Raw genomic sequence first — 71,928 nt, 5'->3', positions numbered from 1 at the left:
TGAGAATGCTTCTGTCTAGTTTTTACTTGAAGATATTTCCTTTTCCAACACAGGCCTCAAAGCGCTCCGAATCAACACTTCCAGATACTACCAAAACAGTGTTTCAAAACTGTTCTATCAAAAGGAACGTTCAACTCTGTGAGTTGAAGGCACTCATCGCAAAGAGGTTTCTGAGAATGCTTCTGTCTAGTTTTTATGTGATGATATTTCGTATTGCAGCATTGGCCAAAAAGCGCTCCAAACATCCATCTTCAGATGGCAATGAAAGTGGGTCTCAAAAGTGCTCTATCAGAAGGAAGGTTCAAGTCTGTGAATTGAATGCTCTCATCACACAGAAGGTTCTGAGAATGATTCAGTCTAGTTTTTATCAGAAGATATTTCCTTTTCCTTGCATAGGCCTCAAATCGCTCCAAATATCGAATTGCAGTTTACACCAATAGAGTGTTTCCAAACTGCTCTGTGAAACGGCAGGTTCAACTCTGTGAGTTGAATGCGCACATGAGGAAGAAGTCTCTGAGAATGCTTCTGTCTAGTTTTTAGGTGAAGATATTTCATTTCCCAGCCTCACCTCAAAGCGCTCCAAATATCCACTTTCAGATTCTACAAAAACTGTGTTTCTAAACTGCTCTTTGTAAAGGAAGGTTCAAGTCTGTGAGTTGAATGCACTCATCACCAAGAAGTTTCTGAGAATGCTTCTGTCTAGTTTTCATGTGAAGATATTTCCTTTTCCAACATTGACCCGAAGCCCTCGTAATATCCACTTGCAGATTTTACAAAAAGAGTGTTTCCAAACTGCTCTATCAAAATGAGATTCAACTCTGTGAGTTGAATGCACGCATCGTGAAGAAGCTTCAGAGAATGCTACGGTCTACGTTTTAGGTGAAGATATTTCATTTCCCAGCATAGGCTTCAAAGCGCTCTAAATATCCACTTGCAGATTCTACAAAAAGAGTGTTTCAAAACTGCTCTTCCAAAAGGAAGGTTCAAGGCTGTGAGTTCAATGCACTCATCATAAAGAAGTTTCTGAGAACGCTTCTCTCTAGTTTTTATGTGAAGATATTTCCTTTTCCAGCATAGGCCTCAAATCGCTCCAAACATCCACTAGCAAATTCTACAAAAGGAGTGTTTCAAAACTGTGCTATCAAAAGGAAGATTCCACTATTTGAGTTGAAGGCATAAAGCACACGGAGGTTTCTGACAATGCTTCCGTCTAGTTCTCATGTGAAGTTATTTCCTTTTCCAGTGCTGGCCTCTTAGCACTCCAAATATCCACTTGCAGATCCTAGAAAAAGAGTTTTTCAAAACTGCTCTACCAAAAGGAAGCTTCAACTCGGTGAGTTGAATGCGCACCTCGCAAAATGTTTCTGAGAGTGCTTCGCTGTTGTTTTTATGTGAAGATATTTCGTTTTCCAGCATAGGACTCAAAGCGCTCCAAGTAGCCACTTACAGAGTCTCTAAAAAGAGTGTTTCAAAACTGTTCTATCAAAAGGAACGTTCAACTCTGTGAGTAGAATGCTCTCATCACAAGGAAGTTTCTGAGAATGCTTCTGTCTAGTTTTTATGTGAAGAAATTTCCTTTTCCAACATAGGCCTCAAAGCGCTCCAAATAAACATCTGCAGATTCTACAAAAGGGGTCTTTCCAAAATGTTCTATCAAAACCAACGTTCAAACCTATGAGCTGAATGCACTCACCACACAGAAGTTTCTTAGACGTCTTCTGTCTAGTGTTTATGTGAAAATATTTTCTTTTACAGCATAGGCCTCAAATAGCTCCAAATATCAACTTGCAGATTTTACAAAAAGGGTGTTTCCAAACTCCTCTATCAAAAGGCAGGTTCAACTCTGTGTGTTGAATGCACACATCAGAAAGAAGTTTCTGAGAATGCTTCTGTCTAGCGTTTATGTGAAAATATTTCCTTTTCAAGCATACGCCTCAAAGCGCTCCAAATATGCCGTTGCAGATTCTACAAAAAGTGGGTTTCAAAACTGCTCTATGAAAAGAAAGGTTCAAAGCTGTGAGGTGAATACACAGATCGTGAAGAAGTTTCTGAGAAAGCTTCAGTCTAGTGTTTAGGTGAAGATATTTCACTTCCCAGCATAGGCCTCAAAGCGCTCCAAATATCCACTTCCAGATTCTACAGAAAAGTGTTTCAAAACTGCTCTTTGGAAAGGAAGCTTCAACTCTGTGAGTTGAAAGCACTCATTACGAAGAGGTTTCTGAGAATTCTTCTGTCCAGTTTTCATGTGAAGATGTTTCCATTTCAAGCATAGGTCTCCAATCGCTCCAAATATTCACCTGCAAATTCTACAAAAAGGGTGTTTCAAAAGTTCTCTATCAATAGGAAGGTTCAACTCTGTGAGTTGAATGCCCTCCTCACAAAGAAGTTTCTGAGAATGCTTCTGTCTAGTTTTTACTTGAAGATATTTCCTTTTCCAACACAGGCCTCAAAGCGCTCCGAATCAACACTTCCAGATACTACCAAAACAGTGTTTCAAAACTGTTCTATCAAAAGGAACGTTCAACTCTGTGAGTTGAAGGCACTCATCGCAAAGAGGTTTCTGAGAATGCTTCTGTCTAGTTTTTATGTGATGATATTTCGTATTGCAGCATTGGCCAAAAAGCGCTCCAAACATCCATCTTCAGATGGCAATGAAAGTGGGTCTCAAAAGTGCTCTATCAGAAGGAAGGTTCAAGTCTGTGAATTGAATGCTCTCATCACACAGAAGGTTCTGAGAATGATTCAGTCTAGTTTTTATCAGAAGATATTTCCTTTTCCTTGCATAGGCCTCAAATCGCTCCAAATATCGAATTGCAGTTTACACCAATAGAGTGTTTCCAAACTGCTCTGTGAAACGGCAGGTTCAACTCTGTGAGTTGAATGCGCACATGAGGAAGAAGTCTCTGAGAATGCTTCTGTCTAGTTTTTAGGTGAAGATATTTCATTTCCCAGCCTCGCCTCAAAGCGCTCCAAATATCCACTTTCAGATTCTACAAAAACTGTGTTTCTAAACTGCTCTTTGTAAAGGAAGGTTCAAGTCTGTGAGTTGAATGCACTCATCACCAAGAAGTTTCTGAGAATGCTTCTGTCTAGTTTTCATGTGAAGATATTTCCTTTTCCAACATTGACCCGAAGCCCTCGTAATATCCACTTGCAGATTTTACAAAAAGAGTGTTTCCAAACTGCTCTATCAAAATGAGATTCAACTCTGTGAGTTGAATGCATGCATCGTGAAGAAGCTTCAGAGAATGCTACGGTCTACGTTTTAGGTGAAGATATTTCATTTCCCAGCATAGGCTTCAAAGCGCTCTAAATATCCACTTGCAGATTCTACAAAAAGAGTGTTTCAAAACTGCTCTTCCAAAAGGAAGGTTCAAGGCTGTGAGTTCAATGCACTCATCATAAAGAAGTTTCTGAGAACGCTTCTCTCTAGTTTTTATGTGAAGATATTTCCTTTTCCAGCATAGGCCTCAAATCGCTCCAAACATCCACTAGCAAATTCTACAAAAGGAGTGTTTCAAAACTGTGCTATCAAAAGGAAGATTCCACTATTTGAGTTGAAGGCATAAAGCACACGGAGGTTTCTGACAATGCTTCCGTCTAGTTCTCATGTGAAGTTATTTGCTTTTCCAGTGCTGGCCTCTTAGCACTCCAAATATCCACTTGCAGATCCTAGAAAAAGAGTTTTTCAAAACTGCTCTACCAAAAGGAAGCTTCAACTCGGTGAGTTGAATGCGCACCTCGCAAAATGTTTCTGAGAGTGCTTCGCTGTTGTTTTTATGTGAAGATATTTCGTTTTCCAGCATAGGACTCAAAGCGCTCCAAGTAGCCACTTACAGAGTCTCTAAAAAGAGTGTTTCAAAACTGTTCTATCAAAAGGAACGTTCAACTCTGTGAGTAGAATGCTCTCATCACAAGGAAGTTTCTGAGAATGCTTCTGTCTAGTTTTTATGTGAAGAAATTTCCTTTTCCAACATAGGCCTCAAAGCGCTCCAAATAAACATCTGCAGATTCTACAAAAGGGGTCTTTCCAAAATGTTCTATCAAAACCAACGTTCAAACCTATGAGCTGAATGCACTCACCACACAGAAGTTTCTTAGACGTCTTCTGTCTAGTGTTTATGTGAAAATATTTTCTTTTACAGCATAGGCCTCAAATAGCTCCAAATATCAACTTGCAGATTTTACAAAAAGGGTGTTTCCAAACTCCTCTATCAAAAGGCAGGTTCAACTCTGTGTGTTGAATGCACACATCAGAAAGAAGTTTCTGAGAATGCTTCTGTCTAGCGTTTATGTGAAAATATTTCCTTTTCAAGCATACGCCTCAAAGCGCTCCAAATATGCCGTTGCAGATTCTACAAAAAGTGTGTTTCAAAACTGCTCTATGAAAAGAAAGGTTCAAAGCTGTGAGGTGAATACACATATCGTGAAGAAGTTTCTGAGAAAGCTTCAGTCTAGTGTTTAGGTGAAGATATTTCACTTCCCAGCATAGGCCTCAAAGCGCTCCAAATATCCACTTCCAGATTCTACAGAAAAGTGTTTCAAAACTGCTCTTTGGAAAGGAAGCTTCAACTCTGTGAGTTGAAAGCACTCATTACGAAGAGGTTTCTGAGAATTCTTCTGTCCAGTTTTCATGTGAAGATGTTTCCATTTCAAGCATAGGTCTCCAATCGCTCCAAATATTCACCTGCAAATTCTACAAAAAGGGTGTTTCAAAAGTTCTCTATCAATAGGAAGGTTCAACTCTGTGAGTTGAATGCCCTCCTCACAAAGAAGTTTCTGAGAATGCTTCTGTCTAGTTTTTACTTGAAGATATTTCCTTTTCCAACACAGGCCTCAAAGCGCTCCGAATCAACACTTCCAGATACTACAAAAACAGTGCTTCAAAACTGTTCTATCAAAAGGAACGTTCAACTCTGTGAGTTGAAGGCACTCATCACAAAGAAGTTTCTGAGCACGCTTCCATCTAGCTTGTATGCCATGAGATTTCCTTTTGCAGCATAGGCCTTAAAGCACTCCAAATATCCACTTGCAGATTCCACAAAAAGAGTGCTGCAAAACTTCTCTATCAAAAGGCAGGTTGAACTCTGTGTGTTGAATGCCCAAAACACAGGGAACTTTCTGAGAATGCTTTTGTCTAGTTTCCACGTGAAGATAGTTCCTTTTCCAACGTAGGCCTCAAAGCGCTCTGAATATCCACTTGCCGATTGTACAAAAAGAGTGTTGCAAAACTTCTCTATCAAAAGGCAGGTTGAACTCTGTGTGTTGAATGCCCAAAACACAGGGAACTTGCTGAGAATGCTTTTGTCTAATTTCTACGTGAAGATATTTCCTTTTCCAACATAGGCCTCAAAGTGCTCCGAATAAACACTTGTAGATCCCACCAAAAGAGTGTTTCAAAGCTCTTCCACCTAAAGGAACTTTCACGTCTGTGAGTTGAATGCACTCATCACAAAGAGGTTTCTGAGAATGCTTCTGTCTAGTTTTTATGTGATGATATTTCATTTTCCAGCATTGGCCTAAAGGTGCTCCAAATATCCACCTTCAGATGGGACTGAAAGAGTGTTTCAAAACTGAACTATCAAAAGGAAGGTTCAAGTCTGTGAGTTGAATGCACTCATCCACAGAAGCTTCTGAGAATGCTTCTGTCTCGTTTTTAGGCGAAGATATTTCCTTTTCCTTGCATAGGCCTCAAATCGCTCCAAATATCCCCTTGCAGATATTACAAAGAGAGTGTTTCCAAACTGCCCTATCGAAAGGCAGGTTCAACTCTGTGAGTTGAAGGCACGTATGGTGAAACAGTTTCTGAGAATGCTTGTGTGTACTTTTTAGGTGAAGGTATTTCCTTTTCCAGCACAGGCCTCAAATCGCTCCAAACATCCAGTAGCAAATTCTACAAAAGGAGTGTTTCAAACCTGTGCTATCCAAAGGAAGATTCCACTATATGAGTTGAACGCATAAAGCACACGGAAGTTTCTGAGAATCCTTCCGTCTAGTTCTCAGGTGAAGATATTTACTTTTCCAGTGTTGGCCCTTTAGCACTCCAAATATCCACTTTCAGATTCTACAAAAAGAGTGTTTCAAAATTGCTCTATCAAAACGCAGGTTCCACTCGGTGGGTTGAATGCACGCATCGGAAAAGATTTCTGAGAATTCTTCTGTCTAGTTTTTATGGGAAGATATTTTCTTTTCCAGCATAGGCCTCAAATCGCTCCAAACATCCACGAGCAAATTCTACGAAAGGAGTGTGTCAAAACTGTGCTATCAAAAGGAAGATTCCACTATGTGAGTTGAATGCATGAAGCACACGGAAGTTTCTGACAATGCTTCCGTCTAGTTCTCATGTGAAGATATTTCCTTTTCCAGTGTTGACCTCTTAGCACTCCAAATATCCACTTGCAGATCCTAGAAAAAGAGTGTTTCAAAACTGCTCTACCAAAAGCCAGGTTTCACTCGGTGAGTTGAATGCGCACATCGCAAAATGTTTCTGAGAACGCTACTGTCTAGTTCTTATGTGAAGATATTTCGTTTTCCAGCCTGGGCTTCAAAGCGCTCCAAATAGCCACTTGTAGAGTCTATAAAAAGAGTGTTTCAAAACTCTTCTATCAAAAGGAACTTTCAACTCTGTGAGTACAATGCACTCATCACAAGGAAGTTTCCGAGAATGCTTCTGTCTAGTGTTTATGTGAAGATATTTCCTTTTCCAACCTAGGCCTCAATGCGCTCCAAACAAACACCTGCAGATCCTACAAGAGGGGTGTTTCCAAACTGTTCTATCAAAACCAGCGTTCAAGTCTGTGAGCTGAATGCACTCATCACACAGAAGTTTCTTAGAAGGCTTGTGTCTAGTGTTTATGTGAAAATATTTTCTTTTACAGCATAGGCCTCAAATAGATCCAAATATCAACTTGCAGATTTTACAAAAAGGGAGTTTCCAAACTCCTCTATCAAAAGACAGGTTCAACTCTGTGAGTTGAATGCACACATCAGAAAGAAGTTTCTGAGAATGCTTCTGTCTAGCGTTTATGTGAAAATATTTCCTTTTCAAGCACACGCCTCAAAGCGCTCCAAATATGCCGTTGCAGATTCTACAAAAAGTGGGTTTCAAAACTGCTCTACGAAAAGAAAGGTTCGAAGCTGTGAGTTGAATACACAGATCGTGAAGAAGTTTCTGAGAATGCTTCAGTCTAGTGTTTAGGTGAAGATATTTCACTTCCCAGCATAGGCCTCAAAGCGCTCCAAATATCCACTTCCAGATTCTACAGAAAAGTGTTTCAAAACTGCTCTTTGGAAAGGAAGCTTCAACTCTGTGAGTTGAAAGCACTCATTACGAAGAGGTTTCTGAGAATTCTTCTGTCCAGTTTTCATGTGAAGATGTTTCCATTTCAAGCATAGGTCTCCAATCGCTCCAAATATTCACCTGCAAATTCTACAAAAAGGGTGTTTCAAAAGTTCTCTATCAATAGGAAGGTTCAACTCTGTGAGTTGAATGCCCTCCTCACAAAGAAGTTTCTGAGAATGCTTCTGTCTAGTTTTTACTTGAAGATATTTCCTTTTCCAACACAGGCCTCAAAGCGCTCCGAATCAACACTTCCAGATACTACCAAAACAGTGTTTCAAAACTGTTCTATCAAAAGGAACGTTCAACTCTGTGAGTTGAAGGCACTCATCGCAAAGAGGTTTCTGAGAATGCTTCTGTCTAGTTTTTATGTGATGATATTTCGTATTGCAGCATTGGCCAAAAAGCGCTCCAAACATCCATCTTCAGATGGCAATGAAAGTGGGTCTCAAAAGTGCTCTATCAGAAGGAAGGTTCAAGTCTGTGAATTGAATGCTCTCATCACACAGAAGGTTCTGAGAATGATTCAGTCTAGTTTTTATCAGAAGATATTTCCTTTTCCTTGCATAGGCCTCAAATCGCTCCAAATATCGAATTGCAGTTTACACCAATAGAGTGTTTCCAAACTGCTCTGTGAAACGGCAGGTTCAACTCTGTGAGTTGAATGCGCACATGAGGAAGAAGTCTCTGAGAATGCTTCTGTCTAGTTTTTAGGTGAAGATATTTCATTTCCCAGCCTCGCCTCAAAGCGCTCCAAATATCCACTTTCAGATTCTACAAAAACTGTGTTTCTAAACTGCTCTTTGTAAAGGAAGGTTCAAGTCTGTGAGTTGAATGCACTCATCACCAAGAAGTTTCTGAGAATGCTTCTGTCTAGTTTTCATGTGAAGATATTTCCTTTTCCAACATTGACCCGAAGCCCTCGTAATATCCACTTGCAGATTTTACAAAAAGAGTGTTTCCAAACTGCTCTATCAAAATGAGATTCAACTCTGTGAGTTGAATGCACGCATCGTGAAGAAGCTTCAGAGAATGCTACGGTCTACGTTTTAGGTGAAGATATTTCATTTCCCAGCATAGGCTTCAAAGCGCTCTAAATATCCACTTGCAGATTCTACAAAAAGAGTGTTTCAAAACTGCTCTTCCAAAAGGAAGGTTCAAGGCTGTGAGTTCAATGCACTCATCATAAAGAAGTTTCTGAGAACGCTTCTCTCTAGTTTTTATGTGAAGATATTTCCTTTTCCAGCATAGGCCTCAAATCGCTCCAAACATCCACTAGCAAATTCTACAAAAGGAGTGTTTCAAAACTGTGCTATCAAAAGGAAGATTCCACTATTTGAGTTGAAGGCATAAAGCACACGGAGGTTTCTGACAATGCTTCCGTCTAGTTCTCATGTGAAGTTATTTCCTTTTCCAGTGCTGGCCTCTTAGCACTCCAAATATCCACTTGCAGATCCTAGAAAAAGAGTTTTTCAAAACTGCTCTACCAAAAGGAAGCTTCAACTCGGTGAGTTGAATGCGCACCTCGCAAAATGTTTCTGAGAGTGCTTCGCTGTTGTTTTTATGTGAAGATATTTCGTTTTCCAGCATAGGACTCAAAGCGCTCCAAGTAGCCACTTACAGAGTCTCTAAAAAGAGTGTTTCAAAACTGTTCTATCAAAAGGAACGTTCAACTCTGTGAGTAGAATGCTCTCATCACAAGGAAGTTTCTGAGAATGCTTCTGTCTAGTTTTTATGTGAAGAAATTTCCTTTTCCAACATAGGCCTCAAAGCGCTCCAAATAAACATCTGCAGATTCTACAAAAGGGGTCTTTCCAAAATGTTCTATCAAAACCAACGTTCAAACCTATGAGCTGAATGCACTCACCACACAGAAGTTTCTTAGACGTCTTCTGTCTAGTGTTTATGTGAAAATATTTTCTTTTACAGCATAGGCCTCAAATAGCTCCAAATATCAACTTGCAGATTTTACAAAAAGGGTGTTTCCAAACTCCTCTATCAAAAGGCAGGTTCAACTCTGTGTGTTGAATGCACACATCAGAAAGAAGTTTCTGAGAATGCTTCTGTCTAGCGTTTATGTGAAAATATTTCCTTTTCAAGCATACGCCTCAAAGCGCTCCAAATATGCCGTTGCAGATTCTACAAAAAGTGGGTTTCAAAACTGCTCTATGAAAAGAAAGGTTCAAAGCTGTGAGGTGAATACACAGATCGTGAAGAAGTTTCTGAGAAAGCTTCAGTCTAGTGTTTAGGTGAAGATATTTCACTTCCCAGCATAGGCCTCAAAGCGCTCCAAATATCCACTTCCAGATTCTACAGAAAAGTGTTTCAAAACTGCTCTTTGGAAAGGAAGCTTCAACTCTGTGAGTTGAAAGCACTCATTACGAAGAGGTTTCTGAGAATTCTTCTGTCCAGTTTTCATGTGAAGATGTTTCCATTTCAAGCATAGGTCTCCAATCGCTCCAAATATTCACCTGCAAATTCTACAAAAAGGGTGTTTCAAAAGTTCTCTATCAATAGGAAGGTTCAACTCTGTGAGTTGAATGCCCTCCTCACAAAGAAGTTTCTGAGAATGCTTCTGTCTAGTTTTTACTTGAAGATATTTCCTTTTCCAACACAGGCCTCAAAGCGCTCCGAATCAACACTTCCAGATACTACCAAAACAGTGTTTCAAAACTGTTCTATCAAAAGGAACGTTCAACTCTGTGAGTTGAAGGCACTCATCGCAAAGAGGTTTCTGAGAATGCTTCTGTCTAGTTTTTATGTGATGATATTTCGTATTGCAGCATTGGCCAAAAAGCGCTCCAAACATCCATCTTCAGATGGCAATGAAAGTGGGTCTCAAAAGTGCTCTATCAGAAGGAAGGTTCAAGTCTGTGAATTGAATGCTCTCATCACACAGAAGGTTCTGAGAATGATTCAGTCTAGTTTTTATCAGAAGATATTTCCTTTTCCTTGCATAGGCCTCAAATCGCTCCAAATATCGAATTGCAGTTTACACCAATAGAGTGTTTCCAAACTGCTCTGTGAAACGGCAGGTTCAACTCTGTGAGTTGAATGCGCACATGAGGAAGAAGTCTCTGAGAATGCTTCTGTCTAGTTTTTAGGTGAAGATATTTCATTTCCCAGCCTCGCCTCAAAGCGCTCCAAATATCCACTTTCAGATTCTACAAAAACTGTGTTTCTAAACTGCTCTTTGTAAAGGAAGGTTCAAGTCTGTGAGTTGAATGCACTCATCACCAAGAAGTTTCTGAGAATGCTTCTGTCTAGTTTTCATGTGAAGATATTTCCTTTTCCAACATTGACCCGAAGCCCTCGTAATATCCACTTGCAGATTTTACAAAAAGAGTGTTTCCAAACTGCTCTATCAAAATGAGATTCAACTCTATGAGTTGAATGCATGCATCGTGAAGAAGCTTCAGAGAATGCTACGGTCTACGTTTTAGGTGAAGATATTTCATTTCCCAGCATAGGCTTCAAAGCGCTCTAAATATCCACTTGCAGATTCTACAAAAAGAGTGTTTCAAAACTGCTCTTCCAAAAGGAAGGTTCAAGGCTGTGAGTTCAATGCACTCATCATAAAGAAGTTTCTGAGAACGCTTCTCTCTAGTTTTTATGTGAAGATATTTCCTTTTCCAGCATAGGCCTCAAATCGCTCCAAACATCCACTAGCAAATTCTACAAAAGGAGTGTTTCAAAACTGTGCTATCAAAAGGAAGATTCCACTATTTGAGTTGAAGGCATAAAGCACACGGAGGTTTCTGACAATGCTTCCGTCTAGTTCTCATGTGAAGTTATTTGCTTTTCCAGTGCTGGCCTCTTAGCACTCCAAATATCCACTTGCAGATCCTAGAAAAAGAGTTTTTCAAAACTGCTCTACCAAAAGGAAGCTTCAACTCGGTGAGTTGAATGCGCACCTCGCAAAATGTTTCTGAGAGTGCTTCGCTGTTGTTTTTATGTGAAGATATTTCGTTTTCCAGCATAGGACTCAAAGCGCTCCAAGTAGCCACTTACAGAGTCTCTAAAAAGAGTGTTTCAAAACTGTTCTATCAAAAGGAACGTTCAACTCTGTGAGTAGAATGCTCTCATCACAAGGAAGTTTCTGAGAATGCTTCTGTCTAGTTTTTATGTGAAGAAATTTCCTTTTCCAACATAGGCCTCAAAGCGCTCCAAATAAACATCTGCAGATTCTACAAAAGGGGTCTTTCCAAAATGTTCTATCAAAACCAACGTTCAAACCTATGAGCTGAATGCACTCACCACACAGAAGTTTCTTAGACGTCTTCTGTCTAGTGTTTATGTGAAAATATTTTCTTTTACAGCATAGGCCTCAAATAGCTCCAAATATCAACTTGCAGATTTTACAAAAAGGGTGTTTCCAAACTCCTCTATCAAAAGGCAGGTTCAACTCTGTGTGTTGAATGCACACATCAGAAAGAAGTTTCTGAGAATGCTTCTGTCTAGCGTTTATGTGAAAATATTTCCTTTTCAAGCATACGCCTCAAAGCGCTCCAAATATGCCGTTGCAGATTCTACAAAAAGTGTGTTTCAAAACTGCTCTATGAAAAGAAAGGTTCAAAGCTGTGAGGTGAATACACATATCGTGAAGAAGTTTCTGAGAAAGCTTCAGTCTAGTGTTTAGGTGAAGATATTTCACTTCCCAGCATAGGCCTCAAAGCGCTCCAAATATCCACTTCCAGATTCTACAGAAAAGTGTTTCAAAACTGCTCTTTGGAAAGGAAGCTTCAACTCTGTGAGTTGAAAGCACTCATTACGAAGAGGTTTCTGAGAATTCTTCTGTCCAGTTTTCATGTGAAGATGTTTCCATTTCAAGCATAGGTCTCCAATCGCTCCAAATATTCACCTGCAAATTCTACAAAAAGGGTGTTTCAAAAGTTCTCTATCAATAGGAAGGTTCAACTCTGTGAGTTGAATGCCCTCCTCACAAAGAAGTTTCTGAGAATGCTTCTGTCTAGTTTTTACTTGAAGATATTTCCTTTTCCAACACAGGCCTCAAAGCGCTCCGAATCAACACTTCCAGATACTACAAAAACAGTGCTTCAAAACTGTTCTATCAAAAGGAACGTTCAACTCTGTGAGTTGAAGGCACTCATCACAAAGAAGTTTCTGAGCACGCTTCCATCTAGCTTGTATGCCATGAGATTTCCTTTTGCAGCATAGGCCTTAAAGCACTCCAAATATCCACTTGCAGATTCCACAAAAAGAGTGCTGCAAAACTTCTCTATCAAAAGGCAGGTTGAACTCTGTGTGTTGAATGCCCAAAACACAGGGAACTTTCTGAGAATGCTTTTGTCTAGTTTCCACGTGAAGATAGTTCCTTTTCCAACGTAGGCCTCAAAGCGCTCTGAATATCCACTTGCCGATTGTACAAAAAGAGTGTTGCAAAACTTCTCTATCAAAAGGCAGGTTGAACTCTGTGTGTTGAATGCCCAAAACACAGGGAACTTGCTGAGAATGCTTTTGTCTAATTTCTACGTGAAGATATTTCCTTTTCCAACATAGGCCTCAAAGTGCTCCGAATAAACACTTGTAGATCCCACCAAAAGAGTGTTTCAAAGCTCTTCCACCTAAAGGAACTTTCACGTCTGTGAGTTGAATGCACTCATCACAAAGAGGTTTCTGAGAATGCTTCTGTCTAGTTTTTATGTGATGATATTTCATTTTCCAGCATTGGCCTAAAGGTGCTCCAAATATCCACCTTCAGATGGGACTGAAAGAGTGTTTCAAAACTGAACTATCAAAAGGAAGGTTCAAGTCTGTGAGTTGAATGCACTCATCCACAGAAGCTTCTGAGAATGCTTCTGTCTCGTTTTTAGGCGAAGATATTTCCTTTTCCTTGCATAGGCCTCAAATCGCTCCAAATATCCCCTTGCAGATATTACAAAGAGAGTGTTTCCAAACTGCCCTATCGAAAGGCAGGTTCAACTCTGTGAGTTGAAGGCACGTATGGTGAAACAGTTTCTGAGAATGCTTGTGTGTACTTTTTAGGTGAAGGTATTTCCTTTTCCAGCACAGGCCTCAAATCGCTCCAAACATCCAGTAGCAAATTCTACAAAAGGAGTGTTTCAAACCTGTGCTATCCAAAGGAAGATTCCACTATATGAGTTGAACGCATAAAGCACACGGAAGTTTCTGAGAATCCTTCCGTCTAGTTCTCAGGTGAAGATATTTACTTTTCCAGTGTTGGCCCTTTAGCACTCCAAATATCCACTTTCAGATTCTACAAAAAGAGTGTTTCAAAATTGCTCTATCAAAACGCAGGTTCCACTCGGTGGGTTGAATGCACGCATCGGAAAAGATTTCTGAGAATTCTTCTGTCTAGTTTTTATGGGAAGATATTTTCTTTTCCAGCATAGGCCTCAAATCGCTCCAAACATCCACGAGCAAATTCTACGAAAGGAGTGTGTCAAAACTGTGCTATCAAAAGGAAGATTCCACTATGTGAGTTGAATGCATGAAGCACACGGAAGTTTCTGACAATGCTTCCGTCTAGTTCTCATGTGAAGATATTTCCTTTTCCAGTGTTGACCTCTTAGCACTCCAAATATCCACTTGCAGATCCTAGAAAAAGAGTGTTTCAAAACTGCTCTACCAAAAGCCAGGTTTCACTCGGTGAGTTGAATGCGCACATCGCAAAATGTTTCTGAGAACGCTACTGTCTAGTTCTTATGTGAAGATATTTCGTTTTCCAGCCTGGGCTTCAAAGCGCTCCAAATAGCCACTTGTAGAGTCTATAAAAAGAGTGTTTCAAAACTCTTCTATCAAAAGGAACTTTCAACTCTGTGAGTACAATGCACTCATCACAAGGAAGTTTCCGAGAATGCTTCTGTCTAGTGTTTATGTGAAGATATTTCCTTTTCCAACCTAGGCCTCAATGCGCTCCAAACAAACACCTGCAGATCCTACAAGAGGGGTGTTTCCAAACTGTTCTATCAAAACCAGCGTTCAAGTCTGTGAGCTGAATGCACTCATCACACAGAAGTTTCTTAGAAGGCTTGTGTCTAGTGTTTATGTGAAAATATTTTCTTTTACAGCATAGGCCTCAAATAGATCCAAATATCAACTTGCAGATTTTACAAAAAGGGAGTTTCCAAACTCCTCTATCAAAAGACAGGTTCAACTCTGTGAGTTGAATGCACACATCAGAAAGAAGTTTCTGAGAATGCTTCTGTCTAGCGTTTATGTGAAAATATTTCCTTTTCAAGCACACGCCTCAAAGCGCTCCAAATATGCCGTTGCAGATTCTACAAAAAGTGGGTTTCAAAACTGCTCTACGAAAAGAAAGGTTCGAAGCTGTGAGTTGAATACACAGATCGTGAAGAAGTTTCTGAGAATGCTTCAGTCTAGTGTTTAGGTGAAGATATTTCACTTCCCAGCATAGGCCTCAAAGCGCTCCAAATATCCACTTCCAGATTCTACAGAAAAGTGTTTCAAAACTGCTCTTTGGAAAGGAAGCTTCAACTCTGTGAGTTGAAAGCACTCATTACGAAGAGGTTTCTGAGAATTCTTCTGTCCAGTTTTCATGTGAAGATGTTTCCATTTCAAGCATAGGTCTCCAATCGCTCCAAATATTCACCTGCAAATTCTACAAAAAGGGTGTTTCAAAAGTTCTCTATCAATAGGAAGGTTCAACTCTGTGAGTTGAATGCCCTCCTCACAAAGAAGTTTCTGAGAATGCTTCTGTCTAGTTTTTACTTGAAGATATTTCCTTTTCCAACACAGGCCTCAAAGCGCTCCGAATCAACACTTCCAGATACTACCAAAACAGTGTTTCAAAACTGTTCTATCAAAAGGAACGTTCAACTCTGTGAGTTGAAGGCACTCATCGCAAAGAGGTTTCTGAGAATGCTTCTGTCTAGTTTTTATGTGATGATATTTCGTATTGCAGCATTGGCCAAAAAGCGCTCCAAACATCCATCTTCAGATGGCAATGAAAGTGGGTCTCAAAAGTGCTCTATCAGAAGGAAGGTTCAAGTCTGTGAATTGAATGCTCTCATCACACAGAAGGTTCTGAGAATGATTCAGTCTAGTTTTTATCAGAAGATATTTCCTTTTCCTTGCATAGGCCTCAAATCGCTCCAAATATCGAATTGCAGTTTACACCAATAGAGTGTTTCCAAACTGCTCTGTGAAACGGCAGGTTCAACTCTGTGAGTTGAATGCGCACATGAGGAAGAAGTCTCTGAGAATGCTTCTGTCTAGTTTTTAGGTGAAGATATTTCATTTCCCAGCCTCGCCTCAAAGCGCTCCAAATATCCACTTTCAGATTCTACAAAAACTGTGTTTCTAAACTGCTCTTTGTAAAGGAAGGTTCAAGTCTGTGAGTTGAATGCACTCATCACCAAGAAGTTTCTGAGAATGCTTCTGTCTAGTTTTCATGTGAAGATATTTCCTTTTCCAACATTGACCCGAAGCCCTCGTAATATCCACTTGCAGATTTTACAAAAAGAGTGTTTCCAAACTGCTCTATCAAAATGAGATTCAACTCTGTGAGTTGAATGCACGCATCGTGAAGAAGCTTCAGAGAATGCTACGGTCTACGTTTTAGGTGAAGATATTTCATTTCCCAGCATAGGCTTCAAAGCGCTCTAAATATCCACTTGCAGATTCTACAAAAAGAGTGTTTCAAAACTGCTCTTCCAAAAGGAAGGTTCAAGGCTGTGAGTTCAATGCACTCATCATAAAGAAGTTTCTGAGAACGCTTCTCTCTAGTTTTTATGTGAAGATATTTCCTTTTCCAGCATAGGCCTCAAATCGCTCCAAACATCCACTAGCAAATTCTACAAAAGGAGTGTTTCAAAACTGTGCTATCAAAAGGAAGATTCCACTATTTGAGTTGAAGGCATAAAGCACACGGAGGTTTCTGACAATGCTTCCGTCTAGTTCTCATGTGAAGTTATTTCCTTTTCCAGTGCTGGCCTCTTAGCACTCCAAATATCCACTTGCAGATCCTAGAAAAAGAGTTTTTCAAAACTGCTCTACCAAAAGGAAGCTTCAACTCGGTGAGTTGAATGCGCACCTCGCAAAATGTTTCTGAGAGTGCTTCGCTGTTGTTTTTATGTGAAGATATTTCGTTTTCCAGCATAGGACTCAAAGCGCTCCAAGTAGCCACTTACAGAGTCTCTAAAAAGAGTGTTTCAAAACTGTTCTATCAAAAGGAACGTTCAACTCTGTGAGTAGAATGCTCTCATCACAAGGAAGTTTCTGAGAATGCTTCTGTCTAGTTTTTATGTGAAGAAATTTCCTTTTCCAACATAGGCCTCAAAGCGCTCCAAATAAACATCTGCAGATTCTACAAAAGGGGTCTTTCCAAAATGTTCTATCAAAACCAACGTTCAAACCTATGAGCTGAATGCACTCACCACACAGAAGTTTCTTAGACGTCTTCTGTCTAGTGTTTATGTGAAAATATTTTCTTTTACAGCATAGGCCTCAAATAGCTCCAAATATCAACTTGCAGATTTTACAAAAAGGGTGTTTCCAAACTCCTCTATCAAAAGGCAGGTTCAACTCTGTGTGTTGAATGCACACATCAGAAAGAAGTTTCTGAGAATGCTTCTGTCTAGCGTTTATGTGAAAATATTTCCTTTTCAAGCATACGCCTCAAAGCGCTCCAAATATGCCGTTGCAGATTCTACAAAAAGTGGGTTTCAAAACTGCTCTATGAAAAGAAAGGTTCAAAGCTGTGAGGTGAATACACAGATCGTGAAGAAGTTTCTGAGAAAGCTTCAGTCTAGTGTTTAGGTGAAGATATTTCACTTCCCAGCATAGGCCTCAAAGCGCTCCAAATATCCACTTCCAGATTCTACAGAAAAGTGTTTCAAAACTGCTCTTTGGAAAGGAAGCTTCAACTCTGTGAGTTGAAAGCACTCATTACGAAGAGGTTTCTGAGAATTCTTCTGTCCAGTTTTCATGTGAAGATGTTTCCATTTCAAGCATAGGTCTCCAATCGCTCCAAATATTCACCTGCAAATTCTACAAAAAGGGTGTTTCAAAAGTTCTCTATCAATAGGAAGGTTCAACTCTGTGAGTTGAATGCCCTCCTCACAAAGAAGTTTCTGAGAATGCTTCTGTCTAGTTTTTACTTGAAGATATTTCCTTTTCCAACACAGGCCTCAAAGCGCTCCGAATCAACACTTCCAGATACTACAAAAACAGTGCTTCAAAACTGTTCTATCAAAAGGAACGTTCAACTCTGTGAGTTGAAGGCACTCATCACAAAGAAGTTTCTGAGCACGCTTCCATCTAGCTTGTATGCCATGAGATTTCCTTTTGCAGCATAGGCCTTAAAGCACTCCAAATATCCACTTGCAGATTCCACAAAAAGAGTGCTGCAAAACTTCTCTATCAAAAGGCAGGTTGAACTCTGTGTGTTGAATGCCCAAAACACAGGGAACTTTCTGAGAATGCTTTTGTCTAGTTTCCACGTGAAGATAGTTCCTTTTCCAACGTAGGCCTCAAAGCGCTCTGAATATCCACTTGCCGATTGTACAAAAAGAGTGTTGCAAAACTTCTCTATCAAAAGGCAGGTTGAACTCTGTGTGTTGAATGCCCAAAACACAGGGAACTTGCTGAGAATGCTTTTGTCTAATTTCTACGTGAAGATATTTCCTTTTCCAACATAGGCCTCAAAGTGCTCCGAATAAACACTTGTAGATCCCACCAAAAGAGTGTTTCAAAGCTCTTCCACCTAAAGGAACTTTCACGTCTGTGAGTTGAATGCACTCATCACAAAGAGGTTTCTGAGAATGCTTCTGTCTAGTTTTTATGTGATGATATTTCATTTTCCAGCATTGGCCTAAAGGTGCTCCAAATATCCACCTTCAGATGGGACTGAAAGAGTGTTTCAAAACTGAACTATCAAAAGGAAGGTTCAAGTCTGTGAGTTGAATGCACTCATCCACAGAAGCTTCTGAGAATGCTTCTGTCTCGTTTTTAGGCGAAGATATTTCCTTTTCCTTGCATAGGCCTCAAATCGCTCCAAATATCCCCTTGCAGATATTACAAAGAGAGTGTTTCCAAACTGCCCTATCGAAAGGCAGGTTCAACTCTGTGAGTTGAAGGCACGTATGGTGAAACAGTTTCTGAGAATGCTTGTGTGTACTTTTTAGGTGAAGGTATTTCCTTTTCCAGCACAGGCCTCAAATCGCTCCAAACATCCAGTAGCAAATTCTACAAAAGGAGTGTTTCAAACCTGTGCTATCCAAAGGAAGATTCCACTATATGAGTTGAACGCATAAAGCACACGGAAGTTTCTGAGAATCCTTCCGTCTAGTTCTCAGGTGAAGATATTTACTTTTCCAGTGTTGGCCCTTTAGCACTCCAAATATCCACTTTCAGATTCTACAAAAAGAGTGTTTCAAAATTGCTCTATCAAAACGCAGGTTCCACTCGGTGGGTTGAATGCACGCATCGGAAAAGATTTCTGAGAATTCTTCTGTCTAGTTTTTATGGGAAGATATTTTCTTTTCCAGCATAGGCCTCAAATCGCTCCAAACATCCACGAGCAAATTCTACGAAAGGAGTGTGTCAAAACTGTGCTATCAAAAGGAAGATTCCACTATGTGAGTTGAATGCATGAAGCACACGGAAGTTTCTGACAATGCTTCCGTCTAGTTCTCATGTGAAGATATTTCCTTTTCCAGTGTTGACCTCTTAGCACTCCAAATATCCACTTGCAGATCCTAGAAAAAGAGTGTTTCAAAACTGCTCTACCAAAAGCCAGGTTTCACTCGGTGAGTTGAATGCGCACATCGCAAAATGTTTCTGAGAACGCTACTGTCTAGTTCTTATGTGAAGATATTTCGTTTTCCAGCCTGGGCTTCAAAGCGCTCCAAATAGCCACTTGTAGAGTCTATAAAAAGAGTGTTTCAAAACTCTTCTATCAAAAGGAACTTTCAACTCTGTGAGTACAATGCACTCATCACAAGGAAGTTTCCGAGAATGCTTCTGTCTAGTGTTTATGTGAAGATATTTCCTTTTCCAACCTAGGCCTCAATGCGCTCCAAACAAACACCTGCAGATCCTACAAGAGGGGTGTTTCCAAACTGTTCTATCAAAACCAGCGTTCAAGTCTGTGAGCTGAATGCACTCATCACACAGAAGTTTCTTAGAAGGCTTGTGTCTAGTGTTTATGTGAAAATATTTTCTTTTACAGCATAGGCCTCAAATAGATCCAAATATCAACTTGCAGATTTTACAAAAAGGGAGTTTCCAAACTCCTCTATCAAAAGACAGGTTCAACTCTGTGAGTTGAATGCACACATCAGAAAGAAGTTTCTGAGAATGCTTCTGTCTAGCGTTTATGTGAAAATATTTCCTTTTCAAGCACACGCCTCAAAGCGCTCCAAATATGCCGTTGCAGATTCTACAAAAAGTGGGTTTCAAAACTGCTCTACGAAAAGAAAGGTTCGAAGCTGTGAGTTGAATACACAGATCGTGAAGAAGTTTCTGAGAATGCTTCAGTCTAGTGTTTAGGTGAAGATATTTCACTTCCCAGCATAGGCCTCAAAGCGCTCCAAATATCCACTTCCAGATTCTACAGAAAAGTGTTTCAAAACTGCTCTTTGGAAAGGAAGCTTCAACTCTGTGAGTTGAAAGCACTCATTACGAAGAGGTTTCTGAGAATTCTTCTGTCCAGTTTTCATGTGAAGATGTTTCCATTTCAAGCATAGGTCTCCAATCGCTCCAAATATTCACCTGCAAATTCTACAAAAAGGGTGTTTCAAAAGTTCTCTATCAATAGGAAGGTTCAACTCTGTGAGTTGAATGCCCTCCTCACAAAGAAGTTTCTGAGAATGCTTCTGTCTAGTTTTTACTTGAAGATATTTCCTTTTCCAACACAGGCCTCAAAGCGCTCCGAATCAACACTTCCAGATACTACCAAAACAGTGTTTCAAAACTGTTCTATCAAAAGGAACGTTCAACTCTGTGAGTTGAAGGCACTCATCGCAAAGAGGTTTCTGAGAATGCTTCTGTCTAGTTTTTATGTGATGATATTTCGTATTGCAGCATTGGCCAAAAAGCGCTCCAAACATCCATCTTCAGATGGCAATGAAAGTGGGTCTCAAAAGTGCTCTATCAGAAGGAAGGTTCAAGTCTGTGAATTGAATGCTCTCATCACACAGAAGGTTCTGAGAATGATTCAGTCTAGTTTTTATCAGAAGATATTTCCTTTTCCTTGCATAGGCCTCAAATCGCTCCAAATATCGAATTGCAGTTTACACCAATAGAGTGTTTCCAAACTGCTCTGTGAAACGGCAGGTTCAACTCTGTGAGTTGAATGCGCACATGAGGAAGAAGTCTCTGAGAATGCTTCTGTCTAGTTTTTAGGTGAAGATATTTCATTTCCCAGCCTCGCCTCAAAGCGCTCCAAATATCCACTTTCAGATTCTACAAAAACTGTGTTTCTAAACTGCTCTTTGTAAAGGAAGGTTCAAGTCTGTGAGTTGAATGCACTCATCACCAAGAAGTTTCTGAGAATGCTTCTGTCTAGTTTTCATGTGAAGATATTTCCTTTTCCAACATTGACCCGAAGCCCTCGTAATATCCACTTGCAGATTTTACAAAAAGAGTGTTTCCAAACTGCTCTATCAAAATGAGATTCAACTCTGTGAGTTGAATGCACGCATCGTGAAGAAGCTTCAGAGAATGCTACGGTCTACGTTTTAGGTGAAGATATTTCATTTCCCAGCATAGGCTTCAAAGCGCTCTAAATATCCACTTGCAGATTCTACAAAAAGAGTGTTTCAAAACTGCTCTTCCAAAAGGAAGGTTCAAGGCTGTGAGTTCAATGCACTCATCATAAAGAAGTTTCTGAGAACGCTTCTCTCTAGTTTTTATGTGAAGATATTTCCTTTTCCAGCATAGGCCTCAAATCGCTCCAAACATCCACTAGCAAATTCTACAAAAGGAGTGTTTCAAAACTGTGCTATCAAAAGGAAGATTCCACTATTTGAGTTGAAGGCATAAAGCACACGGAGGTTTCTGACAATGCTTCCGTCTAGTTCTCATGTGAAGTTATTTCCTTTTCCAGTGCTGGCCTCTTAGCACTCCAAATATCCACTTGCAGATCCTAGAAAAAGAGTTTTTCAAAACTGCTCTACCAAAAGGAAGCTTCAACTCGGTGAGTTGAATGCGCACCTCGCAAAATGTTTCTGAGAGTGCTTCGCTGTTGTTTTTATGTGAAGATATTTCGTTTTCCAGCATAGGACTCAAAGCGCTCCAAGTAGCCACTTACAGAGTCTCTAAAAAGAGTGTTTCAAAACTGTTCTATCAAAAGGAACGTTCAACTCTGTGAGTAGAATGCTCTCATCACAAGGAAGTTTCTGAGAATGCTTCTGTCTAGTTTTTATGTGAAGAAATTTCCTTTTCCAACATAGGCCTCAAAGCGCTCCAAATAAACATCTGCAGATTCTACAAAAGGGGTCTTTCCAAAATGTTCTATCAAAACCAACGTTCAAACCTATGAGCTGAATGCACTCACCACACAGAAGTTTCTTAGACGTCTTCTGTCTAGTGTTTATGTGAAAATATTTTCTTTTACAGCATAGGCCTCAAATAGCTCCAAATATCAACTTGCAGATTTTACAAAAAGGGTGTTTCCAAACTCCTCTATCAAAAGGCAGGTTCAACTCTGTGTGTTGAATGCACACATCAGAAAGAAGTTTCTGAGAATGCTTCTGTCTAGCGTTTATGTGAAAATATTTCCTTTTCAAGCATACGCCTCAAAGCGCTCCAAATATGCCGTTGCAGATTCTACAAAAAGTGGGTTTCAAAACTGCTCTATGAAAAGAAAGGTTCAAAGCTGTGAGGTGAATACACAGATCGTGAAGAAGTTTCTGAGAAAGCTTCAGTCTAGTGTTTAGGTGAAGATATTTCACTTCCCAGCATAGGCCTCAAAGCGCTCCAAATATCCACTTCCAGATTCTACAGAAAAGTGTTTCAAAACTGCTCTTTGGAAAGGAAGCTTCAACTCTGTGAGTTGAAAGCACTCATTACGAAGAGGTTTCTGAGAATTCTTCTGTCCAGTTTTCATGTGAAGATGTTTCCATTTCAAGCATAGGTCTCCAATCGCTCCAAATATTCACCTGCAAATTCTACAAAAAGGGTGTTTCAAAAGTTCTCTATCAATAGGAAGGTTCAACTCTGTGAGTTGAATGCCCTCCTCACAAAGAAGTTTCTGAGAATGCTTCTGTCTAGTTTTTACTTGAAGATATTTCCTTTTCCAACACAGGCCTCAAAGCGCTCCGAATCAACACTTCCAGATACTACAAAAACAGTGCTTCAAAACTGTTCTATCAAAAGGAACGTTCAACTCTGTGAGTTGAAGGCACTCATCACAAAGAAGTTTCTGAGCACGCTTCCATCTAGCTTGTATGCCATGAGATTTCCTTTTGCAGCATAGGCCTTAAAGCACTCCAAATATCCACTTGCAGATTCCACAAAAAGAGTGCTGCAAAACTTCTCTATCAAAAGGCAGGTTGAACTCTGTGTGTTGAATGCCCAAAACACAGGGAACTTTCTGAGAATGCTTTTGTCTAGTTTCCACGTGAAGATAGTTCCTTTTCCAACGTAGGCCTCAAAGCGCTCTGAATATCCACTTGCCGATTGTACAAAAAGAGTGTTGCAAAACTTCTCTATCAAAAGGCAGGTTGAACTCTGTGTGTTGAATGCCCAAAACACAGGGAACTTGCTGAGAATGCTTTTGTCTAATTTCTACGTGAAGATATTTCCTTTTCCAACATAGGCCTCAAAGTGCTCCGAATAAACACTTGTAGATCCCACCAAAAGAGTGTTTCAAAGCTCTTCCACCTAAAGGAACTTTCACGTCTGTGAGTTGAATGCACTCATCACAAAGAGGTTTCTGAGAATGCTTCTGTCTAGTTTTTATGTGATGATATTTCATTTTCCAGCATTGGCCTAAAGGTGCTCCAAATATCCACCTTCAGATGGGACTGAAAGAGTGTTTCAAAACTGAACTATCAAAAGGAAGGTTCAAGTCTGTGAGTTGAATGCACTCATCCACAGAAGCTTCTGAGAATGCTTCTGTCTCGTTTTTAGGCGAAGATATTTCCTTTTCCTTGCATAGGCCTCAAATCGCTCCAAATATCCCCTTGCAGATATTACAAAGAGAGTGTTTCCAAACTGCCCTATCGAAAGGCAGGTTCAACTCTGTGAGTTGAAGGCACGTATGGTGAAACAGTTTCTGAGAATGCTTGTGTGTACTTTTTAGGTGAAGGTATTTCCTTTTCCAGCACAGGCCTCAAATCGCTCCAAACATCCAGTAGCAAATTCTACAAAAGGAGTGTTTCAAACCTGTGCTATCCAAAGGAAGATTCCACTATATGAGTTGAACGCATAAAGCACACGGAAGTTTCTGAGAATCCTTCCGTCTAGTTCTCAGGTGAAGATATTTACTTTTCCAGTGTTGGCCCTTTAGCACTCCAAATATCCACTTTCAGATTCTACAAAAAGAGTGTTTCAAAATTGCTCTATCAAAACGCAGGTTCCACTCGGTGGGTTGAATGCACGCATCGGAAAAGATTTCTGAGAATTCTTCTGTCTAGTTTTTATGGGAAGATATTTTCTTTTCCAGCATAGGCCTCAAATCGCTCCAAACATCCACGAGCAAATTCTACGAAAGGAGTGTGTCAAAACTGTGCTATCAAAAGGAAGATTCCACTATGTGAGTTGAATGCATGAAGCACACGGAAGTTTCTGACAATGCTTCCGTCTAGTTCTCATGTGAAGATATTTCCTTTTCCAGTGTTGACCTCTTAGCACTCCAAATATCCACTTGCAGATCCTAGAAAAAGAGTGTTTCAAAACTGCTCTACCAAAAGCCAGGTTTCACTCGGTGAGTTGAATGCGCACATCGCAAAATGTTTCTGAGAACGCTACTGTCTAGTTCTTATGTGAAGATATTTCGTTTTCCAGCCTGGGCTTCAAAGCGCTCCAAATAGCCACTTGTAGAGTCTATAAAAAGAGTGTTTCAAAACTCTTCTATCAAAAGGAACTTTCAACTCTGTGAGTACAATGCACTCATCACAAGGAAGTTTCCGAGAATGCTTCTGTCTAGTGTTTATGTGAAGATATTTCCTTTTCCAACCTAGGCCTCAATGCGCTCCAAACAAACACCTGCAGATCCTACAAGAGGGGTGTTTCCAAACTGTTCTATCAAAACCAGCGTTCAAGTCTGTGAGCTGAATGCACTCATCACACAGAAGTTTCTTAGAAGGCTTGTGTCTAGTGTTTATGTGAAAATATTTTCTTTTACAGCATAGGCCTCAAATAGATCCAAATATCAACTTGCAGATTTTACAAAAAGGGAGTTTCCAAACTCCTCTATCAAAAGACAGGTTCAACTCTGTGAGTTGAATGCACACATCAGAAAGAAGTTTCTGAGAATGCTTCTGTCTAGCGTTTATGTGAAAATATTTCCTTTTCAAGCACACGCCTCAAAGCGCTCCAAATATGCCGTTGCAGATTCTACAAAAAGTGGGTTTCAAAACTGCTCTACGAAAAGAAAGGTTCGAAGCTGTGAGTTGAATACACAGATCGTGAAGAAGTTTCTGAGAATGCTTCAGTCTAGTGTTTAGGTGAAGATATTTCACTTCCCAGCATAGGCCTCAAAGCGCTCCAAATATCCACTTCCAGATTCTACAGAAAAGTGTTTCAAAACTGCTCTTTGGAAAGGAAGCTTCAACTCTGTGAGTTGAAAGCACTCATTACGAAGAGGTTTCTGAGAATTCTTCTGTCCAGTTTTCATGTGAAGATGTTTCCATTTCAAGCATAGGTCTCCAATCGCTCCAAATATTCACCTGCAAATTCTACAAAAAGGGTGTTTCAAAAGTTCTCTATCAATAGGAAGGTTCAACTCTGTGAGTTGAATGCCCTCCTCACAAAGAAGTTTCTGAGAATGCTTCTGTCTAGTTTTTACTTGAAGATATTTCCTTTTCCAACACAGGCCTCAAAGCGCTCCGAATCAACACTTCCAGATACTACCAAAACAGTGTTTCAAAACTGTTCTATCAAAAGGAACGTTCAACTCTGTGAGTTGAAGGCACTCATCGCAAAGAGGTTTCTGAGAATGCTTCTGTCTAGTTTTTATGTGATGATATTTCGTATTGCAGCATTGGCCAAAAAGCGCTCCAAACATCCATCTTCAGATGGCAATGAAAGTGGGTCTCAAAAGTGCTCTATCAGAAGGAAGGTTCAAGTCTGTGAATTGAATGCTCTCATCACACAGAAGGTTCTGAGAATGATTCAGTCTAGTTTTTATCAGAAGATATTTCCTTTTCCTTGCATAGGCCTCAAATCGCTCCAAATATCGAATTGCAGTTTACACCAATAGAGTGTTTCCAAACTGCTCTGTGAAACGGCAGGTTCAACTCTGTGAGTTGAATGCGCACATGAGGAAGAAGTCTCTGAGAATGCTTCTGTCTAGTTTTTAGGTGAAGATATTTCATTTCCCAGCCTCGCCTCAAAGCGCTCCAAATATCCACTTTCAGATTCTACAAAAACTGTGTTTCTAAACTGCTCTTTGTAAAGGAAGGTTCAAGTCTGTGAGTTGAATGCACTCATCACCAAGAAGTTTCTGAGAATGCTTCTGTCTAGTTTTCATGTGAAGATATTTCCTTTTCCAACATTGACCCGAAGCCCTCGTAATATCCACTTGCAGATTTTACAAAAAGAGTGTTTCCAAACTGCTCTATCAAAATGAGATTCAACTCTGTGAGTTGAATGCACGCATCGTGAAGAAGCTTCAGAGAATGCTACGGTCTACGTTTTAGGTGAAGATATTTCATTTCCCAGCATAGGCTTCAAAGCGCTCTAAATATCCACTTGCAGATTCTACAAAAAGAGTGTTTCAAAACTGCTCTTCCAAAAGGAAGGTTCAAGGCTGTGAGTTCAATGCACTCATCATAAAGAAGTTTCTGAGAACGCTTCTCTCTAGTTTTTATGTGAAGATATTTCCTTTTCCAGCATAGGCCTCAAATCGCTCCAAACATCCACTAGCAAATTCTACAAAAGGAGTGTTTCAAAACTGTGCTATCAAAAGGAAGATTCCACTATTTGAGTTGAAGGCATAAAGCACACGGAGGTTTCTGACAATGCTTCCGTCTAGTTCTCATGTGAAGTTATTTCCTTTTCCAGTGCTGGCCTCTTAGCACTCCAAATATCCACTTGCAGATCCTAGAAAAAGAGTTTTTCAAAACTGCTCTACCAAAAGGAAGCTTCAACTCGGTGAGTTGAATGCGCACCTCGCAAAATGTTTCTGAGAGTGCTTCGCTGTTGTTTTTATGTGAAGATATTTCGTTTTCCAGCATAGGACTCAAAGCGCTCCAAGTAGCCACTTACAGAGTCTCTAAAAAGAGTGTTTCAAAACTGTTCTATCAAAAGGAACGTTCAACTCTGTGAGTAGAATGCTCTCATCACAAGGAAGTTTCTGAGAATGCTTCTGTCTAGTTTTTATGTGAAGAAATTTCCTTTTCCAACATAGGCCTCAAAGCGCTCCAAATAAACATCTGCAGATTCTACAAAAGGGGTCTTTCCAAAATGTTCTATCAAAACCAACGTTCAAACCTATGAGCTGAATGCACTCACCACACAGAAGTTTCTTAGACGTCTTCTGTCTAGTGTTTATGTGAAAATATTTTCTTTTACAGCATAGGCCTCAAATAGCTCCAAATATCAACTTGCAGATTTTACAAAAAGGGTGTTTCCAAACTCCTCTATCAAAAGGCAGGTTCAACTCTGTGTGTTGAATGCACACATCAGAAAGAAGTTTCTGAGAATGCTTCTGTCTAGCGTTTATGTGAAAATATTTCCTTTTCAAGCATACGCCTCAAAGCGCTCCAAATATGCCGTTGCAGATTCTACAAAAAGTGGGTTTCAAAACTGCTCTATGAAAAGAAAGGTTCAAAGCTGTGAGGTGAATACACAGATCGTGAAGAAGTTTCTGAGAAAGCTTCAGTCTAGTGTTTAGGTGAAGATATTTCACTTCCCAGCATAGGCCTCAAAGCGCTCCAAATATCCACTTCCAGATTCTACAGAAAAGTGTTTCAAAACTGCTCTTTGGAAAGGAAGCTTCAACTCTGTGAGTTGAAAGCACTCATTACGAAGAGGTTTCTGAGAATTCTTCTGTCCAGTTTTCATGTGAAGATGTTTCCATTTCAAGCATAGGTCTCCAATCGCTCCAAATATTCACCTGCAAATTCTACAAAAAGGGTGTTTCAAAAGTTCTCTATCAATAGGAAGGTTCAACTCTGTGAGTTGAATGCCCTCCTCACAAAGAAGTTTCTGAGAATGCTTCTGTCTAGTTTTTACTTGAAGATATTTCCTTTTCCAACACAGGCCTCAAAGCGCTCCGAATCAACACTTCCAGATACTACCAAAACAGTGTTTCAAAACTGTTCTATCAAAAGGAACGTTCAACTCTGTGAGTTGAAGGCACTCATCGCAAAGAGGTTTCTGAGAATGCTTCTGTCTAGTTTTTATGTGATGATATTTCGTATTGCAGCATTGGCCAAAAAGCGCTCCAAACATCCATCTTCAGATGGCAATGAAAGTGGGTCTCAAAAGTGCTCTATCAGAAGGAAGGTTCAAGTCTGTGAATTGAATGCTCTCATCACACAGAAGGTTCTGAGAATGATTCAGTCTAGTTTTTATCAGAAGATATTTCCTTTTCCTTGCATAGGCCTCAAATCGCTCCAAATATCGAATTGCAGTTTACACCAATAGAGTGTTTCCAAACTGCTCTGTGAAACGGCAGGTTCAACTCTGTGAGTTGAATGCGCACATGAGGAAGAAGTCTCTGAGAATGCTTCTGTCTAGTTTTTAGGTGAAGATATTTCATTTCCCAGCCTCGCCTCAAAGCGCTCCAAATATCCACTTTCAGATTCTACAAAAACTGTGTTTCTAAACTGCTCTTTGTAAAGGAAGGTTCAAGTCTGTGAGTTGAATGCACTCATCACCAAGAAGTTTCTGAGAATGCTTCTGTCTAGTTTTCATGTGAAGATATTTCCTTTTCCAACATTGACCCGAAGCCCTCGTAATATCCACTTGCAGATTTTACAAAAAGAGTGTTTCCAAACTGCTCTATCAAAATGAGATTCAACTCTGTGAGTTGAATGCACGCATCGTGAAGAAGCTTCAGAGAATGCTACGGTCTACGTTTTAGGTGAAGATATTTCATTTCCCAGCATAGGCTTCAAAGCGCTCTAAATATCCACTTGCAGATTCTACAAAAAGAGTGTTTCAAAACTGCTCTTCCAAAAGGAAGGTTCAAGGCTGTGAGTTCAATGCACTCATCATAAAGAAGTTTCTGAGAACGCTTCTCTCTAGTTTTTATGTGAAGATATTTCCTTTTCCAGCATAGGCCTCAAATCGCTCCAAACATCCACTAGCAAATTCTACAAAAGGAGTGTTTCAAAACTGTGCTATCAAAAGGAAGATTCCACTATTTGAGTTGAAGGCATAAAGCACACGGAGGTTTCTGACAATGCTTCCGTCTAGTTCTCATGTGAAGTTATTTCCTTTTCCAGTGCTGGCCTCTTAGCACTCCAAATATCCACTTGCAGATCCTAGAAAAAGAGTTTTTCAAAACTGCTCTACCAAAAGGAAGCTTCAACTCGGTGAGTTGAATGCGCACCTCGCAAAATGTTTCTGAGAGTGCTTCGCTGTTGTTTTTATGTGAAGATATTTCGTTTTCCAGCATAGGACTCAAAGCGCTCCAAGTAGCCACTTACAGAGTCTCTAAAAAGAGTGTTTCAAAACTGTTCTATCAAAAGGAACGTTCAACTCTGTGAGTAGAATGCTCTCATCACAAGGAAGTTTCTGAGAATGCTTCTGTCTAGTTTTTATGTGAAGAAATTTCCTTTTCCAACATAGGCCTCAAAGCGCTCCAAATAAACATCTGCAGATTCTACAAAAGGGGTCTTTCCAAAATGTTCTATCAAAACCAACGTTCAAACCTATGAGCTGAATGCACTCACCACACAGAAGTTTCTTAGACGTCTTCTGTCTAGTGTTTATGTGAAAATATTTTCTTTTACAGCATAGGCCTCAAATAGCTCCAAATATCAACTTGCAGATTTTACAAAAAGGGTGTTTCCAAACTCCTCTATCAAAAGGCAGGTTCAACTCTGTGTGTTGAATGCACACATCAGAAAGAAGTTTCTGAGAATGCTTCTGTCTAGCGTTTATGTGAAAATATTTCCTTTTCAAGCATACGCCTCAAAGCGCTCCAAATATGCCGTTGCAGATTCTACAAAAAGTGGGTTTCAAAACTGCTCTATGAAAAGAAAGGTTCAAAGCTGTGAGGTGAATACACAGATCGTGAAGAAGTTTCTGAGAAAGCTTCAGTCTAGTGTTTAGGTGAAGATATTTCACTTCCCAGCATAGGCCTCAAAGCGCTCCAAATATCCACTTCCAGATTCTACAGAAAAGTGTTTCAAAACTGCTCTTTGGAAAGGAAGCTTCAACTCTGTGAGTTGAAAGCACTCATTACGAAGAGGTTTCTGAGAATTCTTCTGTCCAGTTTTCATGTGAAGATGTTTCCATTTCAAGCATAGGTCTCCAATCGCTCCAAATATTCACCTGCAAATTCTACAAAAAGGGTGTTTCAAAAGTTCTCTATCAATAGGAAGGTTCAACTCTGTGAGTTGAATGCCCTCCTCACAAAGAAGTTTCTGAGAATGCTTCTGTCTAGTTTTTACTTGAAGATATTTCCTTTTCCAACACAGGCCTCAAAGCGCTCCGAATCAACACTTCCAGATACTACAAAAACAGTGTTTCAAAACTGTTCTATCAAAAGGAACGTTCAACTCTGTGAGTTGAAGGCACTCATCACAAAGAAGTTTCTGAGCACGCTTCCATCTAGCTTGTATGCCATGAGATTTCCTTTTGCAGCATAGGCCTTAAAGCACTCCAAATATCCACTTGCAGATTCCACAAAAAGAGTGCTGCAAAACTTCTCTATCAAAAGGCAGGTTGAACTCTGTGTGTTGAATGCCCAAAACACAGGGAACTTTCTGAGAATGCTTTTGTCTAGTTTCCACGTGAAGATAGTTCCTTTTCCAACGTAGGCCTCAAAGCGCTCTGAATATCCACTTGCCGATTGTACAAAAAGAGTGTTGCAAAACTTCTCTATCAAAAGGCAGGTTGAACTCTGTGTGTTGAATGCCCAAAACACAGGGAACTTGCTGAGAATGCTTTTGTCTAATTTCTACGTGAAGATATTTCCTTTTCCAACATAGGCCTCAAAGTGCTCCGAATAAACACTTGTAGATCCCACCAAAAGAGTGTTTCAAAGCTCTTCCACCTAAAGGAACTTTCACGTCTGTGAGTTGAATGCACTCATCACAAAGAGGTTTCTGAGAATGCTTCTGTCTAGTTTTTATGTGATGATATTTCATTTTCCAGCATTGGCCTAAAGGTGCTCCAAATATCCACCTTCAGATGGGACTGAAAGAGTGTTTCAAAACTGAACTATCAAAAGGAAGGTTCAAGTCTGTGAGTTGAATGCACTCATCCACAGAAGCTTCTGAGAATGCTTCTGTCTCGTTTTTAGGCGAAGATATTTCCTTTTCCTTGCATAGGCCTCAAATCGCTCCAAATATCCCCTTGCAGATATTACAAAGAGAGTGTTTCCAAACTGCCCTATTGAAAGGCAGGTTCAACTCTGTGAGTTGAAGGCACGTATGGTGAAACAGTTTCTGAGAATGCTTGTGTGTACTTTTTAGGTGAAGGTATTTCCTTTTCCAGCACAGGCCTCAAATCGCTCCAAACATCCAGTAGCAAATTCTACAAAAGGAGTGTTTCAAACCTGTGCTATCCAAAGGAAGATTCCACTATATGAGTTGAACGCATAAAGCACACGGAAGTTTCTGAGAATCCTTCCGTCTAGTTCTCAGGTGAAGATATTTACTTTTCCAGTGTTGGCCCTTTAGCACTCCAAATATCCACTTTCAGATTCTACAAAAAGAGTGTTTCAAAATTGCTCTATCAAAACGCAGGTTCCACTCGGTGGGTTGAATGCACGCATCGGAAAAGATTTCTGAGAATTCTTCTGTCTAGTTTTTATGGGAAGATATTTTCTTTTCCAGCATAGGCCTCAAATCGCTCCAAACATCCACGAGCAAATTCTACGAAAGGAGTGTGTCAAAACTGTGCTATCAAAAGGAAGATTCCACTATGTGAGTTGAATGCATGAAGCACACGGAAGTTTCTGACAATGCTTCCGTCTAGTTCTCATGTGAAGATATTTCCTTTTCCAGTGTTGACCTCTTAGCACTCCAAATATCCACTTGCAGATCCTAGAAAAAGAGTGTTTCAAAACTGCTCTACCAAAAGCCAGGTTTCACTCGGTGAGTTGAATGCGCACATCGCAAAATGTTTCTGAGAACGCTACTGTCTAGTTCTTATGTGAAGATATTTCGTTTTCCAGCCTGGGCTTCAAAGCGCTCCAAATAGCCACTTGTAGAGTCTATAAAAAGAGTGTTTCAAAACTCTTCTATCAAAAGGAACTTTCAACTCTGTGAGTACAATGCACTCATCACAAGGAAGTTTCCGAGAATGCTTCTGTCTAGTGTTTATGTGAAGATATTTCCTTTTCCAACCTAGGCCTCAATGCGCTCCAAACAAACACCTGCAGATCCTACAAGAGGGGTGTTTCCAAACTGTTCTATCAAAACCAGCGTTCAAGTCTGTGAGCTGAATGCACTCATCACACAGAAGTTTCTTAGAAGGCTTGTGTCTAGTGTTTATGTGAAAATATTTTCTTTTACAGCATAGGCCTCAAATAGATCCAAATATCAACTTGCAGATTTTACAAAAAGGGAGTTTCCAAACTCCTCTATCAAAAGACAGGTTCAACTCTGTGAGTTGAATGCACACATCAGAAAGAAGTTTCTGAGAATGCTTCTGTCTAGCGTTTATGTGAAAATATTTCCTTTTCAAGCACACGCCTCAAAGCGCTCCAAATATGCCGTTGCAGATTCTACAAAAAGTGGGTTTCAAAACTGCTCTACGAAAAGAAAGGTTCGAAGCTGTGAGTTGAATACACAGATCGTGAAGAAGTTTCTGAGAATGCTTCAGTCTAGTGTTTAGGTGAAGATATTTCACTTCCCAGCATAGGCCTCAAAGCGCTCCAAATATCCACTTCCAGATTCTACAGAAAAGTGTTTCAAAACTGCTCTTTGGAAAGGAAGCTTCAACTCTGTGAGTTGAAAGCACTCATTACGAAGAAGTTTCTGAGAATTCTTCTGTCCAGTTTTCATGTGAAGATGTTTCCATTTCAAGCATAGGTCTCCAATCGCTCCAAATATTCACCTGCAAATTCTACAAAAAGGGTGTTTCAAAAGTTCTCTATCAATAGGAAGGTTCAACTCTGTGAGTTGAATGCCCTCCTCACAAAGAAGTTTCTGAGAATGCTTCTGTCTAGTTTTTACTTGAAGATATTTCCTTTTCCAACACAGGCCTCAAAGCGCTCCGAATCAACACTTCCAGATACTACCAAAACAGTGTTTCAAAACTGTTCTATCAAAAGGAACGTTCAACTCTGTGAGTTGAAGGCACTCATCGCAAAGAGGTTTCTGAGAATGCTTCTGTCTAGTTTTTATGTGATGATATTTCGTATTGCAGCATTGGCCAAAAAGCGCTCCAAACATCCATCTTCAGATGGCAATGAAAGTGGGTCTCAAAAGTGCTCTATCAGAAGGAAGGTTCAAGTCTGTGAATTGAATGCTCTCATCACACAGAAGGTTCTGAGAATGATTCAGTCTAGTTTTTATCAGAAGATATTTCCTTTTCCTTGCATAGGCCTCAAATCGCTCCAAATATCGAATTGCAGTTTACACCAATAGAGTGTTTCCAAACTGCTCTGTGAAACGGCAGGTTCAACTCTGTGAGTTGAATGCGCACATGAGGAAGAAGTCTCTGAGAATGCTTCTGTCTAGTTTTTAGGTGAAGATATTTCATTTCCCAGCCTCGCCTCAAAGCGCTCCAAATATCCACTTTCAGATTCTACAAAAACTGTGTTTCTAAACTGCTCTTTGTAAAGGAAGGTTCAAGTCTGTGAGTTGAATGCACTCATCACCAAGAAGTTTCTGAGAATGCTTCTGTCTAGTTTTCATGTGAAGATATTTCCTTTTCCAACATTGACCCAAAGCCCTCGTAATATCCACTTGCAGATTTTACAAAAAGAGTGTTTCCAAACTGCTCTATCAAAATGAGATTCAACTCTGTGAGTTGAATGCACGCATCGTGAAGAAGCTTCAGAGAATGCTACGGTCTACGTTTTAGGTGAAGATATTTCATTTCCCAGCATAGGCTTCAAAGCGCTCTAAATATCCACTTGCAGATTCTACAAAAAGAGTGTTTCAAAACTGCTCTTCCAAAAGGAAGGTTCAAGGCTGTGAGTTCAATGCACTCATCATAAAGAAGTTTCTGAGAACGCTTCTCTCTAGTTTTTATGTGAAGATATTTCCTTTTCCAGCATAGGCCTCAAATCGCTCCAAACATCCACTAGCAAATTCTACAAAAGGAGTGTTTCAAAACTGTGCTATCAAAAGGAAGATTCCACTATTTGAGTTGAAGGCATAAAGCACACGGAGGTTTCTGACAATGCTTCCGTCTAGTTCTCATGTGAAGTTATTTCCTTTTCCAGTGCTGGCCTCTTAGCACTCCAAATATCCACTTGCAGATCCTAGAAAAAGAGTTTTTCAAAACTGCTCTACCAAAAGGAAGCTTCAACTCGGTGAGTTGAATGCGCACCTCGCAAAATGTTTCTGAGAGTGCTTCGCTGTTGTTTTTATGTGAAGATATTTCGTTTTCCAGCATAGGACTCAAAGCGCTCCAAGTAGCCACTTACAGAGTCTCTAAAAAGAGTGTTTCAAAACTGTTCTATCAAAAGGAACGTTCAACTCTGTGAGTAGAATGCTCTCATCACAAGGAAGTTTCTGAGAATGCTTCTGTCTAGTTTTTATGTGAAGAAATTTCCTTTTCCAACATAGGCCTCAAAGCGCTCCAAATAAACATCTGCAGATTCTACAAAAGGGGTCTTTCCAAAATGTTCTATCAAAACCAACGTTCAAACCTATGAGCTGAATGCACTCACCACACAGAAGTTTCTTAGACGTCTTCTGTCTAGTGTTTATGTGAAAATATTTTCTTTTACAGCATAGGCCTCAAATAGCTCCAAATATCAACTTGCAGATTTTACAAAAAGGGTGTTTCCAAACTCCTCTATCAAAAGGCAGGTTCAACTCTGTGTGTTGAATGCACACATCAGAAAGAAGTTTCTGAGAATGCTTCTGTCTAGCGTTTATGTGAAAATATTTCCTTTTCAAGCATACGCCTCAAAGCGCTCCAAATATGCCGTTGCAGATTCTACAAAAAGTGGGTTTCAAAACTGCTCTATGAAAAGAAAGGTTCAAAGCTGTGAGGTGAATACACAGATCGTGAAGAAGTTTCTGAGAAAGCTTCAGTCTAGTGTTTAGGTGAAGATATTTCACTTCCCAGCATAGGCCTCAAAGCGCTCCAAATATCCACTTCCAGATTCTACAGAAAAGTGTTTCAAAACTGCTCTTTGGAAAGGAAGCTTCAACTCTGTGAGTTGAAAGCACTCATTACGAAGAGGTTTCTGAGAATTCTTCTGTCCAGTTTTCATGTGAAGATGTTTCCATTTCAAGCATAGGTCTCCAATCGCTCCAAATATTCACCTGCAAATTCTACAAAAAGGGTGTTTCAAAAGTTCTCTATCAATAGGAAGGTTCAACTCTGTGAGTTGAATGCCCTCCTCACAAAGAAGTTTCTGAGAATGCTTCTGTCTAGTTTTTACTTGAAGATATTTCCTTTTCCAACACAGGCCTCAAAGCGCTCCGAATCAACACTTCCAGATACTACCAAAACAGTGTTTCAAAACTGTTCTATCAAAAGGAACGTTCAACTCTGTGAGTTGAAGGCACTCATCGCAAAGAGGTTTCTGAGAATGCTTCTGTCTAGTTTTTATGTGATGATATTTCGTATTGCAGCATTGGCCAAAAAGCGCTCCAAACATCCATCTTCAGATGGCAATGAAAGTGGGTCTCAAAAGTGCTCTATCAGAAGGAAGGTTCAAGTCTGTGAATTGAATGCTCTCATCACACAGAAGGTTCTGAGAATGATTCAGTCTAGTTTTTATCAGAAGATATTTCCTTTTCCTTGCATAGGCCTCAAATCGCTCCAAATATCGAATTGCAGTTTACACCAATAGAGTGTTTCCAAACTGCTCTGTGAAACGGCAGGTTCAACTCTGTGAGTTGAATGCGCACATGAGGAAGAAGTCTCTGAGAATGCTTCTGTCTAGTTTTTAGGTGAAGATATTTCATTTCCCAGCCTCGCCTCAAAGCGCTCCAAATATCCACTTTCAGATTCTACAAAAACTGTGTTTCTAAACTGCTCTTTGTAAAGGAAGGTTCAAGTCTGTGAGTTGAATGCACTCATCACCAAGAAGTTTCTGAGAATGCTTCTGTCTAGTTTTCATGTGAAGATATTTCCTTTTCCAACATTGACCCGAAGCCCTCGTAATATCCACTTGCAGATTTTACAAAAAGAGTGTTTCCAAACTGCTCTATCAAAATGAGATTCAACTCTGTGAGTTGAATGCACGCATCGTGAAGAAGCTTCAGAGAATGCTACGGTCTACGTTTTAGGTGAAGATATTTCATTTCCCAGCATAGGCTTCAAAGCGCTCTAAATATCCACTTGCAGATTCTACAAAAAGAGTGTTTCAAAACTGCTCTTCCAAAAGGAAGGTTCAAGGCTGTGAGTTCAATGCACTCATCATAAAGAAGTTTCTGAGAACGCTTCTCTCTAGTTTTTATGTGAAGATATTTCCTTTTCCAGCATAGGCCTCAAATCGCTCCAAACATCCACTAGCAAATTCTACAAAAGGAGTGTTTCAAAACTGTGCTATCAAAAGGAAGATTCCACTATTTGAGTTGAAGGCATAAAGCACACGGAGGTTTCTGACAATGCTTCCGTCTAGTTCTCATGTGAAGTTATTTCCTTTTCCAGTGCTGGCCTCTTAGCACTCCAAATATCCACTTGCAGATCCTAGAAAAAGAGTTTTTCAAAACTGCTCTACCAAAAGGAAGCTTCAACTCGGTGAGTTGAATGCGCACCTCGCAAAATGTTTCTGAGAGTGCTTCGCTGTTGTTTTTATGTGAAGATATTTCGTTTTCCAGCATAGGACTCAAAGCGCTCCAAGTAGCCACTTACAGAGTCTCTAAAAAGAGTGTTTCAAAACTGTTCTATCAAAAGGAACGTTCAACTCTGTGAGTAGAATGCTCTCATCACAAGGAAGTTTCTGAGAATGCTTCTGTCTAGTTTTTATGTGAAGAAATTTCCTTTTCCAACATAGGCCTCAAAGCGCTCCAAATAAACATCTGCAGATTCTACAAAAGGGGTCTTTCCAAAATGTTCTATCAAAACCAACGTTCAAACCTATGAGCTGAATGCACTCACCACACAGAAGTTTCTTAGACGTCTTCTGTCTAGTGTTTATGTGAAAATATTTTCTTTTACAGCATAGGCCTCAAATAGCTCCAAATATCAACTTGCAGATTTTACAAAAAGGGTGTTTCCAAACTCCTCTATCAAAAGGCAGGTTCAACTCTGTGTGTTGAATGCACACATCAGAAAGAAGTTTCTGAGAATGCTTCTGTCTAGCGTTTATGTGAAAATATTTCCTTTTCAAGCATACGCCTCAAAGCGCTCCAAATATGCCGTTGCAGATTCTACAAAAAGTGTGTTTCAAAACTGCTCTATGAAAAGAAAGGTTCAAAGCTGTGAGGTGAATACACATATCGTGAAGAAGTTTCTGAGAAAGCTTCAGTCTAGTGTTTAGGTGAAGATATTTCACTTCCCAGCATAGGCCTCAAAGCGCTCCAAATATCCACTTCCAGATTCTACAGAAAAGTGTTTCAAAACTGCTCTTTGGAAAGGAAGCTTCAACTCTGTGAGTTGAAAGCACTCATTACGAAGAGGTTTCTGAGAATTCTTCTGTCCAGTTTTCATGTGAAGATGTTTCCATTTCAAGCATAGGTCTCCAATCGCTCCAAATATTCACCTGCAAATTCTACAAAAAGGGTGTTTCAAAAGTTCTCTATCAATAGGAAGGTTCAACTCTGTGAGTTGAATGCCCTCCTCACAAAGAAGTTTCTGAGAATGCTTCTGTCTAGTTTTTACTTGAAGATATTTCCTTTTCCAACACAGGCCTCAAAGCGCTCCGAATCAACACTTCCAGATACTACAAAAACAGTGTTTCAAAACTGTTCTATCAAAAGGAACGTTCAACTCTGTGAGTTGAAGGCACTCATCACAAAGAAGTTTCTGAGCACGCTTCCATCTAGCTTGTATGCCATGAGATTTCCTTTTGCAGCATAGGCCTTAAAGCACTCCAAATATCCACTTGCAGATTCCACAAAAAGAGTGCTGCAAAACTTCTCTATCAAAAGGCAGGTTGAACTCTGTGTGTTGAATGCCCAAAACACAGGGAACTTTCTGAGAATGCTTTTGTCTAGTTTCCACGTGAAGATAGTTCCTTTTCCAACGTAGGCCTCAAAGCGCTCTGAATATCCACTTGCCGATTGTACAAAAAGAGTGTTGCAAAACTTCTCTATCAAAAGGCAGGTTGAACTCTGTGTGTTGAATGCCCAAAACACAGGGAACTTGCTGAGAATGCTTTTGTCTAATTTCTACGTGAAGATATTTCCTTTTCCAACATAGGCCTCAAAGTGCTCCGAATAAACACTTGTAGATCCCACCAAAAGAGTGTTTCAAAGCTCTTCCACCTAAAGGAACTTTCACGTCTGTGAGTTGAATGCACTCATCACAAAGAGGTTTCTGAGAATGCTTCTGTCTAGTTTTTATGTGATGATATTTCATTTTCCAGCATTGGCCTAAAGGTGCTCCAAATATCCACCTTCAGATGGGACTGAAAGAGTGTTTCAAAACTGAACTATCAAAAGGAAGGTTCAAGTCTGTGAGTTGAATGCACTCATCCACAGAAGCTTCTGAGAATGCTTCTGTCTCGTTTTTAGGCGAAGATATTTCCTTTTCCTTGCATAGGCCTCAAATCGCTCCAAATATCCCCTTGCAGATATTACAAAGAGAGTGTTTCCAAACTGCCCTATCGAAAGGCAGGTTCAACTCTGTGAGTTGAAGGCACGTATGGTGAAACAGTTTCTGAGAATGCTTGTGTGTACTTTTTAGGTGAAGGTATTTCCTTTTCCAGCACAGGCCTCAAATCGCTCCAAACATCCAGTAGCAAATTCTACAAAAGGAGTGTTTCAAACCTGTGCTATCCAAAGGAAGATTCCACTATATGAGTTGAACGCATAAAGCACACGGAAGTTTCTGAGAATCCTTCCGTCTAGTTCTCAGGTGAAGATATTTACTTTTCCAGTGTTGGCCCTTTAGCACTCCAAATATCCACTTTCAGATTCTACAAAAAGAGTGTTTCAAAATTGCTCTATCAAAACGCAGGTTCCACTCGGTGGGTTGAATGCATGCATCGGAAAAGATTTCTGAGAATTCTTCTGTCTAGTTTTTATGGGAAGATATTTTCTTTTCCAGCATAGGCCTCAAATCGCTCCAAACATCCACGAGCAAATTCTACGAAAGGAGTGTGTCAAAACTGTGCTATCAAAAGGAAGATTCCACTATGTGAGTTGAATGCATGAAGCACACGGAAGTTTCTGACAATGCTTCCGTCTAGTTCTCATGTGAAGATATTTCCTTTTCCAGTGTTGACCTCTTAGCACTCCAAATATCCACTTGCAGATCCTAGAAAAAGAGTGTTTCAAAACTGCTCTACCAAAAGCCAGGTTTCACTCGGTGAGTTGAATGCGCACATCGCAAAATGTTTCTGAGAACGCTACTGTCTAGTTCTTATGTGAAGATATTTCGTTTTCCAGCCTGGGCTTCAAAGCGCTCCAAATAGCCACTTGTAGAGTCTATAAAAAGAGTGTTTCAAAACTCTTCTATTAAAAGGAACTTTCAACTCTGTGAGTACAATGCACTCATCACAAGGAAGTTTCCGAGAATGCTTCTGTCTAGTGTTTATGTGAAGATATTTCCTTTTCCAACCTAGGCCTCAATGCGCTCCAAACAAACACCTGCAGATCCTACAAGAGGGGTGTTTCCAAACTGTTCTATCAAAACCAGCGTTCAAGTCTGTGAGCTGAATGCACTCATCACACAGAAGTTTCTTAGAAGGCTTGTGTCTAGTGTTTATGTGAAAATATTTTCTTTTACAGCATAGGCCTCAAATAGATCCAAGTATCAACTTGCAGATTTTACAAAAAGGGAGTTTCCAAACTCCTCTATCAAAAGACAGGTTCAACTCTGTGAGTTGAATGCACACATCAGAAAGAAGTTTCTGAGAATGCTTCTGTCTAGCGTTTATGTGAAAATATTTCCTTTTCAAGCACACGCCTCAAAGCGCTCCAAATATGCCGTTGCAGATTCTACAAAAAGTGGGTTTCAAAACTGCTCTACGAAAAGAAAGGTTCGAAGCTGTGAGTTGAATACACAGATCATGAAGAAGTTTCTGAGAATGCTTCAGTCTAGTGTTTAGGTGAAGATATTTCACTTCCCAGCATAGGCCTCAAAGCGCTCCAAATATCCACTTCCAGATTCTACAGAAAAGTGTTTCAAAACTGCTCTTTGGAAAGGAAGCTTCAACTCTGTGAGTTGAAAGCACTCATTACGAAGAGGTTTCTGAGAATTCTTCTGTCCAGTTTTCATGTGAAGATGTTTCCATTTCAAGCATAGGTCTCCAATCGCTCCAAATATTCACCTGCAAATTCTACAAAAAGGGTGTTTCAAAAGTTCTCTATCAATAGGAAGGTTCAACTCTGTGAGTTGAATGCCCTCCTCACAAAGAAGTTTCTGAGAATGCTTCTGTCTAGTTTTTACTTGAAGATATTTCCTTTTCCAACACAGGCCTCAAAGCGCTCCGAATCAACACTTCCAGATACTACCAAAACAGTGTTTCAAAACTGTTCTATCAAAAGGAACGTTCAACTCTGTGAGTTGAAGGCACTCATCGCAAAGAGGTTTCTGAGAATGCTTCTGTCTAGTTTTTATGTGATGATATTTCGTATTGCAGCATTGGCCAAAAAGCGCTCCAAACATCCATCTTCAGATGGCAATGAAAGTGGGTCTCAAAAGTGCTCTATCAGAAGGAAGGTTCAAGTCTGTGAATTGAATGCTCTCATCACACAGAAGGTTCTGAGAATGATTCAGTCTAGTTTTTATCAGAAGATATTTCCTTTTCCTTGCATAGGCCTCAAATCGCTCCAAATATCGAATTGCAGTTTACACCAATAGAGTGTTTCCAAACTGCTCTGTGAAACGGCAGGTTCAACTCTGTGAGTTGAATGCGCACATGAGGAAGAAGTCTCTGAGAATGCTTCTGTCTAGTTTTTAGGTGAAGATATTTCATTTCCCAGCCTCGCCTCAAAGCGCTCCAAATATCCACTTTCAGATTCTACAAAAACTGTGTTTCTAAACTGCTCTTTGTAAAGGAAGGTTCAAGTCTGTGAGTTGAATGCACTCATCACCAAGAAGTTTCTGAGAATGCTTCTGTCTAGTTTTCATGTGAAGATATTTCCTTTTCCAACATTGACCCGAAGCCCTCGTAATATCCACTTGCAGATTTTACAAAAAGAGTGTTTCCAAACTGCTCTATCAAAATGAGATTCAACTCTGTGAGTTGAATGCACGCATCGTGAAGAAGCTTCAGAGAATGCTACGGTCTACGTTTTAGGTGAAGATATTTCATTTCCCAGCATAGGCTTCAAAGCGCTCTAAATATCCACTTGCAGATTCTACAAAAAGAGTGTTTCAAAACTGCTCTTCCAAAAGGAAGGTTCAAGGCTGTGAGTTCAATGCACTCATCATAAAGAAGTTTCTGAGAACGCTTCTCTCTAGTTTTTATGTGAAGATATTTCCTTTTCCAGCATAGGCCTCAAATCGCTCCAAACATCCACTAGCAAATTCTACAAAAGGAGTGTTTCAAAACTGTGCTATCAAAAGGAAGATTCCACTATTTGAGTTGAAGGCATAAAGCACACGGAGGTTTCTGACAATGCTTCCGTCTAGTTCTCATGTGAAGTTATTTCCTTTTCCAGTGCTGGCCTCTTAGCACTCCAAATATCCACTTGCAGATCCTAGAAAAAGAGTTTTTCAAAACTGCTCTACCAAAAGGAAGCTTCAACTCGGTGAGTTGAATGCGCACCTCGCAAAATGTTTCTGAGAGTGCTTCGCTGTTGTTTTTATGTGAAGATATTTCGTTTTCCAGCATAGGACTCAAAGCGCTCCAAGTAGCCACTTACAGAGTCTCTAAAAAGAGTGTTTCAAAACTGTTCTATCAAAAGGAACGTTCAACTCTGTGAGTAGAATGCTCTCATCACAAGGAAGTTTCTGAGAATGCTTCTGTCTAGTTTTTATGTGAAGAAATTTCCTTTTCCAACATAGGCCTCAAAGCGCTCCAAATAAACATCTGCAGATTCTACAAAAGGGGTCTTTCCAAAATGTTCTATCAAAACCAACGTTCAAACCTATGAGCTGAATGCACTCACCACACAGAAGTTTCTTAGACGTCTTCTGTCTAGTGTTTATGTGAAAATATTTTCTTTTACAGCATAGGCCTCAAATAGCTCCAAATATCAACTTGCAGATTTTACAAAAAGGGTGTTTCCAAACTCCTCTATCAAAAGGCAGGTTCAACTCTGTGTGTTGAATGCACACATCAGAAAGAAGTTTCTGAGAATGCTTCTGTCTAGCGTTTATGTGAAAATATTTCCTTTTCAAGCATACGCCTCAAAGCGCTCCAAATATGCCGTTGCAGATTCTACAAAAAGTGTGTTTCAAAACTGCTCTATGAAAAGAAAGGTTCAAAGCTGTGAGGTGAATACACAGATCGTGAAGAAGTTTCTGAGAAAGCTTCAGTCTAGTGTTTAGGTGAAGATATTTCACTTCCCAGCATAGGCCTCAAAGCGCTCCAAATATCCACTTCCAGATTCTACAGAAAAGTGTTTCAAAACTGCTCTTTGGAAAGGAAGCTTCAACTCTGTGAGTTGAAAGCACTCATTACGAAGAGGTTTCTGAGAATTCTTCTGTCCAGTTTTCATGTGAAGATGTTTCCATTTCAAGCATAGGTCTCCAATCGCTCCAAATATTCACCTGCAAATTCTACAAAAAGGGTGTTTCAAAAGTTCTCTATCAATAGGAAGGTTCAACTCTGTGAGTTGAATGCCCTCCTCACAAAGAAGTTTCTGAGAATGCTTCTGTCTAGTTTTTACTTGAAGATATTTCCTTTTCCAACACAGGCCTCAAAGCGCTCCGAATCAACACTTCCAGATACTACAAAAACAGTGTTTCAAAACTGTTCTATCAAAAGGAACGTTCAACTCTGTGAGTTGAAGGCACTCATCACAAAGAAGTTTCTGAGCACGCTTCCATCTAGCTTGTATGCCATGAGATTTCCTTTTGCAGCATAGGCCTTAAAGCACTCCAAATATCCACTTGCAGATTCCACAAAAAGAGTGCTGCAAATCTTCTCTATCAAAAGGCAGGTTGAACTCTGTGTGTTGAATACCCAAAACACAGGGAACTTTCTGAGAATGCTTTTGTCTAGTTTCCACGTGAAGATAGTTCCTTTTCCAACGTAGGCCTCAAAGCGCTCTGAATATCCACTTGCCGATTGTACAAAAAGAGTGTTGCAAAACTTCTCTATCAAAAGGCAGGTTGAACTCTGTGTGTTGAATGCCCAAAACACAGGGAACTTGCTGAGAATGCTTTTGTCTAATTTCTACGTGAAGATATTTCCTTTTCCAACATAGGCCTCAAAGTGCTCCGAATAAACACTTGTAGATCCCACCAAAAGAGTGTTTCAAAGCTCTTCCACCTAAAGGAACTTTCACGTCTGTGAGTTGAATGCACTCATCACAAAGAGGTTTCTGAGAATGCTTCTGTCTAGTTTTTATGTGATGATATTTCATTTTCCAGCATTGGCCTAAAGGTGCTCCAAATATCCACCTTCAGATGGGACTGAAAGAGTGTTTCAAAACTGAACTATCAAAAGGAAGGTTCAAGTCTGTGAGTTGAATGCACTCATCCACAGAAGCTTCTGAGAATGCTTCTGTCTCGTTTTTAGGCGAAGATATTTCCTTTTCCTTGCATAGGCCTCAAATCGCTCCAAATATCCCCTTGCAGATATTACAAAGAGAGTGTTTCCAAACTGCCCTATCGAAAGGCAGGTTCAACTCTGTGAGTTGAAGGCACGTATGGTGAAACAGTTTCTGAGAATGCTTGTGTGTACTTTTTAGGTGAAGGTATTTCCTTTTCCAGCACAGGCCTCAAATCGCTCCAAACATCCAGTAGCAAATTCTACAAAAGGAGTGTTTCAAACCTGTGCTATCCAAAGGAAGATTCCACTATATGAGTTGAACGCATAAAGCACACGGAAGTTTCTGAGAATCCTTCCGTCTAGTTCTCAGGTGAAGATATTTACTTTTCCAGTGTTGGCCCTTTAGCACTCCAAATATCCACTTTCAGATTCTACAAAAAGAGTGTTTCAAAACTGCTCTATCAAAACGCAGGTTCCACTCGGTGAGTTGAATGCACGCATCGGAAAAGATTTCTGAGAATTCTTCTGTCTAGTTTTTATGGGAAGATATTTTCTTTTCCAGCATAGGCCTCAAATCGCTCCAAACATCCACGAGCAAATTCTACGAAAGGAGTGTGTCAAAACTGTGCTATCAAAAGGAAGATTCCACTATGTGAGTTGAATGCATGAAGCACACGGAAGTTTCTGACAATGCTTCCGTCTAGTTCTCATGTGAAGATATTTCCTTTTCCAGTGTTGACCTCTTAGCACTCCAAATCTCCACTTGCAGATCCTAGAAAAAGAGTGTTTCAAAACTGCTCTACCAAAAGCCAGGTTTCACTCGGTGAGTTGAATGCGCACATCGCAAAATGTTTCTGAGAACGCTACTGTCTAGTTCTTATGTGAAGATATTTCGTTTTCCAGCCTGGGCTTCAAAGCGCTCCAAATAGCCACTTGTAGAGTCTATAAAAAGAGTGTTTCAAAACTCTTCTATCAAAAGGAACTTTCAACTCTGTGAGTACAATGCACTCATCACAAGGAAGTTTCCGAGAATGCTTCTGTCTAGTGTTTATGTGAAGATATTTCCTTTTCCAACCTAGGCCTCAAAGCGCTCCAAATAAACACCTGCAGATCCTACAAGAGGGGTGTTTCCAAACTGTTCTATCAAAACCAGCGTTCAAGTCTGTGAGCTGAATGCACTCATCACACAGAAGTTTCTTAGAAGGCTTGTGTCTAGTGTTTATGTGAAAATATTTTCTTTTACAGCATAGGCCTCAAATAGATCCAAATATCAACTTGCAGATTTTACAAAAAGGGAGTTTCCAAACTCCTCTATCAAAAGACAGGTTCAACTCTGTGAGTTGAATGCACACATCAGAAAGAAGTTTCTGAGAATGCTTCTGTCTAGCGTTTATGTGAAAATATTTCCTTTTCAAGCACACGCCTCAAAGCGCTCCAAATATGCCGTTGCAGATTCTACAAAAAGTGGTTGTCAAAACTGCTCTACGAAAAGAAAGGTTCGAAGCTGTGAGTTGAATACACAGATCGTGAAGAAGTTTCTGAGAATGCTTCAGTCTAGTGTTTAGGTGAAGATATTTCACTTCCCAGCATAGGCCTCAAAGCGCTCCAAATATCCACTTCCAGATTCTACAGAAAAGTGTTTCAAAACTGCTCTTTGGAAAGGAAGCTTCAACTCCGTGAGTTGAAAGCACTCATTACGAAGAGGTTTCTGAGAATTCTTCTGTCCAGTTTTCATGTGAAGATGTTTCCATTTCAAGCATAGGTCTCCAATCGCTCCAAATATTCACCTGCAAATTCTACAAAAAGGGTGTTTCAAAACTTCTCTATCAATAGGAAGGTTCAACTCTGTGAGTTGAATGCCCTCCTCACAAAGAAGTTTCTGAGAATGCTTCTGTCTAGTTTTTACGTGAAGATATTTCCTTTTCCAACACAGGCCTCAAAGCGCTCCGAATCAACACTTCCAGATACTACCAAAACAGTGTTTCAAAACTGTTCTATCAAAAGGAACGTTCAACTCTGTGAGTTGAAGGCACTCATCGCAAAGAGGTTTCTGAGAATGCTTCTGTCTAGTTTTTATGTGATGATATTTCGTATTGCAGCATTGGCCAAAAAGCGCTCCAAACATCCATCTTCAGATGGCAATGAAAGTGGGTCTCAAAAGTGCTCTATCAGAAGGAAGGTTCAAGTCTGTGAATTGAATGCTCTCATCACACAGAAGGTTCTGAGAATGATTCAGTCTAGTTTTTATCAGAAGATATTTCCTTTTCCTTGCATAGGCCTCAAATCGCTCCAAATATCGAATTGCAGTTTACACCAATAGAGTGTTTCCAAACTGCTCTGTGAAACGGCAGGTTCAACTCTGTGAGTTGAATGCGCACATGAGGAAGAAGTCTCTGAGAATGCTTCTGTCTAGTTTTTAGGTGAAGATATTTCATTTCCCAGCCTCGCCTCAAAGCGCTCCAAATATCCACTTTCAGATTCTACAAAAACTGTGTTTCTAAACTGCTCTTTGTAAAGGAAGGTTCAAGTCTGTGAGTTGAATGCACTCATCACCAAGAAGTTTCTGAGAATGCTTCTGTCTAGTTTTCATGTGAAGATATTTCCTTTTCCAACATTGACCCGAAGCCCTCGTAATATCCACTTGCAGATTTTACAAAAAGAGTGTTTCCAAACTGCTCTATCAAAATGAGATTCAACTCTGTGAGTTGAATGCACGCATCATGAAGAAGCTTCAGAGAATGCTACGGTCTACGTTTTAGGTGAAGATATTTCATTTCCCAGCATAGGCTTCAAAGCGCTCTAAATATCCACTTGCAGATTCTACAAAAAGAGTGTTTCAAAACTGCTCTTCCAAAAGGAAGGTTCAAGGCTGTGAGTTCAATGCACTCATCATAAAGAAGTTTCTGAGAACGCTTCTCTCTAGTTTTTATGTGAAGATATTTCCTTTTCCAGCATAGGCCTCAAATCGCTCCAAACATCCACTAGCAAATTCTACAAAAGGAGTGTTTCAAAACTGTGCTATCAAAAGGAAGATTCCACTATTTGAGTTGAAGGCATAAAGCACACGGAGGTTTCTGACAATGCTTCCGTCTAGTTCTCATGTGAAGTTATTTCCTTTTCCAGTGCTGGCCTCTTAGCACTCCAAATATCCACTTGCAGATCCTAGAAAAAGAGTTTTTCAAAACTGCTCTACCAAAAGGAAGCTTCAACTCGGTGAGTTGAATGCGCACCTCGCAAAATGTTTCTGAGAGTGCTTCGCTGTTGTTTTTATGTGAAGATATTTCGTTTTCCAGCATAGGACTCAAAGCGCTCCAAGTAGCCACTTACAGAGTCTCTAAAAAGAGTGTTTCAAAACCGTTCTATCAAAAGGAACGTTCAACTCTGTGAGTAGAATGCTCTCATCACAAGGAAGTTTCTGAGAATGCTTCTGTCTAGTTTTTATGTGAAGAAATTTCCTTTTCCAACATAGGCCTCAAAGCGCTCCAAATAAACATCTGCAGATTCTACAAAAGGGGTCTTTCCAAAATGTTCTATCAAAATCAACGTTCAAACCTATGAGCTGAATGCACTCACCACACAGAAGTTTCTTAGACGTCTTCTGTCTAGTGTTTATGTGAAAATATTTTCTTTTACAGCATAGGCCTCAAATAGCTCCAAATATCAACTTGCAGATTTTACAAAAAGGGTGTTTCCAAACTCCTCTATCAAAAGGCAGGTTCAACTCTGTGTGTTGAATGCACACATCAGAAAGAAGTTTCTGAGAATGCTTCTGTCTAGCGTTTATGTGAAAATATTTCCTTTTCAAGCATACGCCTCAAAGCGCTCCAAATATGCCGTTGCAGATTCTACAAAAAGTGTGTTTCAAAACTGCTCTATGAAAAGAAAGGTTCAAAGCTGTGAGGTGAATACACATATCGTGAAGAAGTTTCTGAGAAAGCTTCAGTCTAGTGTTTAGGTGAAGATATTTCACTTCCCAGCATAGGCCTCAAAGCGCTCCAAATATCCACTTCCAGATTCTACAGAAAAGTGTTTCAAAACTGCTCTTTGGAAAGGAAGCTTCAACTCTGTGAGTTGAAAGCACTCATTACGAAGAGGTTTCTGAGAATTCTTCTGTCCAGTTTTCATGTGAAGATGTTTCCATTTCAAGCATAGGTCTCCAATCGCTCCAAATATTCACCTGCAAATTCTACAAAAAGGGTGTTTCAAAAGTTCTCTATCAATAGGAAGGTTCAACTCTGTGAGTTGAATGCCCTCCTCACAAAGAAGTTTCTGAGAATGCTTCTGTCTAGTTTTTACTTGAAGATATTTCCTTTTCCAACACAGGCCTCAAAGCGCTCCGAATCAACACTTCCAGATACTACAAAAACAGTGTTTCAAAACTGTTCTATCAAAAGGAACGTTCAACTCTGTGAGTTGAAGGCACTCATCACAAAGAAGTTTCTGAGCACGCTTCCATCTAGCTTGTATGCCATGAGATTTCCTTTTGCAGCATAGGCCTGAAAGCACTCCAAATATCCACTTGCAGATTCCACAAAAAGAGTGCTGCAAAACTTCTCTATCAAAAGGCAGGTTGAACTCTGTGTGTTGAATGCCCAAAACACAGGGAACTTTCTGAGAATGCTTTTGTCTAGTTTCCACGTGAAGATAGTTCCTTTTCCAACGTAGGCCTCAAAGCGCTCTGAATATCCACTTGCCGATTGTACAAAAAGAGTGTTGCAAAACTTCTCTATCAAAAGGCAGGTTGAACTCTGTGTGTTGAATGCCCAAAACACAGGGAACTTGCTGAGAATGCTTTTGTCTAATTTCTACGTGAAGATATTTCCTTTTCCAACATAGGCCTCAAAGTGCTCCGAATAAACACTTGTAGATCCCACCAAAAGAGTGTTTCAAAGCTCTTCCACCTAAAGGAACTTTCACGTCTGTGAGTTGAATGCACTCATCACAAAGAGGTTTCTGAGAATGCTTCTGTCTAGTTTTTATGTGATGATATTTCATTTTCCAGCATTGGCCTAAAGGTGCTCCAAATATCCACCTTCAGATGGGACTGAAAGAGTGTTTCAAAACTGAACTATCAAAAGGAAGGTTCAAGTCTGTGAGTTGAATGCACTCATCCACAGAAGCTTCTGAGAATGCTTCTGTCTCGTTTTTAGGCGAAGATATTTCCTTTTCCTTGCATAGGCCTCAAATCGCTCCAAATATCCCCTTGCAGATATTACAAAGAGAGTGTTTCCAAACTGCCCTATCGAAAGGCAGGTTCAACTCTGTGAGTTGAAGGCACGTATGGTGAAACAGTTTCTGAGAATGCTTGTGTGTACTTTTTAGGTGAAGGTATTTCCTTTTCCAGCACAGGCCTCAAATCGCTCCAAACATCCAGTAGCAAATTCTACAAAAGGAGTGTTTCAAACCTGTGCTATCCAAAGGAAGATTCCACTATATGAGTTGAACGCATAAAGCACACGGAAGTTTCTGAGAATCCTTCCGTCTAGTTCTCAGGTGAAGATATTTACTTTTCCAGTGTTGGCCCTTTAGCACTCCAAATATCCACTTTCAGATTCTACAAAAAGAGTGTTTCAAAACTGCTCTATCAAAACGCAGGTTCCACTCGGTGAGTTGAATGCACGCATCGGAAAAGATTTCTGAGAATTCTTCTGTCTAGTTTTTATGGGAAGATATTTTCTTTTCCAGCATAGGCCTCAAATCGCTCCAAACATCCACGAGCAAATTCTACGAAAGGAGTGTGTCAAAACTGTGCTATCAAAAGGAAGATTCCACTATGTGAGTTGAATGCATGAAGCACACGGAAGTTTCTGACAATGCTTCCGTCTAGTTCTCATGTGAAGATATTTCCTTTTCCAGTGTTGACCTCTTAGCACTCCAAATATCCACTTGCAGATCCTAGAAAAAGAGTGTTTCAAAACTGCTCTACCAAAAGCCAGGTTTCACTCGGTGAGTTGAATGCGCACATCGCAAAATGTTTCTGAGAACGCTACTGTCTAGTTCTTATGTGAAGATATTTCGTTTTCCAGCCTGGGCTTCAAAGCGCTCCAAATAGCCACTTGTAGAGTCTATAAAAAGAGTGTTTCAAAACTCTTCTATCAAAAGGAACTTTCAACTCTGTGAGTACAATGCACTCATCACAAGGAAGTTTCCGAGAATGCTTCTGTCTAGTGTTTATGTGAAGATATTCCCTTTTCCAACCTAGGCCTCAATGCGCTCCAAATAAACACCTGCAGATCCTACAAGAGGGGTGTTTCCAAACTGTTCTATCAAAACCAGCGTTCAAGTCTGTGAGCTGAATGCACTCATCACACAGAAGTTTCTTAGAAGGCTTGTGTCTAGTGTTTATGTGAAAATATTTTCTTTTACAGCATAGGCCTCAAATAGATCCAAATATCAACTTGCAGATTTTACAAAAAGGGAGTTTCCAAACTCCTCTATCAAAAGACAGGTTCAACTCTGTGAGTTGAATGCACACATCAGAAAGAAGTTTCTGAGAATGCTTCTGTCTAGCGTTTATGTGAAAATATTTCCTTTTCAAGCACACGCCTCAAAGCGCTCCAAATATGCCGTTGCAGATTCTACAAAAAGTGGTTGTCAAAACTGCTCTACGAAAAGAAAGGTTCGAAGCTGTGAGTTGAATACACAGATCGTGAAGAAGTTTCTGAGAATGCTTCAGTCTAGTGTTTAGGTGAAGATATTTCACTTCCCAGCATAGGCCTCAAAGCGCTCCAAATATCCACTTCCAGATTCTACAGAAAAGTGTTTCAAAACTGCTCTTTGGAAAGGAAGCTTCAACTCCGTGAGTTGAAAGCACTCATTACGAAGAGGTTTCTGAGAATTCTTCTGTCCAGTTTTCATGTGAAGATGTTTCCATTTCAAGCATAGGTCTCCAATCGCTCCAAATATTCACCTGCAAATTCTACAAAAAGGGTGTTTCAAAACTTCTCTATCAATAGGAAGGTTCAACTCTGTGAGTTGAATGCCCTCCTCACAAAGAAGTTTCTGAGAATGCTTCTGTCTAGTTTTTACGTGAAGATATTTCCTTTTCCAACACAGGCCTCAAAGCGCTCCGAATCAACACTTCCAGATACTACCAAAACAGTGTTTCAAAACTGTTCTATCAAAAGGAACGTTCAACTCTGTGAGTTGAAGGCACTCATCGCAAAGAGGTTTCTGAGAATGCTTCTGTCTAGTTTTTATGTGATGATATTTCGTATTGCAGCATTGGCCAAAAAGCGCTCCAAACATCCATCTTCAGATGGCAATGAAAGTGGGTCTCAAAAGTGCTCTATCAGAAGGAAGGTTCAAGTCTGTGAATTGAATGCTCTCATCACACAGAAGGTTCTGAGAATGATTCAGTCTAGTTTTTATCAGAAGATATTTCCTTTTCCTTGCATAGGCCTCAAATCGCTCCAAATATCGAATTGCAGTTTACACCAATAGAGTGTTTCCAAACTGCTCTGTGAAACGGCAGGTTCAACTCTGTGAGTTGAATGCGCACATGAGGAAGAAGTCTCTGAGAATGCTTCTGTCTAGTTTTTAGGTGAAGATATTTCATTTCCCAGCCTCGCCTCAAAGCGCTCCAAATATCCACTTTCAGATTCTACAAAAACTGTGTTTCTAAACTGCTCTTTGTAAAGGAAGGTTCAAGTCTGTGAGTTGAATGCACTCATCACCAAGAAGTTTCTGAGAATGCTTCTGTCTAGTTTTCATGTGAAGATATTTCCTTTTCCAACATTGACCCGAAGCCCTCGTAATATCCACTTGCAGATTTTACAAAAAGAGTGTTTCCAAACTGCTCTATCAAAATGAGATTCAACTCTGTGAGTTGAATGCACGCATCATGAAGAAGCTTCAGAGAATGCTACGGTCTACGTTTTAGGTGAAGATATTTCATTTCCCAGCATAGGCTTCAAAGCGCTCTAAATATCCACTTGCAGATTCTACAAAAAGAGTGTTTCAAAACTGCTCTTCCAAAAGGAAGGTTCAAGGCTGTGAGTTCAATGCACTCATCATAAAGAAGTTTCTGAGAACGCTTCTCTCTAGTTTTTATGTGAAGATATTTCCTTTTCCAGCATAGGCCTCAAATCGCTCCAAACATCCACTAGCAAATTCTACAAAAGGAGTGTTTCAAAACTGTGCTATCAAAAGGAAGATTCCACTATTTGAGTTGAAGGCATAAAGCACACGGAGGTTTCTGACAATGCTTCCGTCTAGTTCTCATGTGAAGTTATTTCCTTTTCCAGTGCTGGCCTCTTAGCACTCCAAATATCCACTTGCAGATCCTAGAAAAAGAGTTTTTCAAAACTGCTCTACCAAAAGGAAGCTTCAACTCGGTGAGTTGAATGCGCACCTCGCAAAATGTTTCTGAGAGTGCTTCGCTGTTGTTTTTATGTGAAGATATTTCGTTTTCCAGCATAGGACTCAAAGCGCTCCAAGTAGCCACTTACAGAGTCTCTAAAAAGAGTGTTTCAAAACCGTTCTATCAAAAGGAACGTTCAACTCTGTGAGTAGAATGCTCTCATCACAAGGAAGTTTCTGAGAATGCTTCTGTCTAGTTTTTATGTGAAGAAATTTCCTTTTCCAACATAGGCCTCAAAGCGCTCCAAATAAACATCTGCAGATTCTACAAAAGGGGTCTTTCCAAAATGTTCTATCAAAATCAACGTTCAAACCTATGAGCTGAATGCACTCACCACACAGAAGTTTCTTAGACGTCTTCTGTCTAGTGTTTATGTGAAAATATTTTCTTTTACAGCATAGGCCTCAAATAGCTCCAAATATCAACTTGCAGATTTTACAAAAAGGGTGTTTCCAAACTCCTCTATCAAAAGGCAGGTTCAACTCTGTGTGTTGAATGCACACATCAGAAAGAAGTTTCTGAGAATGCTTCTGTCTAGCGTTTATGTGAAAATATTTCCTTTTCAAGCATACGCCTCAAAGCGCTCCAAATATGCCGTTGCAGATTCTACAAAAAGTGTGTTTCAAAACTGCTCTATGAAAAGAAAGGTTCAAAGCTGTGAGGTGAATACACATATCGTGAAGAAGTTTCTGAGAAAGCTTCAGTCTAGTGTTTAGGTGAAGATATTTCACTTCCCAGCATAGGCCTCAAAGCGCTCCAAATATCCACTTCCAGATTCTACAGAAAAGTGTTTCAAAACTGCTCTTTGGAAAGGAAGCTTCAACTCTGTGAGTTGAAAGCACTCATTACGAAGAGGTTTCTGAGAATTCTTCTGTCCAGTTTTCATGTGAAGATGTTTCCATTTCAAGCATAGGTCTCCAATCGCTCCAAATATTCACCTGCAAATTCTACAAAAAGGGTGTTTCAAAAGTTCTCTATCAATAGGAAGGTTCAACTCTGTGAGTTGAATGCCCTCCTCACAAAGAAGTTTCTGAGAATGCTTCTGTCTAGTTTTTACTTGAAGATATTTCCTTTTCCAACACAGGCCTCAAAGCGCTCCGAATCAACACTTCCAGATACTACAAAAACAGTGTTTCAAAACTGTTCTATCAAAAGGAACGTTCAACTCTGTGAGTTGAAGGCACTCATCACAAAGAAGTTTCTGAGCACGCTTCCATCTAGCTTGTATGCCATGAGATTTCCTTTTGCAGCATAGGCCTGAAAGCACTCCAAATATCCACTTGCAGATTCCACAAAAAGAGTGCTGCAAAACTTCTCTATCAAAAGGCAGGTTGAACTCTGTGTGTTGAATGCCCAAAACACAGGGAACTTTCTGAGAATGCTTTTGTCTAGTTTCCACGTGAAGATAGTTCCTTTTCCAACGTAGGCCTCAAAGCGCTCTGAATATCCACTTGCCGATTGTACAAAAAGAGTGTTGCAAAACTTCTCTATCAAAAGGCAGGTTGAACTCTGTGTGTTGAATGCCCAAAACACAGGGAACTTGCTGAGAATGCTTTTGTCTAATTTCTACGTGAAGATATTTCCTTTTCCAACATAGGCCTCAAAGTGCTCCGAATAAACACTTGTAGATCCCACCAAAAGAGTGTTTCAAAGCTCTTCCACCTAAAGGAACTTTCACGTCTGTGAGTTGAATGCACTCATCACAAAGAGGTTTCTGAGAATGCTTCTGTCTAGTTTTTATGTGATGATATTTCATTTTCCAGCATTGGCCTAAAGGTGCTCCAAATATCCACCTTCAGATGGGACTGAAAGAGTGTTTCAAAACTGAACTATCAAAAGGAAGGTTCAAGTCTGTGAGTTGAATGCACTCATCCACAGAAGCTTCTGAGAATGCTTCTGTCTCGTTTTTAGGCGAAGATATTTCCTTTTCCTTGCATAGGCCTCAAATCGCTCCAAATATCCCCTTGCAGATATTACAAAGAGAGTGTTTCCAAACTGCCCTATCGAAAGGCAGGTTCAACTCTGTGAGTTGAAGGCACGTATGGTGAAACAGTTTCTGAGAATGCTTGTGTGTACTTTTTAGGTGAAGGTATTTCCTTTTCCAGCACAGGCCTCAAATCGCTCCAAACATCCAGTAGCAAATTCTACAAAAGGAGTGTTTCAAACCTGTGCTATCCAAAGGAAGATTCCACTATATGAGTTGAACGCATAAAGCACACGGAAGTTTCTGAGAATCCTTCCGTCTAGTTCTCAGGTGAAGATATTTACTTTTCCAGTGTTGGCCCTTTAGCACTCCAAATATCCACTTTCAGATTCTACAAAAAGAGTGTTTCAAAACTGCTCTATCAAAACGCAGGTTCCACTCGGTGAGTTGAATGCACGCATCGGAAAAGATTTCTGAGAATTCTTCTGTCTAGTTTTTATGGGAAGATATTTTCTTTTCCAGCATAGGCCTCAAATCGCTCCAAACATCCACGAGCAAATTCTACGAAAGGAGTGTGTCAAAACTGTGCTATCAAAAGGAAGATTCCACTATGTGAGTTGAATGCATGAAGCACACGGAAGTTTCTGACAATGCTTCCGTCTAGTTCTCATGTGAAGATATTTCCTTTTCCAGTGTTGACCTCTTAGCACTCCAAATATCCACTTGCAGATCCTAGAAAAAGAGTGTTTCAAAACTGCTCTACCAAAAGCCAGGTTTCACTCGGTGAGTTGAATGCGCACATCGCAAAATGTTTCTGAGAACGCTACTGTCTAGTTCTTATGTGAAGATATTTCGTTTTCCAGCCTGGGCTTCAAAGCGCTCCAAATAGCCACTTGTAGAGTCTATAAAAAGAGTGTTTCAAAACTCTTCTATCAAAAGGAACTTTCAACTCTGTGAGTACAATGCACTCATCACAAGGAAGTTTCCGAGAATGCTTCTGTCTAGTGTTTATGTGAAGATATTCCCTTTTCCAACCTAGGCCTCAATGCGCTCCAAATAAACACCTGCAGATCCTACAAGAGGGGTGTTTCCAAACTGTTCTATCAAAACCAGCGTTCAAGTCTGTGAGCTGAATGCACTCATCACACAGAAGTTTCTTAGAAGGCTTGTGTCTAGTGTTTATGTGAAAATATTTTCTTTTACAGCATAGGCCTCAAATAGATCCAAATATCAACTTGCAGATTTTACAAAAAGGGAGTTTCCAAACTCCTCTATCAAAAGACAGGTTCAACTCTGTGAGTTGAATGCACACATCAGAAAGAAGTTTCTGAGAATGCTTCTGTCTAGCATTTATGTGAAAATATTTCCTTTTCAAGCACACGCCTCAAAGCGCTCCAAATATGCCGTTGCAGATTCTACAAAAAGTGGGTTTCAAAACTGCTCTACGAAAAGAAAGGTTCGAAGCTGTGAGTTGAATACACAGATCGTGAAGAAGTTTCTGAGAATGCTTCAGTCTAGTGTTTAGGTGAAGATATTTCACTTCCCAGCATAGGCCTCAAAGCGCTCCAAATATCCACTTCCAGATTCTACAGAAAAGTGTTTCAAAACTGCTCTTTGGAAAGGAAGCTTCAACTCTGTGAGTTGAAAGCACTCATTACGAAGAGGTTTCTGAGAATTCTTCTGTCCAGTTTTCATGTGAAGATGTTTCCATTTCAAGCATAGGTCTCCAATCGCTCCAAATATTCACCTGCAAATTCTACAAAAAGGGTGTTTCAAAAGTTCTCTATCAATAGGAAGGTTCAACTCTGTGAGTTGAATGCCCTCCTCACAAAGAAGTTTCTGAGAATGCTTCTGTCTAGTTTTTACTTGAAGATATTTCCTTTTCCAACACAGGCCTCAAAGCGCTCCGAATCAACACTTCCAGATACTACAAAAACAGTGTTTCAAAACTGTTCTATCAAAAGGAACGTTCAACTCTGTGAGTTGAAGGCACTCATCACAAAGAAGTTTCTGAGCACGCTTCCATCTAGCTTGTATGCCATGAGATTTCCTTTTGCAGCATAGGCCTTAAAGCACTCCAAATATCCACTTGCAGATTCCACAGAAAGAGTGCTGCAAATCTTCTCTATCAAAAGGCAGGTTGAACTCTGTGTGTTGAATGCCCAAAACACAGGGAACTTTCTGAGAATGCTTTTGTCTAGTTTCCACGTGAAGATAGTTCCTTTTCCAACGTAGGCCTCAAAGCGCTCTGAATATCCACTTGCCGATTGTACAAAAAGAGTGTTGCAAAACTTCTCTATCAAAAGGCAGGTTGAACTCTGTGTGTTGAATGCCCAAAACACAGGGAACTTGCTGAGAATGCTTTTGTCTAATTTCTACGTGAAGATATTTCCTTTTCCAACATAGGCCTCAAAGTGCTCCGAATAAACACTTGTAGATCCCACCAAAAGAGTGTTTCAAAGCTCTTCCACCTAAAGGAACTTTCACGTCTGTGAGTTGAATGCACTCATCACAAAGAGGTTTCTGAGAATGCTTCTGTCTAGTTTTTATGTGATGATATTTCATTTTCCAGCATTGGCCTAAAGGTGCTCCAAATATCCACCTTCAGATGGGACTGAAAGAGTGTTTCAAAACTGAACTATCAAAAGGAAGGTTCAAGTCTGTGAGTTGAATGCACTCATCCACAGAAGCTTCTGAGAATGCTTCTGTCTCGTTTTTAGGCGAAGATATTTCCTTTTCCTTGCATAGGCCTCAAATCGCTCCAAATATCCCCTTGCAGATATTACAAAGAGAGTGTTTCCAAACTGCCCTATCGAAAGGCAGGTTCAACTCTGTGAGTTGAAGGCACGTATGGTGAAACAGTTTCTGAGAATGCTTGTGTGTACTTTTTAGGTGAAGGTATTTCCTTTTCCAGCACAGGCCTCAAATCGCTCCAAACATCCAGTAGCAAATTCTACAAAAGGAGTGTTTCAAACCTGTGCTATCCAAAGGAAGATTCCACTATATGAGTTGAACGCATAAAGCACACGGAAGTTTCTGAGAATCCTTCCGTCTAGTTCTCAGGTGAAGATATTTACTTTTCCAGTGTTGGCCCTTTAGCACTCCAAATATCCACTTTCAGATTCTACAAAAAGAGTGTTTCAAAACTGCTCTATCAAAACGCAGGTTCCACTCGGTGAGTTGAATGCACGCATCGGAAAAGATTTCTGAGAATTCCTCTGTCTAGTTTTTATGGGAAGATATTTTCTTTTCCAGCATAGGCCTCAAATCGCTCCAAACATCCACGAGCAAATTCTACGAAAGGAGTGTGTCAAAACTGTGCTAACAAAAGGAAGATTCCACTATGTGAGTTGAATGCATGAAGCACACGGAAGTTTCTGACAATGCTTCCGTCTAGTTCTCATGTGAAGATATTTCCTTTTCCAGTGTTGACCTCTTAGCACTCCAAATATCCACTTGCAGATCCTAGAAAAAGAGTGTTTCAAAACTGCTCTACCAAAAGCCAGGTTTCACTCGGTGAGTTGAATGCGCACATCGCAAAATGTTTCTGAGAACGCTACTGTCTAGTTCTTATGTGAAGATATTTCGTTTTCCAGCCTGGGCTTCAAAGCGCTCCAAATAGCCACTTGTAGAGTCTATAAAAAGAGTGTTTCAAAACTCTTCTATCAAAAGGAACTTTCAACTCTGTGAGTACAATGCACTCATCACAAGGAAGTTTCCGAGAATGCTTCTGTCTAGTGTTTATGTGAAGATATTTCCTTTTCCAACCTAGGCCTCAATGCGCTCCAAATAAACACCTGCAGATCCTACAAGAGGGGTGTTTCCAAACTGTTCTATCAAAACCAGCATTCAAGTCTGTGAGCTGAATGCACTCATCACACAGAAGTTTCTTAGAAGGCTTGTGTCTAGTGTTTATGTGAAAATATTTTCTTTTACAGCATAGGCCTCAAATAGATCCAAATATCAACTTGCAGATTTTACAAAAAGGGAGTTTCCAAACTCCTCTATCAAAAGACAGGTTCAACTCTGTGAGTTGAATGCACACATCAGAAAGAAGTTTCTGAGAATGCTTCTGTCTAGCGTTTATGTGAAAATATTTCCTTTTCAAGCACACGCCTCAAAGCGCTCCAAATATGCCGTTGCAGATTCTACAAAAAGTGGGTTTCAAAACTGCTCTACGAAAAGAAAGGTTCGAAGCTGTGAGTTGAATACACAGATCGTGAAGAAGTTTCTGAGAATGCTTCAGTCTAGTGTTTAGGTGAAGATATTTCACTTCCCAGCATAGGCCTCAAAGTGCTCCAAATATCCACTTCCAGATTCTACAGAAAAGTGTTTCAAAACTGCTCTTTGGAAAGGAAGCTTCAACTCTGTGAGTTGAAAGCACTCATTACGAAGAGGTTTCTGAGAATTCTTCTGTCCAGTTTTCATGTGAAGATGTTTCCATTTCAAGCATAGGTCTCCAATCGCTCCAAATATTCACCTGCAAATTCTACAAAAAGGGTGTTTCAAAACTTCTCTATCAATAGGAAGGTTCAACTCTGTGAGTTGAATGCCCTCCTCACAAAGAAGTTTCTGAGAATGCTTCTGTCTAGTTTTTACGTGAAGATATTTCCTTTTCCAACACAGGCCTCAAAGCGCTCCGAATCAACACTTCCAGATACTACCAAAACAGTGTTTCAAAACTGTTCTATCAAAAGGAACGTTCAACTCTGTGAGTTGAAGGCACTCATCGCAAAGAGGTTTCTGAGAATGCTTCTGTGTAGTTTTTATGTGATGATATTTCGTATTGCAGCATTGGCCAAAAAGCGCTCCAAACATCCATCTTCAGATGGCAATGAAAGTGGGTCTCAAAAGTGCTCTATCAGAAGGAAGGTTCAAGTCTGTGAATTGAATGCTCTCATCACACAGAAGGTTCTGAGAATGATTCAGTCTAGTTTTTATCAGAAGATATTTCCTTTTCCTTGCATAGGCCTCAAATCGCTCCAAATATCGAATTGCAGTTTACACCAATAGAGTGTTTCCAAACTGCTCTGTGAAACGGCAGGTTCAACTCTGTGAGTTGAATGCGCACATGAGGAAGAAGTCTCTGAGAATGCTTCTGTCTAGTTTTTAGGTGAAGATATTTCATTTCCCAGCCTCGCCTCAAAGCGCTCCAAATATCCACTTTCAGATTCTACAAAAACTGTGTTTCTAAACTGCTCTTTGTAAAGGAAGGTTCAAGTCTGTGAGTTGAATGCACTCATCACCAAGAAGTTTCTGAGAATGCTTCTGTCTAGTTTTCATGTGAAGATATTTCCTTTTCCAACATTGACCCGAAGCCCTCGTAATATCCACTTGCAGATTTTACAAAAAGAGTGTTTCCAAACTGCTCTATCAAAATGAGATTCAACTCTGTGAGTTGAATGCACGCATCATGAAGAAGCTTCAGAGAATGCTACGGTCTACGTTTTAGGTGAAGATATTTCATTTCCCAGCATAGGCTTCAAAGCGCTCTAAATATCCACTTGCAGATTCTACAAAAAGAGTGTTTCAAAACTGCTCTTCCAAAAGGAAGGTTCAAGGCTGTGAGTTCAATGCACTCATCATAAAGAAGTTTCTGAGAACGCTTCTCTCTAGTTTTTATGTGAAGATATTTCCTTTTCCAGCATAGGCCTCAAATCGCTCCAAACATCCACTAGCAAATTCTACAAAAGGAGTGTTTCAAAACTGTGCTATCAAAAGGAAGATTCCACTATTTGAGTTGAAGGCATAAAGCACACGGAGGTTTCTGACAATGCTTCCGTCTAGTTCTCATGTGAAGTTATTTCCTTTTCCAGTGCTGGCCTCTTAGCACTCCAAATATCCACTTGCAGATCCTAGAAAAAGAGTTTTTCAAAACTGCTCTACCAAAAGGAAGCTTCAACTCGGTGAGTTGAATGCGCACCTCGCAAAATGTTTCTGAGAGTGCTTCGCTGTTGTTTTTATGTGAAGATATTTCGTTTTCCAGCATAGGACTCAAAGCGCTCCAAGTAGCCACTTACAGAGTCTCTAAAAAGAGTGTTTCAAAACCGTTCTATCAAAAGGAACGTTCAACTCTGTGAGTAGAATGCTCTCATCACAAGGAAGTTTCTGAGAATGCTTCTGTCTAGTTTTTATGTGAAGAAATTTCCTTTTCCAACATAGGCCTCAAAGCGCTCCAAATAAACATCTGCAGATTCTACAAAAGGGGTCTTTCCAAAATGTTCTATCAAAATCAACGTTCAAACCTATGAGCTGAATGCACTCACCACACAGAAGTTTCTTAGACGTCTTCTGTCTAGTGTTTATGTGAAAATATTTTCTTTTACAGCATAGGCCTCAAATAGCTCCAAATATCAACTTGCAGATTTTACAAAAAGGGTGTTTCCAAACTCCTCTATCAAAAGGCAGGTTCAACTCTGTGTGTTGAATGCACACATCAGAAAGAAGTTTCTGAGAATGCTTCTGTCTAGCGTTTATGTGAAAATATTTCCTTTTCAAGCATACGCCTCAAAGCGCTCCAAATATGCCGTTGCAGATTCTACAAAAAGTGTGTTTCAAAACTGCTCTATGAAAAGAAAGGTTCAAAGCTGTGAGGTGAATACACATATCGTGAAGAAGTTTCTGAGAAAGCTTCAGTCTAGTGTTTAGGTGAAGATATTTCACTTCCCAGCATAGGCCTCAAAGCGCTCCAAATATCCACTTCCAGATTCTACAGAAAAGTGTTTCAAAACTGCTCTTTGGAAAGGAAGCTTCAACTCTGTGAGTTGAAAGCACTCATTACGAAGAGGTTTCTGAGAATTCTTCTGTCCAGTTTTCATGTGAAGATGTTTCCATTTCAAGCATAGGTCTCCAATCGCTCCAAATATTCACCTGCAAATTCTACAAAAAGGGTGTTTCAAAAGTTCTCTATCAATAGGAAGGTTCAACTCTGTGAGTTGAATGCCCTCCTCACAAAGAAGTTTCTGAGAATGCTTCTGTCTAGTTTTTACTTGAAGATATTTCCTTTTCCAACACAGGCCTCAAAGCGCTCCGAATCAACACTTCCAGATACTACAAAAACAGTGTTTCAAAACTGTTCTATCAAAAGGAACGTTCAACTCTGTGAGTTGAAGGCACTCATCACAAAGAAGTTTCTGAGCACGCTTCCATCTAGCTTGTATGCCATGAGATTTCCTTTTGCAGCATAGGCCTGAAAGCACTCCAAATATCCACTTGCAGATTCCACAAAAAGAGTGCTGCAAAACTTCTCTATCAAAAGGCAGGTTGAACTCTGTGTGTTGAATGCCCAAAACACAGGGAACTTTCTGAGAATGCTTTTGTCTAGTTTCCACGTGAAGATAGTTCCTTTTCCAACGTAGGCCTCAAAGCGCTCTGAATATCCACTTGCCGATTGTACAAAAAGAGTGTTGCAAAACTTCTCTATCAAAAGGCAGGTTGAACTCTGTGTGTTGAATGCCCAAAACACAGGGAACTTGCTGAGAATGCTTTTGTCTAATTTCTACGTGAAGATATTTCCTTTTCCAACATAGGCCTCAAAGTGCTCCGAATAAACACTTGTAGATCCCACCAAAAGAGTGTTTCAAAGCTCTTCCACCTAAAGGAACTTTCACGTCTGTGAGTTGAATGCACTCATCACAAAGAGGTTTCTGAGAATGCTTCTGTCTAGTTTTTATGTGATGATATTTCATTTTCCAGCATTGGCCTAAAGGTGCTCCAAATATCCACCTTCAGATGGGACTGAAAGAGTGTTTCAAAACTGAACTATCAAAAGGAAGGTTCAAGTCTGTGAGTTGAATGCACTCATCCACAGAAGCTTCTGAGAATGCTTCTGTCTCGTTTTTAGGCGAAGATATTTCCTTTTCCTTGCATAGGCCTCAAATCGCTCCAAATATCCCCTTGCAGATATTACAAAGAGAGTGTTTCCAAACTGCCCTATCGAAAGGCAGGTTCAACTCTGTGAGTTGAAGGCACGTATGGTGAAACAGTTTCTGAGAATGCTTGTGTGTACTTTTTAGGTGAAGGTATTTCCTTTTCCAGCACAGGCCTCAAATCGCTCCAAACATCCAGTAGCAAATTCTACAAAAGGAGTGTTTCAAACCTGTGCTATCCAAAGGAAGATTCCACTATATGAGTTGAACGCATAAAGCACACGGAAGTTTCTGAGAATCCTTCCGTCTAGTTCTCAGGTGAAGATATTTACTTTTCCAGTGTTGGCCCTTTAGCACTCCAAATATCCACTTTCAGATTCTACAAAAAGAGTGTTTCAAAACTGCTCTATCAAAACGCAGGTTCCACTCGGTGAGTTGAATGCACGCATCGGAAAAGATTTCTGAGAATTCTTCTGTCTAGTTTTTATGGGAAGATATTTTCTTTTCCAGCATAGGCCTCAAATCGCTCCAAACATCCACGAGCAAATTCTACGAAAGGAGTGTGTCAAAACTGTGCTATCAAAAGGAAGATTCCACTATGTGAGTTGAATGCATGAAGCACACGGAAGTTTCTGACAATGCTTCCGTCTAGTTCTCATGTGAAGATATTTCCTTTTCCAGTGTTGACCTCTTAGCACTCCAAATATCCACTTGCAGATCCTAGAAAAAGAGTGTTTCAAAACTGCTCTACCAAAAGCCAGGTTTCACTCGGTGAGTTGAATGCGCACATCGCAAAATGTTTCTGAGAACGCTACTGTCTAGTTCTTATGTGAAGATATTTCGTTTTCCAGCCTGGGCTTCAAAGCGCTCCAAATAGCCACTTGTAGAGTCTATAAAAAGAGTGTTTCAAAACTCTTCTATCAAAAGGAACTTTCAACTCTGTGAGTACAATGCACTCATCACAAGGAAGTTTCCGAGAATGCTTCTGTCTAGTGTTTATGTGAAGATATTCCCTTTTCCAACCTAGGCCTCAATGCGCTCCAAATAAACACCTGCAGATCCTACAAGAGGGGTGTTTCCAAACTGTTCTATCAAAACCAGCGTTCAAGTCTGTGAGCTGAATGCACTCATCACACAGAAGTTTCTTAGAAGGCTTGTGTCTAGTGTTTATGTGAAAATATTTTCTTTTACAGCATAGGCCTCAAATAGATCCAAATATCAACTTGCAGATTTTACAAAAAGGGAGTTTCCAAACTCCTCTATCAAAAGACAGGTTCAACTCTGTGAGTTGAATGCACACATCAGAAAGAAGTTTCTGAGAATGCTTCTGTCTAGCATTTATGTGAAAATATTTCCTTTTCAAGCACACGCCTCAAAGCGCTCCAAATATGCCGTTGCAGATTCTACAAAAAGTGGGTTTCAAAACTGCTCTACGAAAAGAAAGGTTCGAAGCTGTGAGTTGAATACACAGATCGTGAAGAAGTTTCTGAGAATGCTTCAGTCTAGTGTTTAGGTGAAGATATTTCACTTCCCAGCATAGGCCTCAAAGCGCTCCAAATATCCACTTCCAGATTCTACAGAAAAGTGTTTCAAAACTGCTCTTTGGAAAGGAAGCTTCAACTCTGTGAGTTGAAAGCACTCATTACGAAGAGGTTTCTGAGAATTCTTCTGTCCAGTTTTCATGTGAAGATGTTTCCATTTCAAGCATAGGTCTCCAATCGCTCCAAATATTCACCTGCAAATTCTACAAAAAGGGTGTTTCAAAAGTTCTCTATCAATAGGAAGGTTCAACTCTGTGAGTTGAATGCCCTCCTCACAAAGAAGTTTCTGAGAATGCTTCTGTCTAGTTTTTACTTGAAGATATTTCCTTTTCCAACACAGGCCTCAAAGCGCTCCGAATCAACACTTCCAGATACTACAAAAACAGTGTTTCAAAACTGTTCTATCAAAAGGAACGTTCAACTCTGTGAGTTGAAGGCACTCATCACAAAGAAGTTTCTGAGCACGCTTCCATCTAGCTTGTATGCCATGAGATTTCCTTTTGCAGCATAGGCCTTAAAGCACTCCAAATATCCACTTGCAGATTCCACAGAAAGAGTGCTGCAAATCTTCTCTATCAAAAGGCAGGTTGAACTCTGTGTGTTGAATGCCCAAAACACAGGGAACTTTCTGAGAATGCTTTTGTCTAGTTTCCACGTGAAGATAGTTCCTTTTCCAACGTAGGCCTCAAAGCGCTCTGAATATCCACTTGCCGATTGTACAAAAAGAGTGTTGCAAAACTTCTCTATCAAAAGGCAGGTTGAACTCTGTGTGTTGAATGCCCAAAACACAGGGAACTTGCTGAGAATGCTTTTGTCTAATTTCTACGTGAAGATATTTCCTTTTCCAACATAGGCCTCAAAGTGCTCCGAATAAACACTTGTAGATCCCACCAAAAGAGTGTTTCAAAGCTCTTCCACCTAAAGGAACTTTCACGTCTGTGAGTTGAATGCACTCATCACAAAGAGGTTTCTGAGAATGCTTCTGTCTAGTTTTTATGTGATGATATTTCATTTTCCAGCATTGGCCTAAAGGTGCTCCAAATATCCACCTTCAGATGGGACTGAAAGAGTGTTTCAAAACTGAACTATCAAAAGGAAGGTTCAAGTCTGTGAGTTGAATGCACTCATCCACAGAAGCTTCTGAGAATGCTTCTGTCTCGTTTTTAGGCGAAGATATTTCCTTTTCCTTGCATAGGCCTCAAATCGCTCCAAATATCCCCTTGCAGATATTACAAAGAGAGTGTTTCCAAACTGCCCTATCGAAAGGCAGGTTCAACTCTGTGAGTTGAAGGCACGTATGGTGAAACAGTTTCTGAGAATGCTTGTGTGTACTTTTTAGGTGAAGGTATTTCCTTTTCCAGCACAGGCCTCAAATCGCTCCAAACATCCAGTAGCAAATTCTACAAAAGGAGTGTTTCAAACCTGTGCTATCCAAAGGAAGATTCCACTATATGAGTTGAACGCATAAAGCACACGGAAGTTTCTGAGAATCCTTCCGTCTAGTTCTCAGGTGAAGATATTTACTTTTCCAGTGTTGGCCCTTTAGCACTCCAAATATCCACTTTCAGATTCTACAAAAAGAGTGTTTCAAAACTGCTCTATCAAAACGCAGGTTCCACTCGGTGAGTTGAATGCACGCATCGGAAAAGATTTCTGAGAATTCCTCTGTCTAGTTTTTATGGGAAGATATTTTCTTTTCCAGCATAGGCCTCAAATCGCTCCAAACATCCACGAGCAAATTCTACGAAAGGAGTGTGTCAAAACTGTGCTAACAAAAGGAAGATTCCACTATGTGAGTTGAATGCATGAAGCACACGGAAGTTTCTGACAATGCTTCCGTCTAGTTCTCATGTGAAGATATTTCCTTTTCCAGTGTTGACCTCTTAGCACTCCAAATATCCACTTGCAGATCCTAGAAAAAGAGTGTTTCAAAACTGCTCTACCAAAAGCCAGGTTTCACTCGGTGAGTTGAATGCGCACATCGCAAAATGTTTCTGAGAACGCTACTGTCTAGTTCTTATGTGAAGATATTTCGTTTTCCAGCCTGGGCTTCAAAGCGCTCCAAATAGCCACTTGTAGAGTCTATAAAAAGAGTGTTTCAAAACTCTTCTATCAAAAGGAACTTTCAACTCTGTGAGTACAATGCACTCATCACAAGGAAGTTTCCGAGAATGCTTCTGTCTAGTGTTTATGTGAAGATATTTCCTTTTCCAACCTAGGCCTCAATGCGCTCCAAATAAACACCTGCAGATCCTACAAGAGGGGTGTTTCCAAACTGTTCTATCAAAACCAGCATTCAAGTCTGTGAGCTGAATGCACTCATCACACAGAAGTTTCTTAGAAGGCTTGTGTCTAGTGTTTATGTGAAAATATTTTCTTTTACAGCATAGGCCTCAAATAGATCCAAATATCAACTTGCAGATTTTACAAAAAGGGAGTTTCCAAACTCCTCTATCAAAAGACAGGTTCAACTCTGTGAGTTGAATGCACACATCAGAAAGAAGTTTCTGAGAATGCTTCTGTCTAGCGTTTATGTGAAAATATTTCCTTTTCAAGCACACGCCTCAAAGCGCTCCAAATATGCCGTTGCAGATTCTACAAAAAGTGGGTTTCAAAACTGCTCTACGAAAAGAAAGGTTCGAAGCTGTGAGTTGAATACACAGATCGTGAAGAAGTTTCTGAGAATGCTTCAGTCTAGTGTTTAGGTGAAGATATTTCACTTCCCAGCATAGGCCTCAAAGTGCTCCAAATATCCACTTCCAGATTCTACAGAAAAGTGTTTCAAAACTGCTCTTTGGAAAGGAAGCTTCAACTCTGTGAGTTGAAAGCACTCATTACGAAGAGGTTTCTGAGAATTCTTCTGTCCAGTTTTCATGTGAAGATGTTTCCATTTCAAGCATAGGTCTCCAATCGCTCCAAATATTCACCTGCAAATTCTACAAAAAGGGTGTTTCAAAACTTCTCTATCAATAGGAAGGTTCAACTCTGTGAGTTGAATGCCCTCCTCACAAAGAAGTTTCTGAGAATGCTTCTGTCTAGTTTTTACGTGAAGATATTTCCTTTTCCAACACAGGCCTCAAAGCGCTCCGAATCAACACTTCCAGATACTACCAAAACAGTGTTTCAAAACTGTTCTATCAAAAGGAACGTTCAACTCTGTGAGTTGAAGGCACTCATCGCAAAGAGGTTTCTGAGAATGCTTCTGTGTAGTTTTTATGTGATGATATTTCGTATTGCAGCATTGGCCAAAAAGCGCTCCAAACATCCATCTTCAGATGGCAATGAAAGTGGGTCTCAAAAGTGCTCTATCAGAAGGAAGGTTCAAGTCTGTGAATTGAATGCTCTCATCACACAGAAGGTTCTGAGAATGATTCAGTCTAGTTTTTATCAGAAGATATTTCCTTTTCCTTGCATAGGCCTCAAATCGCTCCAAATATCGAATTGCAGTTTACACCAATAGAGTGTTTCCAAACTGCTCTGTGAAACGGCAGGTTCAACTCTGTGAGTTGAATGCGCACATGAGGAAGAAGTCTCTGAGAATGCTTCTGTCTAGTTTTTAGGTGAAGATATTTCATTTCCCAGCCTCGCCTCAAAGCGCTCCAAATATCCACTTTCAGATTCTACAAAAACTGTGTTTCTAAACTGCTCTTTGTAAAGGAAGGTTCAAGTCTGTGAGTTGAATGCACTCATCACCAAGAAGTTTCTGAGAATGCTTCTGTCTAGTTTTCATGTGAAGATATTTCCTTTTCCAACATTGACCCGAAGCCCTCGTAATATCCACTTGCAGATTTTACAAAAAGAGTGTTTCCAAACTGCTCTATCAAAATGAGATTCAACTCTGTGAGTTGAATGCACGCATCATGAAGAAGCTTCAGAGAATGCTACGGTCTACGTTTTAGGTGAAGATATTTCATTTCCCAGCATAGGCTTCAAAGCGCTCTAAATATCCACTTGCAGATTCTACAAAAAGAGTGTTTCAAAACTGCTCTTCCAAAAGGAAGGTTCAAGGCTGTGTGTTCAATGCACTCATCATAAAGAAGTTTCTGAGAACGCTTCTCTCTAGTTTTTATGTGAAGATATTTCCTTTTCCAGCATAGGCCTCAAATCGCTCCAAACATCCACTAGCAAATTCTACAAAAGGAGTGTTTCAAAACTGTGCTATCAAAAGGAAGATTCCACTATTTGAGTTGAAGGCATAAAGCACACGGAGGTTTCTGACAATGCTTCCGTCTAGTTCTCATGTGAAGTTATTTCCTTTTCCAGTGCTGGCCTCTTAGCACTCCAAATATCCACTTGCAGATCCTAGAAAAAGAGTTTTTCAAAACTGCTCTACCAAAAGGAAGCTTCAACTCGGTGAGTTGAATGCGCACCTCGCAAAATGTTTCTGAGAGTGCTTCGCTGTTGTTTTTATGTGAAGATATTTCGTTTTCCAGCATAGGACTCAAAGCGCTCCAAGTAGCCACTTACAGAGTCTCTAAAAAGAGTGTTTCAAAACTGTTCTATCAAAAGGAACGTTCAACTCTGTGAGTAGAATGCTCTCATCACAAGGAAGTTTCTGAGAATGCTTCTGTCTAGTTTTTATGTGAAGAAATTTCCTTTTCCAACATAGGCCTCAAAGCGCTCCAAATAAACATCTGCAGATTCTACAAAAGGGGTCTTTCCAAAATGTTCTATCAAAACCAACGTTCAAACCTATGAGCTGAATGCACTCACCACACAGAAGTTTCTTAGACGTCTTCTGTCTAGTGTTTATGTGAAAATATTTTCTTTTACAGCATAGGCCTCAAATAGCTCCAAATATCAACTTGCAGATTTTACAAAAAGGGTGTTTCCAAACTCCTCTATCAAAAGGCAGGTTCAACTCTGTGTGTTGAATGCACACATCAGAAAGAAGTTTCTGAGAATGCTTCTGTCTAGCGTTTATGTGAAAATATTTCCTTTTCAAGCATACGCCTCAAAGCGCTCCAAATATGCCGTTGCAGATTCTACAGAAAGTGTGTTTCAAAACTGCTCTATGAAAAGAAAGATTCAAAGCTGTGAGGTGAATACACATATCGTGAAGAAGTTTCTGAGAAAGCTTCAGTCTAGTGTTTAGGTGAAGATATTTCACTTCCCAGCATAGGCCTCAAAGCGCTCCAAATATCCACTTCCAGATTCTACAGAAAAGTGTTTCAAAACTGCTCTTTGGAAAGGAAGCTTCAACTCTGTGAGTTGAAAGCACTCATTACGAAGAGGTTTCTGAGAATTCTTCTGTCCAGTTTTCATGTGAAGATGTTTCCATTTCAAGCATAGGTCTCCAATCGCTCCAAATATTCACCTGCAAATTCTACAAAAAGGGTGTTTCAAAAGTTCTCTATCAATAGGAAGGTTCAACTCTGTGAGTTGAATGCCCTCCTCACAAAGAAGTTTCTGAGAATGCTTCTGTCTAGTTTTTACTTGAAGATATTTCCTTTTCCAACACAGGCCTCAAAGCGCTCCGAATCAACACTTCCAGATACTACAAAAACAGTGTTTCAAAACTGTTCTATCAAAAGGAACGTTCAACTCTGTGAGTTGAAGGCACTCATCACAAAGAAGTTTCTGAGCACGCTTCCATCTAGCTTGTATGCCATGAGATTTCCTTTTGCAGCATAGGCCTTAAAGCACTCCAAATATCCACTTGCAGATTCCACAAAAAGAGTGCTGCAAAACTTCTCTATCAAAAGGCAGGTTGAACTCTGTGTGTTGAATGCCCAAAACACAGGGAACTTTCTGAGAATGCTTTTGTCTAGTTTCCACGTGAAGATAGTTCCTTTTCCAACGTAGGCCTCAAAGCGCTCTGAATATCCACTTGCCGATTGTACAAAAAGAGTGTTGCAAAACTTCTCTATCAAAAGGCAGGTTGAACTCTGTGTGTTGAATGCCCAAAACACAGGGAACTTGCTGAGAATGCTTTTGTCTAATTTCTACGTGAAGATATTTCCTTTTCCAACATAGGCCTCAAAGTGCTCCGAATAAACACTTGTAGATCCCACCAAAAGAGTGTTTCAAAGCTCTTCCACCTAAAGGAACTTTCACGTCTGTGAGTTGAATGCACTCATCACAAAGAGGTTTCTGAGAATGCTTCTGTCTAGTTTTTATGTGATGATATTTCATTTTCCAGCATTGGCCTAAAGGTGCTCCAAATATCCACCTTCAGATGGGACTGAAAGAGTGTTTCAAAACTGAACTATCAAAAGGAAGGTTCAAGTCTGTGAGTTGAATGCACTCATCCACAGAAGCTTCTGAGAATGCTTCTGTCTCGTTTTTAGGCGAAGATATTTCCTTTTCCTTGCATAGGCCTCAAATCGCTCCAAATATCCCCTTGCAGATATTACAAAGAGAGTGTTTCCAAACTGCCCTATCGAAAGGCAGGTTCAACTCTGTGAGTTGAAGGCACGTATGGTGAAACAGTTTCTGAGAATGCTTGTGTGTACTTTTTAGGTGAAGGTATTTCCTTTTCCAGCACAGGCCTCAAATCGCTCCAAACATCCAGTAGCAAATTCTACAAAAGGAGTGTTTCAAACCTGTGCTATCCAAAGGAAGATTCCACTATATGAGTTGAACGCATAAAGCACACGGAAGTTTCTGAGAATCCTTCCGTCTAGTTCTCAGGTGAAGATATTTACTTTTCCAGTGTTGGCCCTTTAGCACTCCAAATATCCACTTTCAGATTCTACAAAAAGAGTGTTTCAAAACTGCTCTATCAAAACGCAGGTTCCACTCGGTGAGTTGAATGCACGCATCGGAAAAGATTTCTGAGAATTCTTCTGTCTAGTTTTTATGGGAAGATATTTTCTTTTCCAGCATAGGCCTCAAATCGCTCCAAACATCCACGAGCCAATTCTACGAAAGGAGTGTGTCAAAACTGTGCTATCAAAAGGAAGATTCCACTATGTGAGTTGAATGCATGAAGCACACGGAAGTTTCTGACAATGCTTCCGTCTAGTTCTCATGTGAAGATATTTCCTTTTCCAGTGTTGACCTCTTAGCACTCCAAATATCCACTTGCAGATCCTAGAAAAAGAGTGTTTCAAAACTGCTCTACCAAAAGCCAGGTTTCACTCGGTGAGTTGAATGCGCACATCGCAAAATGTTTCTGAGAACGCTACTGTCTAGTTCTTATGTGAAGATATTTCGTTTTCCAGCCTGGGCTTCAAAGCGCTCCAAATAGCCACTTGTAGAGTCTATAAAAAGAGTGTTTCAAAACTCTTCTATCAAAAGGAACTTTCAACTCTGTGAGTACAATGCACTCATCACAAGGAAGTTTCCGAGAATGCTTCTGTCTAGTGTTTATGTGAAGATATTTCCTTTTCCAACCTAGGCCTCAATGCGCTCCAAATAAACACCTGCAGATCCTACAAGAGGGGTGTTTCCAAACTGTTCTATCAAAACCAGCGTTCAAGTCTGTGAGCTGAATGCACTCATCACACAGAAGTTTCTTAGAAGGCTTGTGTCTAGTGTTTATGTGAAAATATTTTCTTTTACAGCATAGGCCTCAAATAGATCCAAATATCAACTTGCAGATTTTACAAAAAGGGAGTTTCCAAACTCCTCTATCAAAAGACAGGTTCAACTCTGTGAGTTGAATGCACACATCAGAAAGAAGTTTCTGAGAATGCTTCTGTCTAGCGTTTATGTGAAAATATTTCCTTTTCAAGCACACGCCTCAAAGCGCTCCAAATATGCCGTTGCAGATTCTACAAAAAGTGGGTGTCAAAACTGCTCTACGAAAAGAAAGGTTCGAAGCTGTGAGTTGAATACACAGATCGTGAAGAAGTTTCTGAGAATGCTTCAGTCTAGTGTTTAGGTGAAGATATTTCACTTCCCAGCATAGGCCTCAAAGCGCTCCAAATATCCACTTCCAGATTCTACAGAAAAGTGTTTCAAAACTGCTCTTTGGAAAGGAAGCTTCAACTCCGTGAGTTGAAAGCACTCATTACGAAGAGGTTTCTGAGAATTCTTCTGTCCAGTTTTCATGTGAAGATGTTTCCATTTCAAGCATAGGTCTCCAATCGCTCCAAATATTCACCTGCAAATTCTACAAAAAGGGTGTTTCAAAACTTCTCTATCAATAGGAAGGTTCAACTCTGTGAGTTGAATGCCCTCCTCACAAAGAAGTTTCTGAGAATGCTTCTGTCTAGTTTTTACGTGAAGATATTTCCTTTTCCAACACAGGCCTCAAAGCGCTCCGAATCAACACTTCCAGATACTACCAAAACAGTGTTTCAAAACTGTTCTATCAAAAGGAACGTTCAACTCTGTGAGTTGAAGGCACTCATCGCAAAGAGGTTTCTGAGAATGCTTCTGTCTAGTTTTTATGTGATGATATTTCGTATTGCAGCATTGGCCAAAAAGCGCTCCAAACATCCATCTTCAGATGGCAATGAAAGTGGGTCTCAAAAGTGCTCTATCAGAAGGAAGGTTCAAGTCTGTGAATTGAATGCTCTCATCACACAGAAGGTTCTGAGAATGATTCAGTCTAGTTTTTATCAGAAGATATTTCCTTTTCCTTGCATAGGCCTCAAATCGCTCCAAATATCGAATTGCAGTTTACACCAATAGAGTGTTTCCAAACTGCTCTGTGAAACGGCAGGTTCAACTCTGTGAGTTGAATGCGCACATGAGGAAGAAGTCTCTGAGAATGCTTCTGTCTAGTTTTTAGGTGAAGATA

This window comes from Pongo abelii, chromosome Y, assembly GCF_028885655.2.
Source record: "Pongo abelii isolate AG06213 chromosome Y, NHGRI_mPonAbe1-v2.0_pri, whole genome shotgun sequence".
Classification (NCBI taxonomy): Eukaryota; Metazoa; Chordata; class Mammalia; order Primates; family Hominidae; genus Pongo; species Pongo abelii.
This window is presented reverse-complemented; position numbering follows the sequence as displayed.